Source organism: Phaseolus vulgaris, chromosome 3, assembly GCF_000499845.2.
Source record: "Phaseolus vulgaris cultivar G19833 chromosome 3, P. vulgaris v2.0, whole genome shotgun sequence".
Taxonomy (NCBI): Eukaryota; Viridiplantae; Streptophyta; class Magnoliopsida; order Fabales; family Fabaceae; genus Phaseolus; species Phaseolus vulgaris.
Genome location: NC_023757.2, coordinates 24,179,821 through 24,251,909, shown reverse-complemented (window position 1 = coordinate 24,251,909; position 72,089 = coordinate 24,179,821). Strand labels below are relative to the sequence as shown.

The 72,089-nt window shown below is 33.5% G+C and overlaps 4 protein-coding genes and 1 non-coding gene across 11 annotated transcripts in view; 2 read left to right on the top strand and 3 right to left on the bottom strand.

The window, feature by feature from the left end:
• Positions 1 to 839, top strand: part of LOC137806912 (pentatricopeptide repeat-containing protein At4g22760) — a 6,415-nt gene extending 5,576 nt beyond the window's left edge. For 5 of the 6 annotated variants that reach the window (XM_068607295.1, XM_068607294.1, XM_068607293.1 and 2 more), the window contains exons 4-5: positions 1 to 30; positions 477 to 839. The exon at positions 1 to 30 is cut by the window's left edge and continues 58 nt beyond it. The gene's annotated coding sequence lies outside the window, so the exon portion shown is untranslated. The other variant, XM_068607290.1, reaches the window with a different exon arrangement.
• Positions 840 to 11,933: 11,094 nt separating this feature from the next.
• LOC137806911 (probable serine/threonine-protein phosphatase 2A regulatory subunit B'' subunit TON2) lies at positions 11,934 to 18,510 on the bottom strand. The gene is made up of 12 exons (XM_068607289.1): positions 17,916 to 18,510; positions 17,679 to 17,770; positions 17,129 to 17,191; positions 16,937 to 17,035; positions 16,380 to 16,538; positions 16,128 to 16,199; positions 15,671 to 15,803; positions 14,053 to 14,117; positions 13,753 to 13,828; positions 13,384 to 13,485; positions 12,886 to 13,078; positions 11,934 to 12,438 (listed from the first exon to the last, which is right to left on the bottom strand). The coding sequence occupies exons 1-12, from the start codon at positions 18,052 to 18,054 to the stop codon at positions 12,201 to 12,203; spliced, it is 1,431 nt and encodes a 476-aa protein (XP_068463390.1). The 5' UTR covers positions 18,055 to 18,510; the 3' UTR covers positions 11,934 to 12,200.
• On the bottom strand, positions 12,569 to 12,686 carry LOC137808840 (small nucleolar RNA snoR104). Its single transcript, XR_011080739.1, has one exon. It is a non-coding gene; the product is annotated as a small nucleolar RNA snoR104 (small nucleolar RNA).
• Positions 18,511 to 30,255: 11,745 nt separating the features above from the next.
• LOC137805835 (ethylene-responsive transcription factor ERF086-like) lies at positions 30,256 to 31,908 on the top strand. Its single transcript, XM_068605744.1, has one exon. It carries the CDS (start codon positions 30,582 to 30,584, stop codon positions 31,632 to 31,634), a length of 1,053 nt encoding a protein of 350 aa, XP_068461845.1. The 5' UTR covers positions 30,256 to 30,581; the 3' UTR covers positions 31,635 to 31,908.
• A 6,395-nt stretch (positions 31,909 to 38,303) lies between these two features.
• On the bottom strand, positions 38,304 to 42,960 carry LOC137806910 (zinc finger CCCH domain-containing protein 58). Of its 2 annotated transcripts, XM_068607287.1 has the most exons (8): positions 42,614 to 42,960; positions 42,357 to 42,499; positions 42,047 to 42,112; positions 41,679 to 41,798; positions 41,247 to 41,561; positions 40,856 to 41,176; positions 38,939 to 39,342; positions 38,304 to 38,580 (listed from the first exon to the last, which is right to left on the bottom strand). In XM_068607287.1, exons 1-7 carry the CDS (start codon positions 42,699 to 42,701, stop codon positions 38,944 to 38,946), a joined length of 1,452 nt encoding a protein of 483 aa, XP_068463388.1. In that variant the 5' UTR covers positions 42,702 to 42,960; the 3' UTR covers positions 38,304 to 38,580; positions 38,939 to 38,943. The 2 variants fall into 2 exon arrangements, with proteins under 2 accessions (XP_068463388.1, XP_068463387.1); XM_068607286.1 differs by having other exon boundaries at positions 38,304 to 39,342.
• Positions 42,961 to 72,089: the final 29,129 nt, after the last annotated feature.

The following is a 72,089-nucleotide window of genomic DNA, read 5'->3' as shown; positions in this document are numbered from 1 at the left end:
CTTCAGCCTAGTGGATGAATTCTTATTGCTGTTAGGCTTCTAATTGTTTTAAATTGAAAATGAGTTCACTATCTCATCTGTTCATTTTTTATTTTGCTGTACACATATATACATACGTATTCTGTTATAGGAATAGTCACTTTGATTCAATTTTATATGCACACTTTTCTTCAAATAGAATCCTTTCACTGGTCAACCACACTTATGGAGTGGTATCACATGATTCATCCTTGTTATGAGTATATAGCCTTAATTTTATTGGTGTGCATGGTTCTTATGTCTAACCCTAATTTTATACAGTAAGCAAATTCCTCTTGGCCAAATTGAGTGTTTGAGAATTGTAACCCATGGAGTGGTTTATTTAGTATGCTCAATATGAAGCTAGAAAATAAATTGTATTTGAACAATTTATTACATTCTTATATAAAAACATTATGTTAAACTTCATTATTCTCATTATTTACTTTGCTCTTCAGGAAATGGAGGCCTGTATACGAGGTCTGATACCCAACATGGCATGGCACAGTTACGCGACATGACCGCCTTTGTTCAGTATTGTCATATTGCAGCACACAAATTCTTCTTCTTTTCTGATCCTCATAGACTAGAGTTGCATGGCTGATATCTTTTAGTTTTTAAGTTTAGATCTTGCTTCATAGTTGCATTACCTCTGTTTGGATTTATGTATTGTCACAAAGGATAATTTTTTTAATTTTAGAATATATTGACGTACGGCATAACTCATAGCAGCTTTCAGTATGTTCTCTAAATAAGAGAAAAAACAGACAGAAATTGAGTACGGAATCTATAAAATAGTCCTCTTCAATGTTTTCATGGTAGTTTGCAAATTGTTACAACTTTCAATCCTATCATTTTCCATATTCATCTTGTAATAGATTATCCAAATATGGGATGCTGTTTAGCAATTGTTGCTGAAGTGAACTGTTGACGTCAGAAAGCTATTAATCAATCATTGAACTCAATTACACGGAGAAAATCCCAATATTTAAACATATTGTTTCTGAGATTCATGAAGCATCTAATCAACATTTTTCTTGTCATATTTATCATTCAAGAGAGCACCTATTGTCATTCTCCATCCTAGTTTTTCCATTTTCAGAATCCTACGAGTGCTAGGACCGATGACAAAATGAGACCTTGATGAAACACAATCTTCCCAAATATTTTCCACATAATGTCCAGTCTCCACACAGGGTTTTTATCAAATAAAAGCAATTTATGCTTAGAATCTAACCCAATTCAATTGTCACCAAAGTTGACCGCCATATTATCACCATAATACACGTTGAACATTGGCTGGTTTATTGTGGAATCTAATTGATAACTAATACTAGTGCTGCCATCCTGTCGGTTGTTTTTTGCTTATTCGTCAACATTGAATTTTACATTCACAATGGTAGCTTGAGTATTGCAAATTAGTTTCTTGAACACCACTATAAATTACTGTTCTTTCGAGCACCTAAAGGATATTTAGCATTAGATTCCATGATTTGATCAGTTTCTTTCACGAGTATTCAGTTAGATACTGTGTTGCAAATAATTTACTACTAATGAACCTTGTTCATGTAGTAATGTAGAAATGAAAAATTGTTCCGATTGGTGGTTTCGGTTCACAAGTTAAGTTGTGAGGGTCAGTGAATAAGTAGTTAGAGCACGAGAAAATGTTGATTTAGTCATATCTTAATTATGTCTCTTTTAAATGCTTGTGCTCGTTTATGCTCAAGCACTTTTGCCTGTTTGAATTTAAGCTGATGAAGATTATTTTTATCCTAGTATTATGAAAGTCTTTTTTCATATGGGAAAAGCTTGCATTAAGAAAGTAATTGTCTCCAGGAACTCATGGAGCTTCATCAGGTAGATTGTTTAAAAAGTTCTCTTAATACTTTTCGAATGTTGCCACTTCCAAGTCGGACACCCGTGCCAAGGACGCAGCTGCTCCTATCGCGCCACTGCTACCCACTCCTCTTGTATTTCGCTTTCTCATCATTCACTCTCGTCATCGTTCTCCATGCACCATTATGTTTGGGTTGTTGGAGGAGAAGAGGAAAATCATAAATGAAGGAGAAGCAAGTTTGTGGTTAAAAAAAGTTATGGTTTTTATCAAACCCAAATACATTCCATGATTCAAGGCACGATACGTAAGCAATTTTGTGATTTTTTTAACGATTCGCACTTATGTAGTGCGATACGCGAGTAAAAACAATTATTCCCACAATTCGTATTATAGGAGAGCAGAATCGTATCGTTTCCTATGAATTGTATCGTGTATCACACGATACTTATACCATGGTGCATGGTAGTTGAATCATGAATTGTATCGTGAATCGGAGAGCTTATATTTCGAATTGTGAATTGTTTCGTATCGTGAATTGTAAGATTCATAAACATTTAAAAAATATAATATAAAACATTTAAACGTGTAAAAATATAATTAATACTGACAACCACATTTAAAAATAGTGGTTGTACCATATTAGATTAATATTATAATGGTTGAATTGGACTAGATTATATGGCCCAACTCCTTTGTTAGATGAAAAAAACATATTTGGGTTGGTGGCCCAAGGAGAGACAACATTTGGGTTGTCTTATGCACAAGTGGCTCTTCATTTTCAATGGGCATGTTACTGTTGTTGCAATTGTCTCTTCCTTTTCGGATACTACCGCTTGAAAGTCACACTCTCGTGCCTCGAACGGCGTTTCTCCTATCGCGCCTCCCACTCGTCCTACATTTTGCTTCCTCATAATTCACACTCGTTGTCATTCTCCATGTGTCACTATGTTTGGGCTATAAGAGGGAAATCATAATTGAAGCAGAAGCAAGTTTGTGGTTAAAAAAAGTTAGGGTTTTTTATCAAACCCAAATACACTACACGATTCAAGGTACGATACATAAGTGATTCTACGGTTTTTTTGAACGATTTGCACTTGTATCGTGCAATACGGTAGTAAAAACGATTATTCTCACGATTCGTATCGTGGGAAAGGAGAATCTTATCATTTTGTATGAATCGTATCATGTATCGCACGATACTTACTACCATGGTGCATGGTAGTTGAATCGTGAATCATATCATGAATGGTAAGATTCATAAACATAATATAATATAAAACATATACACATGTAAAAATATAATTAATACTGACAACCACATTTAAAAAGTGTGGTTGTACCATATTAGGTTAATATTATAATGGTTGAATTGGGCTAGATTATATGGCCCACCTCCTTTGTTAGATGGAAAAAAAAAAACATATTTGGGTTGGTACCCCAAGGAGAGACAACACTAGGGTTGTCTTCTGCACAAGTGGCTCTTAATATTCCATAGGCATGTTACTATTGTTGTAGTTGTCTCTTCCTTTTCGCATAATGTTGCTTTAAAGTCATACTCCCGTGCCTCGGACGCCGCTACTCCTATCGCGTCTCCCACTCCTCCTAAATCTCGCTTCCTCATCATTCACTGTCGTCGTCGTTCTCTATGCGTCACTATGATAGGGCCATTGGAGAAGAAGAGAGAAATCATAATTCAAGGAGAAGCAAGTTCGTGGTTAAAAAAAGTTATGGTTTTTACCAAACCCAAATACGTTCCACAATACATAAGTGATTCTGCGATTTTTTTTGAACAATTCGCATTTGTCTCGTGCGATACGGGAGTAAAAACGATTATTCCCACGATACAAATCGTGGGAGGGGAGAATCCTATCGTGTATCGCACGATACTTACTACCATGGTTCATGGTAATTGAATTGTGAATCGTATCGTGTATCGCACCATAGTTACTACACTGGTGCATGGTAGTTGAATTGTGAATCAGAGAGGTTATATTTCAAATCGTGAATCGTTTGTATCATGAATCGTAAGATTCATAAACATTTAAAAAAAATATAATATAACACATATAAACATGTAAATATATAATTAATACTGACAACCACATTTAAAAAGAATGGTTGTACCATATTAGGTTAATATTATAATGGTTGAATTGGGCTAGATGATATGACCCAACTCCTTTGTTAGATGAAAAAAACATATTTGGGTTGGTGGCCCAGGGAGAGAAAACATTAGGGTTGTCTTCTGCACCAGTGGCTCTTCATTTTCCATGGACATGTTATTGTTGCGGCAGTTTTCTCTTCCTTCTTGCATGTTATTGCTTGAATGTCGAACTCCCGTGCCTAGAACGTCGCTGCTCATATCGCGCCTCCCACTCCTCCTACATTTCGGTTCCTCATCATTCACTCTCGTCGTCGTTCTCCAAGAGTCACTATGTTTGGGCCATCGGACGAGAAGACGGAAATCATAATTGAAGGAGAAGCAAGTTCATGGTTAAAAAAGTTAAAGTTTTTACCCAACCCAAATGCACTTAACGATTCAAGGCACGATACATAAGCGATTATGCTGTTTTTTTAACGATTCGCACTTGTATCGTGCAATACGGGTGCCAAAACGATTATTCCCACGATTCGTATCGTGGGAAAGCAAAATCGTATTGTTTCATATGAATTGTATCGTGTATCGCACGATACTTACTATCATGGTGCATGGTAATTGAATCGTGAATCGTATCGTGATTCGGAGAGCATATATTTCGAATCGTGAATCGTTTTGTATCGTAAATCGTAAGATTCATAAACATTTAAAAAATATAATATAAACATGTAAATATATAATTAATATTGACAACCCCATTTAAAAAGAGTGGTTGTACTATATTAGGTTAATATTATAATGGTTGAATTGGGTTAGATGATATGGCCAAACACCTTTGTAAGATGAAAAAAACATATTTGGGTTGGTGGCCTAGGGAGAGACAACATTAGTGTTGTCTTTTGCACAAGTGGCTCTTCATTTTCCATGGGCATGTTACTGCTGCAGCAATTTTCTCTTCCTTTTTGCATGCTACTGGTTGAAATTAAGACTCTCGTGCCTAGAACGTCAATGTTCCTATCGCGCCTCCCACTCCTCCTTCACTCTCATTGTCGTTCTCTGTGCGTCACTATGTTTGAGCCATTGGACGAGAAGAGGGAAATCATAATTGAAGGAGAAGCAAGTTCATGGTTAAAAAAAGTTAGGGTTTTTACCAAACCCAAATACACTGAACGATTCAAGGCACGATACATAAGCGATTTTGCGGTTTTTTTGAACGATTCGCACTTGTATCGTGCAATATGGGTCCCAAAACGATTATTCCCACGATTCGTATCGTGGGAGAGTAGAATCATATTGTGTATCGTATGATACTTACTACTGTTATTGTCGGTTGAATTGCTCATCAGTTGACTCTGATGACAAGCTCTAGCTCCGCCTATTTCTTCACAAGTTTGTTCTATCTCTTGTTGCTCTGGAACGCAGCTCCGTTGAAATAGAGGGGGGCCTACCTGTTGATTGCACTCCGACGATCAAGTTAGTACAGGGCTTTTAAGAATTTAAGAAGTAGTAAGTTTCAGTCGTCCAAATACAATGCACGATTCAAGTCACAATACATAAGTGATTCCGCGATTTTTTTGAACGATTCGCACTTGTATCGTGCGATACGGGAGTAAAAACAATTATTCCCACGATTCGCATCATGGGAGAGCATAATCATATTGTGTATCTCATGATACTTACTAATATGGTGCATGGTAGTTGAATTGTGAATCATATCATGTATCGCACGATACCTACTACCATGGTGTATGGTAATTGAATCGTGAATCGAAGAGCTTATATTTCGAATCATGAATCAAAGATTCATAAACATTTAAAAAATATAATATAAAACATATAAACATGTAAAAATCTAATTAATACTGACAACCTTATTTAAAAAGAGTTGTTGTACCATATTAGGTTAATATTATAATGGTTGAATTGGGCTAGATTATATGACCCAACTCCTTTGTTAGATGAAAAAAAAAATATTTGGGTTGGTGGCCCAGGGAGAGACATCATTAGGGTTGTCTTCTGCACAAGTGGCTCTTCATTTTCCATGGGAATATTACTGTTACTGCAGTTGTCTCTTCCTTTTCGCATGTTGTCGTTTGAAAGTCGGACTTCCTTGCCTCAGATATTGTTGCTCCTATCGTGCCTCCCACTCCTCCTGCATTTCGCTTCCTCATCATTCACTCTCGTTGTCGTTCTTCACGTGTCACTATGTTTGGGTCATTGGAGAAGAACAAGGAAATCATAATTGAAGGAGAAGCAAGTTCGTGACTAAAAAAAGTTAGTGTTTTTACCAAACCTAAATACACTGCACGATTCAAGGCACGATACATAAGCGATTCTGCGATTTTTTAGAACAATTTTCACTTATATCTTGCGATACGAGAGTACAAACGATTATTCCCACTATTTGTATTGTGCGAGAGCAGAATCGTATCGTTTCGCATGAATCGTATCGTGTATCGAACGATACTTACTACCATGGCATGGTGCATGAAGAATTTGTCGATTTTCAATCCGTGGGTGGTATTAAGCAAGCAGGAGTTGCAAAATATGTAGATGGGACTCTTATTGATATTTTTATTGAGTGGGTAAAAATTACTACGACATTGCCCTTCTCATATATGGTGTAAATTTTGGCACATATGTACCCTAATGTTATTATTGTAATCTTGTTTAATATATGTTTAAGTCAGTATTAGGCCGAGTAACACCTAGTCTGCATGAAAGGAACAAGGAACAGAATGTACTTCGTAAGAACCTATCCAAAATATTATCAGATAATTTTGTTAAAACTAGGAAACAAAAGAACTTTGAGCAGTTATTTCTTCCAATGTAAAAATTGGCTAGGTAATATTTTGTACTAGATGTTTGCTTTAACATTATATTGATTTTCACTTTCACTTCAATTTCTTCAAATTTATCTTGTTGAAGTATGTTACTCTTAACATAAGATTTTACTAAGTCATGGCTAAAGATTTGCATTCTCTGCTTAAAGATAAAGTGGAAACAGCTTAATATTGACAACCGCACTATCCAATTGTTAAGCACAACTTTTAGAAAATGTCATAACTTCATTTGTTAATTGTACTCATTTGGGCATGTTGTTAGAAGCTATTGTAAAGAGAAAGAATATATTTGATAATGTGTGTTATACAAAGGATAGAAAGGGAATATATATATAGGATTACAGAGCATGTATACGTAAATGTATACTTAAATGTCTAATATCTCCCCTTTAAAATTATGGTTTATTAGTAACCATAACTTTACGACGAAAACTATTGAAAGAATGACCAAACACTGGTTTTGTTAAAACATCGGCTACTTGAAATCTAGATGGAAGATGAATTAACTTAACATGTTGTTTTTTAACGTAATCTCTAACGAAGTGGAGATCTAATTCAAAATGTTTTGTACGAGAATGCATTATGGGATTTGCACTGAGTAAAACAGCTCCCAGGTTATCAGAAAAGATTTGTGATTGACCAGTGGAGATGTGAAGTTCATGAAGAAGAGAAAGTTCATGAAGAAGAGATTAAAATCAAATAACCTCAGTTAGAGCAACAACTATGCTTCGGTACTCTACTTTTGTGCTACTCCTCGAAACTACCTTTTGTTATGTGAAGACCAAGCTATAATGTTTGATCTAAGGTAAACACAATAGTCGGTGGTAGATTTTCTATGGTCAACGTCACTACCCCAGCCTGCATAACTGAAAGCAAGATTATCCATGGATGTGCTACATTTGATAAGCAAACCATGTGTTGTTGTTCCAACAAGGTACCGTAAGATATGTTTAACTGCTTTTCAATGATGTTCTTGTGGATTTTGCATGAATTGGCAAGCTTTGTTAACGGCATATGAGAGCTTGGGACGTGTAATGAGAATGTATTGGAGAGCACCGACTACAAAGCGATATAAGGTGGAGTCTTGAACAGCAGGTGAAGCATCTTTTGCAAGGCGAAGAGTGGATTGCATGGAAGTTGGAACAGGGTTAGCTTCTTGCATGTGTGTGCGTCGTAGAAGATCATTGATGTATTTTTTTTAACACATAAGAATATTTCCACCATTGAGATGTTGGACTTCAATGCCAAGAAAGTAATGAAGATGTCCCAAGTCTTTTTTAGTAAAGAATGAGCCCAACTTTTTAATCAGCGCTTGAATCTCGTAAGCTAAAGATCCTGTAATTACAATGTCATCTAAATAGATTAAAATGAAAATAGTATAAGAATTGTGAAACTTAACAAATAGAGAATTATCGCTCTTTGAGGAATGGAAACCAAACATTTCTAAAGTAAAAGTTAGCTTTTGAAACGACGACTGCAGTGCATGCTTCAAGCCATATATAGTTTTTGAAGTTTGCAAACAAGGTGGGGAGATGAACACTCAAAACCTGGAGGTTGCTACATATATACATCTTCTTGAAGCTCGCTGTTCAGAAACGCATTGTTAACGTCGATCTGGTATATTGGCCATGCAGTAGAGACAGCGTGCTAGAGTACAATGCAAATAGTGGATGGCTTTATAAAAGAACTGTAGGTTTCGTTGTAGTCACGAACGATGAAGCCTTTCGCGAAAAAACGTGCCTTGTGCCTTTGAAAAGAGTCGTCAACATTGTATTTTTTGAAGATCCATCTGCAGTCGGCAACTTTGGATCCGGAGGGAAGACAAGTGAGGACCCATATCTTGTTGTGGATAAGGAGATCATATTCTTCTATCATAGCTCTAAACCAATTGGAAGAGTGAAGTTCCTCTTTGATAGTAGCAGGTATAGAGGAATGCATAACAGTGTTAATAGTAAAACTTTTTGGTTTGAACACACCCACTCTGGATCGTGTTATCATATGATGATTGTTTTTTGTATTATCAATTATGCAAACATTAATAGAATTATCAGAAGGAATAGATGAGAAGATCTCAGAAAAATTATTATCGAGATTATGAGTTGGGGAAGAAGGAGAGATAATTAAATTATTACTATGATCGGAGCATGAAAGTTTAGATAAAATTAAAGGCATTTGTGCAGGATTTGCAGGAATGATGTCGTGAAAATCATGCTTAATAAAATTGTATTGTAGAATATTATAAAGGAAAAAATCTTCTTGAAAAAGAACGTGAGGAGATATATAAACCTTACCAGAAGAAGAAAGACATATATAACCTCGATTATGTATGTTGTATCCAAGAAAAATGCAACATGAAAAAAGAAAATCAAGTTTGTTTTTATGATATGGACGTAAAAGAGGGTAGCATGCACATCCAAAAGTTTTTAAAGTTGTGTAATCAGGAGCATGTGTAAATAAAAGTTCATGGGGAGATTTGTTACCAATAACAAGGGAAGGATGTTGATAACGTGAACAACACTCATGAAGGCTTCTGCCCTTAATTTAATAGGTAAAGAAGTTGAAGAAAGAAGGGTAAGCCCCATGTCTGTGATATGTCTGTGATATGCCTGTGTTTTCTTTCTATGGATCAATTCTGGTCGTGAGTATGGGGACAGATGAGACGATGATCAATTCCAAAATCATTAGTAAATTGTTTGAAACATAAGAACTCTTTTGCATTTTCGGTTTGTATTGCTTTTAATTTATATCCAATTTGATTTTCAACAAAAGTTTTGAACCGTGATAAAGCAGTGGAAGCTTGAGATTTATTGTGAATAACAAATAGTCATGTATATCTACTATAAGCATCCAGAAAAGATATATAATATCGTGAACCATTTGAAGCACGTACAGATGAAGCTCCTCAAATATCAATGAAAATCAACTGTAAAGGTATGGTATATTGTGTAGCAGAAGCGTGAAAAGGGAGTTGGTGAGACTTACCTATCACACATGCAGGGCAAAAATATTTCTTAGAATTGTATGGTATTTTACAAGATTTTAAAACTCTTTGAACAACAGGAAAATTGTTGTGCCCAATTCTATTATGTCATAGCTATAAAGGATGAACATTAGGTTTATAGCAAGCGTAGTTAGCACTGTAAGATAAAGAAGCATTGGATGAAGGGAAGACATATAGACCATCTTTAACTACTCCTTGAAGTAAGATCTTGTGGGTGTCCTGATGTTTAACAAAGCATGAGTGAGAGAAAAATTCAAAAATGCTAATCAAGTTCTTTGTAATATTTGGAACATGCAGCAAATTACGCAAAATGAAATTTGTGTTTCTATGTGGTGCAGTGTAAAAAGCATAACCTGTATGCATGATGTTCATACCTTGACCATTTTCAACTTTAAAGATTCTGATTCATGGTAAAGGTGTTTGGTATTGAAAATAGATGAGTCTTTAGTGACATGATGAGTGGATCCACTATCGGGGTACCAAAGAGAATCTTCAATGGTTAAAGGAGCACCCAGAATAGATGGTGTGGAGTCTTCATCAACTGAGAAAGAATATTGAGACACATTAACCATAAAAGAATGATTGTTAGGTGAATCATACTTATGCCAACATGTATCAGCAATGTCACCTGGTTTATGGCATATTTGACAAAACTGTTTGATGGGATTCCAAGGTGCAGGTGAACGGTAGAAAGGACAAGTGGTGTGTCTTGGGCTAGAAAACGAATTTGCAGTGTTGGGATGCGGAGGAAGTCTGTTGCGGAAGCCTTTGTTGTGAAAATTTAATTTGTTCTTGTTTGGGCAAGTAGAGAACCATGGTGTAGTAACATTATTTTCTTGAATAATGGAACTTTGCAACACTTTATTTTTTTCAAACCTCTCTTCTTGAGCAAGCAATAAAGACTCAAGCTCGTCAACATTGTATGGATCAGAATGGAGGTGATGAAACCATCATAGTCCTTTGATAGGTCATCCAAGATCGCATCGATGTGTTCAGCAGTAGAAATGGAAGTGCCTATGGCAGAGAGAGAATCGACAGTCTTCTTGATGTCAAGAAGATAGTTAGCAACGGATCTTTCATTCTTTGGTGTGCATAGGAGAAGACGAAGCTTATTAAGAGTTGCCCTTGTGTGATGCATAATACGTGAATAAACTATTCCAAGTGGGAGTAGAGGATTCAAGACCTACCATTTTGATCAAGATGGAAAAGGACATTGATGCAAGCAACCACAGTACTAATAATTGGTCTTGCTTATGATAATGCAGATATACAGTATTGATGGTGGGTTCTTGATTTGCAGTTTGGAGAAACTGTAACGACACACTATCTCCAACCAAGAATTGTATCTGGTCGAGCCCTCAGAGAGTGGCAAAGATTTGTTGCTTCCAAACCAAAAAAAAAATTCATCAGTTAACTTGAGAAATGATGCAAAGGTGGTGCAACCATTGGAAAGGTCGATTGAGAAAGATCAGAGGAAGAAGAAGCGGAAGAGTTCATGAGAGAAAAATAGTTCTAGATACCATGTTAGCTATTGTAAAGAAAAATAATATATTTGATAATATGTGTTATACAAAGGATAGAAAGGGTATATATATAAGATTACAGAGCATAGCATGTATACGTAACTGAATACTTAATTGTCTAATACATGTCAATCTATTTTACTTTACTCGCTTTTAACAACGTGAAGAGGATAATTGTCATATTTCTGTCAAAATGTTACATAATATAAATTTTTCAAACAATTCATGTATTAGAACTTCAGTTTAATTATCTTCTCCTTAATTAGTAATTTAATCTCTACATGTAACGATGATCTAACAGAAATGTGGATAAAAACCGGATTAAATAGTTTAGGAATTCAGATTACAAACTTTTATAACAATAAAACTTATTAAAATATCTCAAGATTAATTTATAGAACCTGTTTACAACTTTCCAATAAAGATTAATTTAATAAAACAAACAAACAAACAAGCCTATTCATGCTTCAACTGAATGCGCAATTGAAGGAAAAGAAAACTTAACCAATTAATTTTCATTTATTGTAATCACAAGTATTTTTTTCCCGAGGGGTGTCAAATTTATAACATTTCAATTTATTGTAAGAATCCTCTTAAAAGTATTAGACATCTCTTAGCATAGACAACAAAGCAGTATCATTACTTCATATCCAATCATCATAAGCATTTGGCTAAAGTTTAGGATCGAACTTCGAACCCATGGCTACACTACATACACACTAATTTATGATGTTTTTACAGTTAACATGTCGAGAAACACAACTAATTCAACATTTAATAATTCAAACATATGAGCAGTTTACATCTTGTGATTGTGAGGAATCCTAAGTTGGAATGTACCCGACGCAGAAATTTTATGTTAGCAAGTCTCTGATCAGAGTTATTCTTCTTCAGGTTCTTCTTCCTCCTGGAGAAGATTTTCTCTATTGTCATGAGCCCAGAAACCACGCACATCTATGAGCATGCTGGCTACAGTTCCACCCTGTTTGCAGGTCAGTAGGTCTGCCAATGTTATCTTGAGTGGATCGACTGGCTTAACCATATCCCAGATTTCATCCCTTACATCTTCAATACAAAGTTCATAGTTGCCACCCTCAATCCATTTATGGTGTACATCTCTGTTTTTTCACAAAAAAAGGGCTAGTCAGTGAACACTTGAACTAACAAAGTCAAATTATGACTATTAAATGCAATCCAGTCAAGGCACGTCAACCATCTCCGTGGGTTTCATCTTATAACTAATAACTAATGTGTGTCTGTCTTTTTGAGACTTACAGTACTTGCTCAAGCACTGCAAGCAGGAAATAACAGTTCTTCTCTATAGGAAGATTGTATCAGGCAACATCTGGCCATCTAGATGCTCCCCTTCTATTCTTCCAAAATAATAGCATTAAATAATCATTTCTGGTTTAGAAGTTTGATAACTTATTGTACAAGAAACAAATATTATCACCACATGTAAGTGAAAATCAAAAAGCCCAAGAGAAGTAAAGAAAGCAGATACTAGCAAAAGATTGAGGTAAATACTTAATAAATACTAGTATACCAACAGAATGACAGTTTACCTGAAAAGGGAGTGAATGTCAGCTGTAGTGAGGTAACCCCTCCCTTGAAGATCAAGGCAACGAAACAAGTATGTCAAGCCTTCTGGGGTGTCTTTGTTTTCTAAAGCCAGAACAAAGTCCAGAAAACTCTCAAAATCCATCTCTCGAGCATTTCCACCACCACTCTTTCCATGACGAATATGTTCATCATATACTACAAAAAGTGCATTTGTTTTAGTTTTTTATTTACAAATGAGTATTAAACTATCAATCACAGACCCATATTAAACATTGTTTTAACTAAACCAAGATTATGTTCCAATTCAGGACTAAAAATTAGAAGAACGCAAAATAGAGAACATATAAAGGGCATCGACCACAACTATAATTACCAATAGGAAATTGGAGGAAACCAGCATTTTGGAGTTCAGAATACGTAAATACATGTCCGTGCCAATGGTAAATATGTGCCAAAAATTACACCATATCTGAAAAGGGTATTGTCATAGTAATTTTTACCTCTCTCAATAAAAATATCAGTCAGGGTCCCATCAGCATACTCTCGGAGCTCTTGCTTGCTTAATGTACCATTAGTATCTTTATCCAGGGCAAGAAACATGTCTGCAGAAAAATTCAGAATGAACATAAACACAAATGAACAGGAAATAGTTTTAACCCTACTTATTCATAATTTCAATTCATGAAATTCCGGCTAGTCAATGTATGAGTTTAATAAGAAACTCAGTAAAATTTGATAAGAAAGTTCCTTAACACAACACATTGCATTGAAAATCGTATATAAACAAGCAATGATGGACTGACGGACTGGAATGGAGCAGAGGCATTGGGTATATGAGTCTGAATACTAAAACTATACAGAAAACCCACCACATATGCGTTGAGCAGAAGTCAAAGAGAACCAATTTTCGGCTTGCTCTGTGTCTGTAACTTCTTCTTCACTTTCCTGAAATACACAACATTATAATAAAAAAATAAGTATTCAAGCTTATGCAGAGTTAGAACAAAATACAGTTAACGGTTCTTATAACAAAGCAAAATAATCATGTGAGGCAATGCTTTTAAACACCAGAAGGTCCATGACAATATTAACCTACAGAGAGAGGAAGAGAACAGGATAACATGGTGTTTAGTTCCAAAGATATTAGGAGAACTTTTTAAACAATCTACCTGGTGAAGCTCCATGAGTTCCTGGAGACAATTACTAAGCAACACTTTCTTGATGCAAGCTTTTCCTATATGAAAAAAGAAAACGTCTTTCATAATACTACGATAAAAACACTCTGCATTAGCTGAAATTCAAATAGCAAAAGTGCTTGAGCACAAACGAGCACAAGCCTTTAAAAGATAAATATAATTAAGCTATCATAAATCAACATTTTCTCATGCCCAAACTACTTTTTTACTGACCCTTACAACTTAACTTGTGAACCAAAACCACCAATCAGAACAATTTTTCATTTCTACCTCATAACATGAACAAGGTTCAGTAAAGCACCCTACCTTGTGCTCAAGGCCTTATTAGTAGTAAATTACTTGCAACACAGTATCTAACTGAATATTCATGAAATAAACTGATCAAATTATGGAATCTAATGCTAAATATCCTTTAGGTTAATGAATGAAAAGTAATTTATAGTGGTGTTCAAGAAACTAATTTGCAATAACAAGCTACCATTGTCAACGTAAAATTCAATTTTGTCTCATGAATAACGTATAAGCAATAGGCAACAGGCAGGATGGCAGCACCACCCAATGCTAATTCAACGAGTTTTATGGTGCAGAAGTTTATAATATGGCATTCAACTTTGGTGGCAATTGAATTGGGTTAGAATCTAAGCATCATTTGCTTATATTTGTTGTGGGAAAGTATTTGGGAAGATTATGTGCTTGAACAGTAATTTATAGTGGTAATCAAGAAACTGATTTGCCATACATAAGCTGCCACTGTCAATGTAAATTCAATGTTGTATCTGGAATAACGAATAAGAAATAGGCAACAGACAGGATGGCAGCACAAAATATTAACTAGATTCCACAATAAACCAACCAATGCTAAGTCAACGTGTTTTACAGTGCAAAAGTTTATGATATGGCAATCAACGTTGGTGACAATTGAATTGGGCTAGAATCTAAGGATCAATTGCTTTTATCTGATAAAACCCTGTTTAGTGGACATTCTGTGCGAAAATATTTGGGAAGATTGTGCTTCATCAAGGTCTCATTTTGTCATTGGTAGTAGCACACGTAGGATTCTGAAAATGGAAAAGGTTGGATGGAGAATGGCAATAGATGTTCTCTAGAATTATAATTATGACCAGCAAAATGTTGATTAGATGCTCCACGAATCTCAGAAACAATAGTTTAAATATTGGAAGGTTCTCCGAGTAGTTGAGTTTAATGATTGATTAGTAGCTTTCTCGGGTCAACAGTTCACTTTAACAACAATTCCTAAACATCGTCCCATATTTGGATATTCTATTACAATGAATATTGAAAATGATAGGATTGAAAGCTGTAACAATTTGCAAACTGCCATGGAAATATTGAAGAGAACTATTTTATATATTCCTTACTCAATTTCTGTCTTTTTTTTCTCTTATTTAAAGAACATACTGAAAGCTAGATATGAGTTATGCTCCTTTGGATTTATCACAATATATTTCTATTTATTATTCTAAAATTAAAAAAGAAAAACTTGTGTAACAATACAGAATTTCAAACAGAGGAAATACAACCATGAAGCACCATCAAAACTTAAAAACTAAAATATAGCAGCCATGCAAACCTCGTCTATGAGGATCACAAAAGAAGAAGAATTTGTGTGCAGCAATACGACAATACATCTGAACAAAGGCAGCAGGCATGTCACGTAACTGCGCCAAGTTGGGTATCAGACCTCGTATATAGGCCTCCATTTCCTGAAGTAAACAATAATAATAATAATGAAGGTTAACATAATGATTTTATATGAGAATGTAAGAAATTGTTCAAATACAATTTTTTTCCAGCTTCATATTCAGCATACTAAATAAACCACTCCAGATGTTACAATTCTCAAAAACTTAACTTGACCAACAGAGGAGTTTGTTCACGGTATAAACTTAAGGTTAGAAACATAAGAACCATATGCACAGAATACATATGTATATGTGTACAGAAAAATAAAAAATGAATAGATGAGATAGTGAACTTATAGTTCAACTTAAAACGATTGAAAGCCTAACAGCGATAAGAATTCATACATGTGGCTGAAGAAAACCATCAGAATCCTCATCAAGCTCACTCATGTCAATTCTTGCCTGTGTAAGTGAAACCTGCATAACCATAACCAGTACTTAGCTGTCACAAACATCAGATATATCCATCATGTTCAGGTGCATGCAAACAACACAGTTTTAATGAAGAAACTATAACACAGCTCCATTTATGCTGAAATATTCAGAAGAATTAAACAGGAATCCCACTGAAATAATAAACATTGGCAGGTGACCTACCGTTCGCATCACATAAAGGTAAAAGGGTAGAATAGCAATTCTTCCCAGCTCATCTTTCTCAAACTTCATAAAGTTTGAAGGACTGAAAAACCGTCGACATTTAGGACCTATTTGTTCTGTACATACAGAAGCAATGTGGCAAAAGTCTTCATAATTCATCTATAAGAAACAAATTGAAGTTTGCATTAGGATTGCTGTAAAAATAGTGCATAAAGCTAAAGAATATCCATATAAACAATGTTGGTGTAACTTGGAGATTATCAAGGTGAAAATCTTGGCCAAGTAATAAATTAGGTGAATAAAATCAACTTATATCTCCCATTCAACAGGAAAAAAAAATTAGATAGACAAATAGACATCTTTGAAGGTAGAGTAAATTTAAATCATCACTGTGAAACAAATAAGATTGTCTCAGCAAAATTCCATAAGAGTTTTGTGGTAGATTTAAAAGATTTATCATACTTTTTATAAGTACTTTTAATAAGGCAAATCTAGTTTAATATGCCGTAAAATCTAGAAATATCGAGAAGAAAAACACAAATGTGAAAATGCCAAACCTTTTCTGCACCAGTGGCATCATCAATCACACAGTTTTCTCTTAGGCACACCCACATAGCATCCAAATCATCAGCATTCAGCAAAAGATCCGATTGTTTCTGTGCAACACACACTGGAAATGTCAACAATTAAGAAAATATAAACTCTTTAAGCAAGTATAACCAAAAAAGGGGTAAGCCAGAACATGATACCCTCAGAAACCGATACTTCGCCAATCTCTGGACTCTATGACTGATTGATCCATCTTCGGGTTTCTGAATGAAGACGAGAGCTTATCAATGTTTGGATCACATGAAGGGTCTCACATGAATGCCAAAGAAATCCAAATCTAAAGTTCAAAAATCCATAAACCATCCTATATAACCTGTAATGATAGACAAAATGACCCATAAAGGGATACATTACAACGCACAAGAGTCTGTTCTGTCGGCTATAAACATCAGAGCACTGGTAAATGACAGCTCTCTTATCAATTTGAACTCAATCCATAAACTAGTCAATCTGCGTGTTGTTACTTTTGTAATTACAACAAGCATATTCATACGGAAATACTGTGAGAAAAAATGCAAAGGCAACCGTAAAGGCGCCCGTCCTTAAAAAATTAAAACACAGCGATGTCTTCATGAGTCCACCATCGGTAATAAAGTATAAGAATGTAATAATTGTACTCAGTGCAAGCAATTCGTGCATAAAATATACAAGAAAAACGAATATGATGAAACGATGCTTTATTTCACGTGCCTTCTTGTAGAAACTTGGAATTGTACCAGCTTCGGCGCTTTTCTTCTGCTTTTCTTTGAAAATGTCGAGCAGAATTCTCTTCGTTTCGAGTTCTGCGGAAGGGGGAGAATACATTGAACAATCATTAGGGTTTGAAAAAAGAACGGTACTCTAATTAACGGATTCCTGATTATGACGACGCCGATAAAATTCATCTACAATAACGAAATGTAACCCCGAAATGGGGCGGATACTGACCCATCAAGGCTTCGGATCCAAGACCGGCGCCGGATCCGATGAAACGGCGAAGATTGCGGACCCATAGCATGGAGGAGGCCGGAGGAATTTTCCGATGAGGGGCGTCATGGGTTTCGCCGTCGCTGGAGCCGCTGTACATGGCGAAGTGAAGTCGTAACTCGTAACTAAGTAATTGGTTGGAGAGAGAGGATCTGAACGAAACTCACTCAAGTTTGTTCTCTTTCGGCTTCAGCTTCTGAATTCACCATCACATAATCTTCTCACTCACTCACTTCTCTTCCCATCTAATCTACCATTGGATCCCTTTTACCAAACCTCTCTTCCTCTTTTTTCAATCCCTAACCAAACTAATTACTTTTTACTCTCATTTTTAGCATCTTTTTTAGGTTATTCACAATTCTTAGATCTACCACTTCAAATTTTTATACACTTCTAAATTTAAATTTCAGTGTTGCATTTTTTAAGTATTTTCTATGGAAAATTTGAATTACAGGAATAATCATATGAAAATACAAAAATAGTTTTGATTTTAACTAAAAGAATCACATCAATGAATTCACAAAACATTTCATCAACCTCACACACTAGTCATTCCATTTCATTTTTACCCATAAATATATTTATAAGAATTTTAATGATAAAAATAATAACAGCATCGTGCAATGCTTAAATTCTTCAGTAAATTAGTTCAATTAGAATATCATAAATAAATAAAACCTTTAATAAACTTGTTTAAAATAAATATGAAAAAAAATATATTAGCATGATAAAAATAAGCAATTGAATCAAATTTATTTAAGTAAAAAAAATCAAGTTTTCTTATATATAAAAAATTTCAATAAATTTGAGTCAGAAAATTTATAAAGAAGAAAAAAAAATATATATATATATATATATATATGTTCCTATTACATATACCAATATCTCTCAAATTTTACCATCGCCCTTCAAAAAAAAAATTAGTTATAAATTCATCCTCCTCTTTATTTTTCAGATTGAAAATATTGAATTTTCTAAACTTTATAAAACATATTAAAATTAAAATAACGTGTGTTATAATTATTTTTACTGTGTTTGTACTCTTCTTTAAGGAAAATGTTTATAATTTTCATCATCCAAATGTAAGTGTAAGATTTGGAATGCATATCCCTGTTGAAGGCCATTATTAAACATCAAGTTAAGTTTATACCATAAGATCACATAGACATGACCTAGTTCATATATTGATGGATTTTTTCAAAATTCATTGGTAGCATAACTGATCAAAAAATTACTGAATAAAAAAAACTTCGTTTCTCGTTTCTTCAATCATTCAAATTGTAAAAATGAATTTTCCAATCATACAAAAATTTATTTACTTTGGTAAGCAACTTAAGAACCAATTAGGAGAATCATATATATGATTTTTTTTACACTTTAATTTTTCTTATTCATTTGGCATTATTATTGTAATCTGTATAGGATCGTAAATATATTATTATTTTTATTAATATCTTTAAATTTGAGTTTATCGTACATTTTAATATAATTATTTAAATATAAAATTTTGTATGTCTTTTAAATACTATATAATATGATTTACAAACATAAGGTAAACATAAAGTAAGTCAATACAATAAATAAGAAATAAAGAATTATTGTTTTTACTTTACTTTGTTATCAATTCATTTTAATTATGCTCAACTTTCTTATGAATTGACCTAAAGTCTATGTTTCATTATGATGTGATTGTGTCCATTAGAAAGAAAAATAATTAATACATATATCGATGGTAAGTAAAACAAAACCACCATTTTTTTCAGATATCACAAAATTATATATGATAAATATATAAAAAAATAATTATAATAGTTTTAAAAATGACATCAAATATTACTAGTTACTCTTAAAAATTAAATAAATGTGAACTTGAGGAAACAACATAATTTTGCAATGGTATGGTCCACATTAAATTTTGCATTCATAACAATGAAAATAGAAAATAGTTTGAAAAAATACCGAAAATTTTAAATATCATGAATTGAGTTTCATTCAGTCAAAAGTTCAAAAGTTCATATTGTAAAATTTAAATGAGCAAACTATTCTTACATTGCTTTTTCATTAATATTTTGGTATTCTGCACCTTTTGTTTGCATGTAATATTTAATTGAAACATGAACATTTAGTTTATTTAAAAGAAAGTTAGATCATTTTTAAAAATTATAAGGAAGAAAAATATTTTAAAAAAAGTTTGTCTATATATCATAATACACAGTGACAATATTAGAAAAACATATAAATGAGTGAGAATAAAAAGATATATACTAACAAGTTTATAAAATATTAAAAATATATAATCAATTACCAAAAACTAGCTAGTATATGTAAATAAAGATAGGAGATTCAACATTGACCACAACTCCACAATTAAATGTTTATGAATTCGAACTAGTTTTAAGTTTAAGAATTTTAAGAGATAAATTCATATATGACATTATTTATAGATTAGTCATTAGTTTATTCTCATTAAGCTCAACACTTATATAATGATATTTAGATAAACTTATTATTCTATATTTATCATGGATGCCTCTATGTTGTTTAATCGTTGACATTTAAGTTATACAAATGTAAGAAAAACAACATAATTATACTCAATACATGATAAAATACAAAGACACGTAGTATTCCAAAATACATGGCAGATAAGATAATTATAATACCCTTTGAAGTGAAATGAAATAATATTTATTTCACACATATTAAGTACAAAATAAACTTATGGAAATAATACTTCATGCATTTTTTGTATTTTTTGTGTAGTTAATTTTTGCATTGTCATAATAAAATAATTTAATACAACAAATGAGAATTAGAAAAAAAAAATATTAGTAGGTTTAGAAGGTATTATAAATATTTAAGAAATTGTCAAAAAAATATTGAATATTGAATATTTAATTTTTATCAACAACTTTTATCTCATTGTAGGCCTTTACAAATTGCAAAAGATAAACCGACCTATGACATTAATAATCATATTTCATAAATTAAGTCTCACTAAAAAAAGTCTATATTGTAGTATCAAATTCAACACATTATTCTTATTTTACTTTTTTATGAATATTTTTATATTATTCAACTTCTTTTAATAACCTAAAAAATAATGTAGATTTTACATGTGATCATGATAAATTGAACTATATTTAAAATATATATATATAACTAATTACAAAAAAAAATATTAAATAAAATTAATTTTAGAAATAAAAAATAAATAATTACTATATTGACTAAATTAGATATTATTTTAAAAAATAAATAAATTATTAGTATTTAAAATCATTTCTATTATTAATAAAATTTATAAATTATTTAATTAATACTTAAAATTTTAAAATTAAAATTAATATATATGATATGACCACGGAAGAATCATTGTCATTGACAAGTAAACATCTATAAAGTTGTCATTTTCATCTTTATAACAAATCACAGGCAATATTGAAATTTATAGTTTTCCATAATACTTTTCAAAGGATGGTTTGGTCTTGTTTGTTCTGAAACCATAACATTACTGGGTGTATTAGATTCTACCCTGACAATAAATATTTTCTTATAATTAGTGCAAAAATAATTGGATGTGTAATCGAAGTAGTAGAGTTAGAATGAATCCTCTGTATATCAGATTACATTGTCCTTAGTAACTATGTATTTGTTTGGAATTTGATGTTTAACCCATACATTAAAGGTCTAAGAATATGATTAATAGTCTAATCATTTGTTATAGTGTAAATCAAAATGCTCTCATATTATTTTGCGTACATATACCTTTAAGGTTTTTGTGAACAAAGTGTCTTTGATAAACCAAGAGCTAATACAAAATGCATAAATGCACAGTTAGCCTGAGAGAGAAATAGTAAAATCAAGAAGAAAGAATGTGAAATGGGGTTGAAGACACTTTGAGAAGATTGAAAGAAAATGAAGGAAAGGGTTTGAACTTCCCAAACTACTGTATTTCATATGCATTGTTATTGTGGACCCAAATGCAAAAGATAAAAAAGGTTGAAGTCACATCCACAATTGTTCCTTGAATAATAGGGTACACAAAATTGCTTTCCAAATGTTGCTTTCCTCAACAAATGTGGAAATTAGTTCATACGGAGGGTACTATTGGAAGGAGATACAAAAAAGGAGGTATACTATTAAAGATAGAGATATTTAAATAACAATTGCCTAGATTAAATTTTAATTAGATGAGATGGTAAATAATAAGTGTTATTATCTTCCTTCACTCTCATAATTTCTAACTGAACCCCATAATTTTAAAATGATATTTTATCCTCCGTAAAAGTGACTTTTGTATTATCTACTTTGAAAATATTTCGGAACAAGCAGAACTTTTGGAACATGATTTTTGGAACATAATTTCTAATACACATGAAATAATTTTGGAATGAGTTTTCCAAAATAGAATTTTTGGAATAAGCTTTCTACAACATACATTACAACATGATGCCTTTCAAAACGAGTTTTTTAGAATAAGTTTTTTATATACTTTACTGGTATGAATCGAACTGTCAATACCATAACTCGTTCTCCTTGATCGAGCTCAGCACGTTCGTGTACGCCGATCAACACATCCAGATCATTAACGCTCAAATCAAGGTCAGTAAAACTAAACTACCATTAAGAACTAGGTAATACGCCCATAATTCCATTATACTCCACTAATTCGGTCCAATAAGGTAAGCCCATTAAAATAATATAAATAACGCATATTTCAATAACAAGGTACGTCATTAATTACTGTACACTTCCGAGTGTCGAACACCCATTTTGTTGACTTGAGCGTCAGAGTGCCTTTTACAGGTAACCCCATTCGGCATTCACCTGAGACTGAGCGATTGAGACCTGAAGGAGCAATAAGAGAGTAGGAGGAGTAAGCTTCAGTGTGAGTCGACTGCCCGACAGAAAGGAAGGAAACGAAGTTAGTCAACAATTCTCTAGGTCTCATCTCCCTAGCATGAACATATACATTTAATGAGTTTCAGGTGTAGTGAGGGAGGTATTTTTGTCTTCTTCTATTGGTATGGAGTGTAGTTACTAACAATGGAGGTGCAGGAAGAAAAAACCTAAAAGTTGGGTTAGTGTGTTTCCCTCAGTGGGCTCCCAAACACCAACAATCCATTACTTTTAGTTTAACTTTTGCTTCCTGCACCCAGTTTTCGAACCTATACCCTATCAATTTTTGAAATTTCAGAATTACTCTTGCACATTTCAATGCATTATAGAATTGAAAGTTCGTAATTGATAAATAGGTTGTTTTGTATTCCCTAAAATGAAATTCTAAAATAGAACACCAAAATCTCATTTTAGAAAGACAAATCTATAATACAAATAGTATATTCATTATGAAAAACAAAATCCAAAACATATTCAAAATGATATTCCAAAAAGTTGTTATGGAAAGCTTAATCCAAAAAGTGTCTCACAGACCTAAATTCAAAATTTTATTATATTCATACTTCCTTCCTTTTAAAATAAAAAAAAAGATAATTTTAATATCTATTTTGGTCTGACCAATAGTTATACGAGTAAAAATTAGTAATCCGTCCCATTAAATGTTGAGTTGGTCTGTCATTTTTTTTTATCTATTTACTTGGTTATAGTAATTGATATCATTTTTTGGACAATAAAAATACAAAGAAGAGTAATAAATTTGAATTAAACTTTAATATTTTAATAAAAATATATTTAATGTCTAACCAAATAAAGTAAATATCAACCATACTTCAATAAATCAAATGATGTATAAAGAAATTAAAGTAGATAAAATTTTATATAAAATATTAACCACCACCAATTTTAATTAAAAAAATATAATATTTATATTTAAAAATATAAAAAATAAACACTTATCTCACTTATAATTTACTGAGTTAACAAGTTTAAAAAATGAACAAGGGATGGACGCGCTAACGAACCGATTTTATCAACCCTAAATTTTATCATTTCAGATTAATGATAAAGTGCATATTTAAATTTGATTGGATACAGGAAGGAAAAGTCTTATACTTTTTCGTGTTTTCTTTATAGGTCAACTCAAAATGGTATTAAAAAGTGATAATTATTTTTATATTTTTTTTTCTTCTCCATTACAGATGAAGTGTTGATTTTGGTATGAATTATTATATATTTTTGTATGTATTTTTATCTATAAAAAAAACTCTATTGAAATATTTTTTTGGTCAGAGTTAAATGTTTCCGATTAAAAAACATTATATAAAATGTTATTATTATTATAATGTATTATATTTTTTTCTATTTTTATTTTTTAAATTAAATAGAAACGAGTAAAACTTGAGGTTAAAACAAAAATGTAAATTAGACACATGAGATGATTACCGAGTTTATTTGTGGGTGTTTTAGATTGAAAATTTAGAAATAGACTATTTTGACATAAAAAAAAATCTTACACATTTGAAAAATAATGTAAGAATATTGCGACTTGTCATTTTTTTCAAAAGACTTCTATGTTTGAAATTTCGGATTTGAATTATGATAAATTTATGCTATAAGAATTTTAAATATTTGGAACAACTATATGTTTTTTAGAAAATATTTAAATTTGCAAGAGTTAATGAAAAATAACAAGAAATATAAAATTTGAATAAAAATAAAGGCAATACAATTTTATCAATATATATGTTAATAGTTAATCAATTATAACTCACGTCCTTTTACACTAATATCTTCTTTTATCTGTTTCTGGGTTAGAATAATATATTAAATATCGAAGATGAATGTTCAATTTGAAATTTATTAAAACGATATTCTTCATGGTAAACGATACCAAATACAGTACACAAATATTTTTGCCATTGTCTTCAATAAAATGAGAAGAAATGTGTGATAGATGGATGATATGGTATTTTTATATCTATACAAAAAAACACTTGGATTTTACTAAAATCTTTTTTTTAAAATAAATTATTGAATTTTGTCTACTTTTAAATACCAATGGATTTTTTTAGTTGTAAAAATATATTTAATACGAAATATCATAAATCTAATTCCTTTTTAAACAAATTTTAATTATCATGAGTAAACACCACAAAACTTATTTATATTATTTGAAAGTATTAATAAAAAATTCATAAAAAAAAAAATCTATTGAAATTTAACTCAATACATTATATGTTTAATTCGAATCACTAGGTCTTTGTAAGTAGGTGAAAAGAGGACACATAATTGTAGCAAAAAGCTATCTTCTTCTGTTATATGTGCTGAAAATGCGAAAATTTGAAAAATAAAAATATGTCATATTTTTCTACACAAATATATTGGGAAATAAGTTGAAGGTAATTTTTATACCATAAATATTTTAATAATATTTGTCTGTATATATTTATGTTACATGCCATAAATGTTTTATTAATATTTATATTTTCATTTATTACAATAATAATAAATAATTAAAAATATTAAAAATTAAATTAAATTAAATTATTAACAGTAAAAATATTAATCTCACTTTTCATCATTTTAAATATATAATTTCATTTTTCACTTATTTTTACATTTATTTTTATATTTTTACTCTCTTACTTTCTATCATATAATAATTAAAAAAATCAAAGAAAAAAATTGGAGTTGCATAAAGTAAAAATAGATGATGTAACTTGTGAGGGCCACACAAATAAATTTAAACAACTAAAATAAGTATAATTAATAAAGACACTGATTGGTTTATCAAGCCATGTGACTTTGGTAGACCCTAATAAACAATGACATATGCAGCTAACCAATCCCTTAAAGACATTTCTTAAGAATTAAAAAGTATAAAAAAAATATCTTAAGAGACTCGTACGTACGATTTTATAATGATAATATTTGTATTTATAGTTTTTTAATGGAAATGTTTTTTCAATATTTTCTAAAAATTACCACATATAAATATCTAAAAATTACCAAGATGAAACTTTCATTCGAATTAGAACAAAAACACTTGTAAATTTGATGTTGTCCTTAAGAAAATTAATAAAGAGAGAGAAGGGAAGGGGGCATCATCTTAGTAGGTTTCCCTTTCTCATTATATTCTTAATAAACTTTGTGCTATTCCAAAGGGCTAAGACCAATACAAATATTTAATATAACCAATCATACACTTTGTCTATTCTTCATCAGGAACAACAATAATATATGCACGTCCTTATACTTATTACAACGTTAAACAAGTTCGAGGTCGGTTTTGATTAGAACTAGCATCTCAATTTTTTTTAATGTTTTTCATACTTAGCATTTAATAAATACATTTGATAATAACTTTTTTTTTTTTTAAATTAACAATATTAATTATTCTCGTAGGGACGATCCTAGTCAGCAAAGTTGTGAGGTCTTCAATCTGTGAGGACGAATACTTAAAAAAGGTATTTCAATGTTTAAGTTAGATCTTGATACATAGTAAGTAAGAATAATAAATATTATCTATTACATATTTTGACTGATATGCATATTTATAAGATCTAGTCAACAAAGTAGTGAGGTTTTCAATCGGTGAAGAGTGATGCTTAAATTAGATCTTGATACGTAAAATAATAAATATTAGTTAATGTGTACATTTATCTTGATTGATATGCACATTTATAAGATCATAGTGAGTCTTCGAGTCTAGATTAGGATAAGTTATCGGGTTAATCTCGAAATTAAGATTATGTTAATCATATTATCTCAAAAAAAATGTTTATTGGATCTTTTAGAGTTATGTCAACCACATCATCTGTCTGATTAACTGTTATGATCAAATGAGTCTTAATGATGTATGATATACTAATATATGATAAAAAGTAACCTATCAAAATAAAATAAAATGGGAAAACATATGTAAGAAAACTAACTAAAATTCAAGGCAGGAAGTAAGTTTTAGATAGATTTGATTACTTTGAACCTAAGTTTTCATTAAAAAAAGTTTGCTTGTTGTCTCCAATCACGTGAGAGGCTTGCATGTTATCATGTAACTTTGACTAAAGCATCAATAATGCATAATTGGATGGCATTGTGAAGTAGCGTTGAGGTGGTCATGAGACAGAACACACTTGCGAAAGAAGAGGGTTTAAATTCCAAAAAACACTGATTTGTGGAAGGACACGAGTGTGGTTGTTTTTGAGCAGAAAGAAGCCGAAGCATCAAAAGCTAACATGGGACAGCTTTGAACCAAAAGTGCTTCCAAGAACACTTGTCACTTAATTAAACACCATTACTTAGTTTCTTCTTCCGTCAAAATCCAAGTCCTAAAAAACATGTTTATCTTTTTCCCTAAATCCCGGACGACCTTTAACATTAGCAAAAAAGTGTGTGCCACTTTTGGAGAATGTGCACAATTCCCTTCTGACCATAAAAAGTTACGTGCTAAAAACCATCTTAGACAAAATAAAAAACATTAAGAAGAGAGAGAGACACACACACTCTGAGCTACCTTTCTTTGCCCTCTTGTTTGGTCATTATGGAAGAAAAACATCTATTTTAGGGATGTCTAAAGCACCTTGTCAATATGTACCCTTTGCCAACCCAACTTCAAAGTCACATCTTTTGAGACACCCATTGACTAACCTTTTCTTCTTTCTTAATGCTAACTTCCAAAACCTTCCATGGCATTTCATTCTTCTTCCTCTCTTCAAATCTACTTCTTTTCTTAATTACCCACCACTGTAATACTGTAATATATGTATACTTTTCCCATGTTTTATTTAAATGACACTGTTTTTTTTTTTTTTTTTGCTTTTCCCTTTTACCATATATTCATTCAGCTAGCACTCTTCATAATGAAAAAAAAAACTATGACAGAAAACTCTCCATGCCCATTTTCTGAATTTTCTATTTATGTGTGTTCTTTTTTTTCATATTAGTAGTCATTAAGTTGTCTTGGTACACGAGAGCACTATGATACCATGCTCAATACTAATATTTTGCCCTTTCTCTCTGGGACCCAAATGGAGCTAACATACTATCTTTCTGCCTCTTGGAATCTTTAGTGGATGAGTCAAGGGTCTTGGATTCAAACCCCAATCAATTAACAAACACAAATCACTAATTAATCTTAAACAAATGTAGTTGAGCCCGTGTGACATCTCTATCCTTTCATGAGCCTACACTTATTACTAGTTGCAAAAACTTTGACACTGTTAATCATTATCCTACTGGTTAATAGGGTTTTTCAGTTGAAATTCATATTAAAAAATGCATTGAAAATCACAGCAGAGATATATTAATGATATTTTTTCAATGAGATGTTTTTAATTTGAATTTCTTAAGCATTAAGATGATAGTCAAAAAAGAGATTTGGCACTAGGAAATAATCTGCTGAGAAGAACAAAACGGCTTGACCCATTTGAATGATTAGCATTGTGCTATTTCCAATGCTTATAGGCATGTGATTGCAGACTTATTTAAAACAGTACTAAATTACATTTTCCTTGTAGGAACTATGTACTAATAAAAATGTGCCCACTATGCTTTAGCTTTGTGGGGGCGGTTTAATCCAACTCAACGTGCTAATCTCCTTTAAACTTTTCATTGCCCTTTTGACTACACCCTTTTAATATTGGCTTTTGGAGATCAGAGATAGTAAAGGTGATTAACCAAAAAGGCATTTTTTTGTTCTCTATTTAATTTTATGCCAGTCACAAGCCTTAAAACTCTGCACTGTAGATTCATAAGTTCATCTTTTAGCATAAACACAACTACCACCAAAATTTGTTATAATCTTCATAATGCACAGTTGTAAGCATCTTTTCAAGGTTCATAATACGAGTATATTGCTCTGAATTTAAATTGTTAAAGTATTGTTTATTTTGGAGGTAGGTGTTTGTTGACGATTTTTTTTTTAAAAAACATTTTAAAAGATTAAAAGAGAAAAAAGTTTATAAACTTACTTTGTTTTAGACTCTGAGCAATGAGACTATATTAGCAATATGCAGTTTCAAAATAAACTTAGATCTGCAGGAATGTTGTTCAAAAGGATGTGAAAACTTGACAGTGTAAGCTAAGTGATCCAAATTCTAGTCCAGTAAAAAAAGAACTGATCTACACTTTTATCTAAGAGGTTTAGTTTTACCTGACTGAGTCACATAATCATAACAGGGCACTAAGCTAAGACCATGGTCAACCGCTATGATCAGTTTGGCCCAAATAAACACTTGTACTGGAATTAAAAATTCAACAATTGAATTGCCAAAAGAAATTTAAAAATGTACTGTTTATATATGAAACATAATGTGTATATATATATAGAGAACAAACAAAGTTAAGAGTTTGTCTTGCGGGCCCTTCAAAAGGGAACTTTTTATTTTTGTACTCGAGTGTGGGGTTGTTTCCATGACACAAGACAGGGAAGGGTCATACAATATAAAATTGTTGGATAATTTTGTGTGTAATTAGAGATGATTTTAACTGCTCCCTTTGAAAATCATGAAGCAAACAAGAAGCTCCCTTTGTAATTGGTTGATTATTTTGCATAAAACGCGGATTCACATGTGCATAATACATGCAGCTAGTGTGAATGTCATGCTAAGATTAGTACCTCCAAATTCAAATGTTTGAGACTCTCAAGGAGTAAGTATGTACTAGACAAAACCACGCAGTTGTTTTTCCCTTTCTGGTTTTTGTCAGGGACTGATTCCAGCATAATAAAATTTCAGATTTCATTTACACCAATCATTCAATCACCCAGGAAAGTTCTCATAAAAACAGCAGTGTATGTATTATCTCAAAAACGTAACCTTATAGCTCAATATCTATCTATCTATCTATCTATCAAGTCTAGAGCAAAAACTGAAGGAGAAATTTTATGTTTTAGATTTCTTTGTACATAAATTAAAATGAAAAGTAGTAATTAACGGGAAAGCTTTTGTTTTTGGTGCTTAAGTATGCCTGTTTTTTCATTATATTTTCCCTTGTATTGGAAATAGCAAAATAGAGCTTACAAGGTCAATTCCAGGTAGTTAGTTGATTAGCTGGGAGTTTACACGTGAACTGATATGAATAGAGATTTTAACTTTGTGAATTCTTATCAAATCCCAATAGCTTGCATGGTGATGATGTAATAATTACCTCACTAACTTTTACAGTATTCAACTACTCCGTGTAAATTTTATGGATTTTCCAACTCATTGTCTATGTCTGTGCTTATTATTGCTAAGAAACAGAAAACACATTTTATGCTGTGGTTGGAACTAGAAAGAAAGTGACTGTTGCAAAAAATAAGATCTCAAAAGTGCAGTGTGTAGAGCCCCATTTAAGGTACTTGACAAGTGAAGGGAATCTTTATTTTCACTGTTTAGTTGTGAGTCTTAACTAAATGGGATGGAGAAGTTGAGGTTTAATAGAAATGAGAAAAAGAAAGATTTAAAAAAGTAGGTGGAAAGGGGAGGATGGTCTCCAAAGAATGACATCTGCAAAATGTCCTTTTTCTTCCTTGCATGATCAAGTCACAGTCTTTAAAAGACTCCCCAAGACTTCTCCCATTCATCATAACATAACCTTCACTGCTCCTAAGTCCTAAGTCCTACCTTCTGCAGTCCCCATTCTGTTCTGTCCTCTCTTCATTTGGCACACTATTTAACTCCCAGTAGCCCACTCACATTTCCTCAGCTCATTTCACTCCAAATTTTCTTTGCCATTTCCCCACCAATGTCAACCTCTAGAACCTCAGATACACCCTTCAAAGGATATGATCCCACCCAAACTCAAATGTGTCTCTCTCTTCTCCAACGCAACACATCTCCTTGTGGTGAGAGAAGAGGCAGAAGGAAGCAAGCAGAGCCAGGAAGGTTCCTCGGGGTAAGGAGGCGCCCCTGGGGTCGATATGCTGCTGAGATCAGAGACCCCACAACCAAAGAAAGGCATTGGCTTGGCACATTTGACACTGCTCAAGAAGCAGCTCTTGCTTATGACAGAGCTGCTCTGTCCATGAAAGGAAGCCAGGCAAGAACCAACTTTGTTTACTCTGACAACATCAACTTCCACACTATCCTTTCTCCTGCGGATGTTCAAGTTCAAGTTCAAGTTCAACCTCTCTTGCCACCTTCACAGTTCCTCACTAACACCACTCACACCAAACAACCAAACCACCAAAATACCCTCCCCAAGGTTATTCACACTTCAAACGGTGGAAATCCCTCCCCATTGAACAATATTGACGTGTGTGTTGAAACCACATATGGGTCGGCTCAGGATGATAGTTACTTCTTTTCCAGTGATTCTAACTCTGGCTATCTGGAATGCATAGTTCCTGATAACTGTTTCAGACCCGCTTCCTCCAGCACCAACAGTTCAAACTCCAGAAAGAGCAATGTGAGCGATCAAAAGGCTAACGCAAACTCCATTGAGAGTACTAATCATCACCACTACTCGCATGTTGACATGACTTCATTCTCTCAAGAAGGCATGGAAATGGCACCAATGGCCTCTAACTTTTCAGATTTTTGGTATCCAAGTGAACTGAGCCAAGGATCATGGGATGATCAACAGTCATGGGATTGGAACAGCAGTGAACTTTCAGCTATATTTAAGAACCCATTAAGGGTGGAAAATGGGTGCATGGATGCATTGTATCCCATCACTGATCACAGTCCTAGTCCAAGTCCAAGCTATGGGCTAATGAATGAAGCTGCTTCTTCTACTACCTGTTCTCCATCACTTCCACCCTTTGGGGACGTAGACTTGGGATACCCACTCTTCTGAGTCTCAGAGACTGAGGTGCATTTATCAAGGAGTGTCTTAGTTAGCCCTTCTGTACTTGCATTGCATGCACTTGTACGTTTTTCTTTTTAATTTTCCTTGTAACTTGGGTCTATCAACCCTTTTTCCTTCTTCTAATGTAATTACTAAATTGCACACATGATGGGGTGAGTGAGTGAGTGAGTGAGTGAGCTCTTTAGGTTTTGAGATGTTGAAAAAAGCTCCACCACCACCTCTCACTTTCAAATCAATGGAAACCCTTTCCCCAGTTACTATTTATTATTTATACTACTTTTTTTTCCATATCATTTGGCTCTTTAGATCCTTTTGGTAGAGGGCATATCTTTGATGTGAAATCATCTTAGAACAACAAGTTAGTAGCATATGAATACGTAATAGTAAACTTGTAATTCCAAATCAAACATACTTCTTCAATTAAAACAACTTCCATAGTAAAAAAAGTTATAAACAGAATCGGAGCAATTCGAAATAAAGCTAAAATCATAGTTGAAAGAAGAATATAAAGAAGAAAAGTACAAAAAAAGAAGTTATTATTTATATTGATGCATATTGATGGCATGATTTTATCCTTCTTTTGGGCTAGTTGCCTAAACTTTTGGGTACAATAAAGGTAGTGATGGCACAACCATATCCATCAAACAGCATATATAGGTTCACAGAAAGACATATTGTGAAGCCAATAACCCGCGATTCTAATCTATTGCTTGCAGTACATTCCCTTTTCCTGACTACTGATTGATTAGATAATGAGTTGTTTTTCCTTCTTTTCCTCTTCCTTTTCCCTTTTCTTTTATAACCTTCTAAAACAGGTTTTATTTTCAAACCCAAAATAAAAAGTTCTGTGCTTTATTAACCAATATCATGGTTAGGTATGGGAACATGGGAAGCAGGACAGCAAGGCATTCCAAATAAATCCTATCACTTGCATTTTGTTTTTGGATCAAAATAGTTACTAAATAAATTGTTATGATAAATTTCTCTAAAAAACTAAAACAATAAGTTTCTTGATAAGCAATACAAACACCTCTAACACATTTTATCTCTGTAATAAATAGGTCCCATAAAATTAACCTACATCGTTGTGTTTTATTGATCATATGTAATTTTCATGTGAGTCGACTTTTAAAACATGATATTTTTAAAATAATCATGTATATTTTGATAATAAACACAGAATACTTTGTAATAAATATTTATTTATATTGTAAATCACATTACAGTAAGATATAGTTTGATGTCATTTTTTTTAACATTTTAGCTTATATTCTTTTTTGCAAATTTGATATACTTTATCGAAATCCTTAACTAATGGTCGAATTGATATAAATTAGTTTCGAGAAAAAACAATTAAAAAATAATTTTACAAGATTTGATGCTGGAATTGTTATTAAGTAATTTATAATAAAGAACTTTCTATTCAGAGTATAGATTTCATATTTTTATTTTTAATTATATTTTAGAATTAAAAAAACTATTCAAATATTACAAGACAAATTACAAATCACTCACATTTTTTAACAACACGATATACTTCAAATTACTCATCTTCTTTTGTGAGTATGACAAAGTAGGTTAGGTTTCATGAAGTGACCTGCCACAATTTAGCAAGTGAGACTAGTATTTTTAGTTCGTTATCTTACTTTGAATTTATTAACCATTTTTCAATTAAAAATTAAAATAAAAAATATTTTAAAAGATTAACTTTTTTTTGCATTATATTATTTAAAACATACAAATATGTCATAATATTGTAATTTAAATTATTAATATTTATAAATTATTTTAATTATTATTTATAATGAAGTGATTTAACCTATAAAGTTGATAATATTTTTTAATATATATATATATATATATATATATATATATTAAAATAAAAACAAATTAAATAAAAACTTGCAAGCAGGATGTCATCCTACCTTCTAATGGAATGAGTCAAGATTTTTAATTGTCTAGGTAGGTCAAGACAAAATAGATCAAACTAACTTGTTTTTTCACCCCTAATATTTTGTGTAACTATCATTATTAATTTTACTTTTTAAAAAAAAAATATAGATGCAAAAAGTTCATCTTCCACATTGGTGAGTATAACTTGGTTAGGAACTAATTCAACTAATGAAAAATGTCACAATTTCACCATTACTAGGTTTTATGTGTGTTGTCCATCAATAATATGATGTTATATGCATTTATCAATTTTATTGAATCAATGAGTGTCAAAAAAAATTTGTAACAATTTGCGAGGACTCGTCAAACCTACTACAATGTATATACATGTCACACTCTAACAACATCATTAACTAGAGTATTTCAGTTCTTGGTCTTTTTTGTGATCTTCTACATACATACCTGACAATGTACACTTACTTTATAGTAGTCACATTTTTGTATTGTTCACCTTCAAAGTAAGTAAGATGTTGGCCGATTTCAATAAACTTTTAGTCATGTCAACCTCCATAGAATGCTCATTATGTTTTAATCTGCTACCATATGAATGACATACTAATGTATTAGCTAATTCATGTTTGTATCTCCTATATTTACCACATCAAACAAGACATTTTTCACACCCTAATAAGATATATGTTTTTCTTCCTTATTGTTTATTTGTTGTACCAAACCTTAATATCGCAATTACTAATTCAAATTTAAATGTTATCCCACACACATATTCAAGTAAATCATCTTGTGTCCCAAATACCTACATAAATACGTTACAACTTTAACATATGTCTTTTGTCACATTTTTTACACAAAATAATAATATATTTTACTTACCCCATCCATTGTAAAAGCTTGTATGCAATCCCTTTCAACCAATTTACCTTATATTATCAAATTTTATAATATAAGACATTTGATCCATATCAAACAACATATCAACTTCATCTTATGTTTTATCTCAAAATTTGGATTCCATTTTTGTAAAAAAAAATAACTAGTAACAAAATAGTTGCAAAAATAATCACAAAAGAATGTAACACTTTGATATTGTGTTGTAATTAAGCAGACTTAAGAATGAACTAACTAAAAATAAAAACACAAAATTGATTTTCAAATTGTGTAACAAAAAAGTTCAAATTAGTTTTCGAATCCCATGATCTAAATCAAATGCGTAATCCAAAAATCAAATGTGTAATCCAAAAAACAATCACTTATCACTTACGAAATACACAATCAGAAAACTTTCAAATTGCAAAATCTAGAAAAAAATTTCAAACTAAAAATCTAGGAAACATCAAAACCAAACATAAATCTCTTCCCTATTTTCAGACATCACTATCTTCACTTTGTCTCAATCTTGCCAAAACTTATTCAACCACTCAACCATGGATAACAAAGAACATAAATCAATGCTTCAAGTGTGAAGCAACACAACATAAGAACACAACACCACAACACCAACAAATTCTCCTTAGTTGCCCTTTAATACAACAAGAAAAAATGGCATTTATATTTTTAGGGAGTTTGCATAAGGAAAGCATAGGGGCAAAAAGAAATCTTTGTGACTTTGTTGATGTTGTTATCTACTTCCCGTTATGTAGTACTCATGGACCCAACAACTGTTAAATTGAAGGTGTTCGAAGTAGTGCGAGGCCCAAGTGAATAGCCACGTTTTCGTAGGACAACTTCTTCCTGCACCTCCATGACTTCTTCCACCACCCCATACTAAAAGCGCATTTACTATTATACCTTTCAGTAAAAAATATTAAAAAATTAAAATATAATTTTAACCTAATTTTAATTCTCTTTCACGGTGTCCCTTTCACTCTCCAACATCACAACCCACCCCCTCCCACCTCCTTCCAAGCTTTCTTCTTGTTTTAAATTCTCCTTCTCTCAAACTCTTCTTCTCTGAAAGTTCTCATCCCTTTTAAATCTCTCATTCTCCATCATTCACCACTACCCTCTTCATTCATAGGTTAGTAATTTCACTGTACTGATTTTCATTCTTGTGGAAATATTTGAAAGCGTTTGTGCGTTCGTTTGTTCCTTCGCAGAAATAGGTACCGGATTATTTAACTAGGTAATGTTTCAGTGTTTAAAGTAATTTTGGATTACATAATCCGATTTAGGTGTTTAAAGTAGTTCTGGATTACCTAATCCAATTTAGGGTTGCAATAAGTTCCGGATTACATAATCTGGTATGGACAGTTGTGTACTTAGGGTTTTAGATTACATAATCCGATAGTGTTGTCCAATTAAGTTTCGAATTACGTAATTCGAAGGTTGCAATTTTTGTTTCAAAATGACTTCTGAATTCAGTAATCCATAAGCCAAATTTCAATAGCAAAATGAGTTCTGGATTTTGTAATTCGTAAGGCATATATCAAGTTGAAAAATGACTTTTGAATTGCATAATCCATAGTTTATTTAGTACCAGATTACACAATTTGGAAGTGTGATTTTGCTACATTCCAAATCCAATATACATACAAATTATCTAATTCGGAATATTTTTATTTTATGCGTAACAAACCGGATTGTGTGATCCAGCACCACACCAAGCACCTTCTTTTTCAATCGCCTACAAAATGTAAAACAACTTTCATTTTTTTTTTTTTTACTGAAGGACAATTTTGATATTTTGAAAGTTTAAGAAGCTGTCTTTCCGTAGCACTCCCTTTGTTATTCTCATAACCTTAGTTCTTTCCAAAAGAAAAAGAAGAAGAACACTACTCTACAACGATGACAAAAGTGTTTGGCTCTTTCGTTGGGATTTGTATGTCACCCAAATTAAATCAACATGGAGAAGATTTTATTAATTGTAGGTAAAGGATAGGATTTGATAAACAAAAGTGAATTACTAAAGGATGCACATGATCATACAGATAAGACAATTATTTCCCGTACCCAACAAATTTAGACTCGCACCCAATCACTGAAGCAAAATGACCAAAATGCACTTTATAGTTTTTTAAATATGGGTAGGGTACAACTAAAATTGTATTCCAAATTTGATATTCTAAAATACATTTTCGAATTTGAGTTTCCAGAACACTTTTCCGAATTCTTTTTTCATAATATCCTTTCAGATTTTATTCTTTAAAATTTCTTTTCTGGAATATATTTCTTGTATTTCAGAATTGTTTTTCTTGAATAAGATTTGGTTTTCCAATTTTTCAAAATCTATTATGAATTTACTTTTTCAAATTATTTTTTAATTTTGAAATGTCTATTTCGAAACGAAGGAGAATTTTAGAACTTCAAAAATTGATTGGGGGCATGTATAAAATGATTGGATGCAGGGAGCAGCATATAATTATCAAGTTCCTCAAATTGACTTGAACTTGTAAAGTACATGTCGACTGTGTTAAATCCTATTTGAGGTTGTAAACCTCTTCTTGAAGTTTAGCGAAGCAACACAAATCGTTGCTTTAAATCGTTCAAAACATTAATGGCTTGACCGAAATATACGAGAGTATTAAGTTTGCTCCAGTTGAAGCTTTTATCCCATGACAAAAACTTTAGATAGAAAGGAAAAACATACTTAAACAAAATACAGGACAACGTGCATATATTTATCATCACGTCTATCAAAACAACACCACATTAGAGATTGAACGTATAAGGATGGAATTTTTTTCCTGCATAACAGAATACCAAAAATGCACCATTTAACGTAATGAAAAATAGCATGCAAGAACAACGCAACAAGGATGATTCGAGAATGAGGAAAGAAAGAGGCGTCGATACTGGTCTTGAATTTAACTATTTTCTGACAATTTGGTCCTAGTATTAGAAATACTCTCACACTCAGTATTTCCCATTATTAGTTTTAGAATAATTTTTATTAATGAAAACATTACTTTAATAGACTTTCCTTACATGGCCCCTTTAAAGTTAAAAAAGTCATTGATATATAAAAAACTTTTCTCAATTTTAAAGGACTCAAGTGCGAAGAACCCTAAAAAGGGCCATAAAAAAATACTTTAAAGTCCTCTTTCAGAATTATTCTCATTTGACTCGTTATTTTCATTTTGTCCGTTGTCCTGTATCGTTGATTAAAATCTAAGTATCCAATTATAGAGATACTAAGAACCTTTTTAATAGAATAAAGAAAAACCGAGCTTAATAAATCTAAAAAAAATGGAAAAACATGTTGTAACATAATTTTCTAAAACATAAATAATTTGACGAGAGATTCATTCCAGTTCAGAGGCTGACAACATAGGTTTTACCAACAGCATCTACCGTTAATTTGAAATGGATACAAAACTGGGTCTTGTATTGTATCTACGCCGAAACAAAAAAGAAACTCCTTTTAAAGAAAGGAAAATAAACTTTGAAGAGAGCAGTTTAATATTTGATTTTTAAGGTTGATTAGAAAACGTCGTTTTTAGTGTCACGTCGGTTAGGGTGGTGAGGTCGTGCAATACACCTGGCCTTAAACTCTGAAGCGGCTAAGAAATAAGAACACGTGTACCTTATATTTGTCTCTGCATTGCGTTGTATGTGCCGTTGCATGCCACGCTGCCCTGTGCTCGTTAGCTGGAGTAAAATGCATTCTATTTTTAAGTACAACCATCTTACAACAAACATATCCGAATATAATGAGGGAGGGTGATGAAAATAATTAAAAAGAAATCCTCCATAAAAATCCCCTTATCAGGTAAAATGACTGAAAAAAAAGATTATTAGACTTTAAAATGTGTTAATTTAAATGTCTTTCTTCATATATGTATTCTGTAATAAACGTAAGTACCAAGTCAAGCATTTTACTTGTCACAACATCACCGTGTATCTAAAATCATAAAAGATAGCAATGTGAAGCCTCATTGTAGTCTCCTGATTACTGCTCTTCACGTCAAACCTTGGATAAGTGGGGAACAGTGGCAAACAGGACATTCCAGGAAAGGATTTAGATGTATTCCCAAATGCAAAAGGGATTCATGTGAAGAGAGATTACACACGGTCAATGAAACTCCTGGCAGAAATTTTCTCATCAAAAAAGATTGAAGCATAAATAAGCACCATAAACTACTAAAATTGGAGATGTGGATGGACATGTGCATAATGAAGTTGCAGATACTTTTGAAGTTATCCAAAAGCAAGGTGCGTGTATGGGTTGCTAAAATTCTCAAGGTTGGCCATGGATTATTCAAGATAAAAAGGATGGCCACAGAAAGATTATATGAACACAGACAATTGGTGCAAAGTGTGCTAGACCTGAATGTGGGAACTGGAATAATTGAAAAATAAAACCTATTTGGGAACCTCCTTAAGTACTGATGGCCGGTTGAAAAATTGAGATAAAAAGGAGTATTAATGAGGAATTCATTCACATTGCTTAGCTTGAGGTGTGAGAGACAGTGCTACTTGTGGTAGCACTGGTAGTTGCTGAAGAACTGGAACTTTGAGCAGATGGTTGGGTGCTTGAATGAGAGATGTGTCCAACGCTTGACAAGGTCAAACCAACTGATCCAGTTGACGTGCTCATCGAAGACATTCTGGATGAAACGGACTCCTTACTGACTCCTGCACCAAGCTCAGGCCGCAACTCTGACGATGAAGATGACGGAGCAAGAGTACCAATTGAGGAACCCACAGGATAGGGTGCAACTGGCATGTCGGCCAGGGAAGAGGCAGATGGACTATAACTAAGTGATCCCATAGGATGATCGAATTTGCATGCAGAACCAAATTTGCAAACTCCACGCTGGGTGTAATGAGTGCAAGGCTGTGCCCCCTGATTATCAAACACAAAGTTAAACGATTAACAATTAAGAATTTATGAATGCAGTCAGATCATTTAAAAGCTAAAACAAAATAGGCAGATTTATCATTGCATAAACAGTTCTTTAAGCAAATAAAGTCATAATGAGTAAAAACAATTACATGTCTATTCTTCAACCACAGTCCAGAGAACAAAATAAAATGCTACAGCAATACGGAGAGAGAAAGAATAGCCAAAAAGATCATTATCGTCTAGCCTACGAAGACTGGAAATGTTCTCGTAAAATAACACGAGGAAGCATGCAATGAAACATCAACATCTGTTTGTACATTGAAAATAGAAATCAACCTAATCCAAAATTACAAGAATGAAATATGAAATTACTAATAAAAATAAGGTTGAACACCTCAAGCTAGCACGAGAACATAGCTCTAAGGAGAACAACAGATAACAGAGCACATATACAGTTATGAACACCTCACTAAACACAGAAACCAGAAATTCGTGGCATCGACAAAGATTAAAGGAAAATACAAACAATGTCAACCAATTCCATACAAAGCCAAAAACCCATACAATACTCTTACGGTTTTTAATCACAACTTCATATTAGAAAGACATTTCATAATATAGATAAATTTCAAGCATACAAACAAGTGAAAATAATGTGGAATGCTCCAATAGACTGAACCATAGCTTCATAGAAGGTAAATAATAAACATCCAATAAGAATGGAAATAAGTAGGACATAACACGTGACATATAAATTAGACAATGAAAACAATGATGTCATGGCAATGCACAAGGTTTAATAAACTATGGTGGATTTAAAACACAATGTCAAACAAGTAGCTGAAAAAATGGCTTGCACTTGACCGGATAGATCCACAAACAGAATATAAATGCTGGCAACCAGCGGAAAACCAAGAATCGAACTTCAGTAAAACTCCATTTGAAATTCAATAAAAGTATAAACAAAATAATCGAACCTATTAATAAGAAACAATTTTGGGATTTTTACTAGTATGAGATCAGGGATTAGCTGGTTATTTTGAGACAACATGCTACCGGAGAATCTAACCAGTGCATACAGATTTGATCCTTGCTGCCCACTCTCTTTTGATGAAATTTAAAGATGAGTGCAAAAGTTTCAATCATTCAAGAAAATATTCCCTGGCCAGTCAAAGATCATATCCATACAACCAGAATTGAAAAATGATTTAACATACAGATATAAGTACTATAAGTATTACGGTGATAAACTAGAATTTATTTAACAAAACCAAAACCTAAAAGAAGGAACAGAAGCACACTTAAAAAGGATGTTTTACAAAATAGAAATTCCAAAATCCTAAAAGGTGACTCTAAAAACCAACAGAATGTGTAGTCCAACATGAATGCATAATGCATGAAAATAGAAAGGTATCTAAAAAATAGCTAGCATAAAATAAAAACAAAAATGATTCCTACTGTAATCCTTTTTTAAGGACAGCCCAGTATAAAGCACCAAAGAAGTTGAAATTACCGGACGCAGAGGAAGACCCACAGGACTAAGGATTACATTTGCTTTAGGTGCACCCTTGTCTGGTGGATGATGGTATCTGCAAGATGGACCAAATTTGCACTCCCCTGTTTTCATGTAATAATGACATTCTGGTTGATCAGGTCTTTCTGGAAATGGATGCTCCTTCTGAATAGCACCTGAAGGACCAATTGAGGAACCAGAAGATTGATAAGGTCCAGTATAAGTAGCTGCCGACGAAGGTAGCGGGGTTATCCCATAAAGCTGTGTTGAACCAACATTAGACGCAGTGCTAGATGGAATTACAGGGGTTGTTGCCGGAGCCTGCACCAAGTGCCTAAAAGCTTCAGTAAATGTGCACATAACTTGAGTAAGCAGTTCATAGTGGACCTACCTGATAAGGACCCCATCCTGAAAAGGGGACCATGGCAGGAGACACTACCATAGGCCCATACGGACCCTGAACTACTGAGCCGGGTAGCATAGGTGGTCTTGCAACAAGTACACCATATTGTTGTTGCGAAGGGCCAGATTGGGGCTGTACAGTTGGATATACTGGTGAAGGTACAGGCACAGGCAGATGTGAAACTGAGGGAACCGGTGATGGTGCAATAACCTGGACACCTGCAGGCTGGGGATGGTGGAATTTACAAGTTGCACCAAATTTGCACTGTCCAGTTTTCACATAATAGGAACACTCTTTCTCACCCTGTTATTGTTTATGAAAAATAGTTTGAATCAAACTTCCATCCTCACTAAGAAAATATGATCCCATCATTCACAAAGAACATATAATATTAGACAATAAACATAGAACGATACAGACCACTCGCAACGGATATCCATAATAATTAAGTGGCACAGGGGTAGCAGTGCCTGCTGCCTGTCTAGGATGGTGGTATTTGCAGGATGCACCAAACTTGCATGATCCCGTCCTCATATAGTACTGCAGTTCAACCACGAGCATATACAACACAACCAACACATAAGGAAGGCCACGAGCATTGAAGACAACCAGAACAGAAATAGAAGTCAATTTCAATTTTCACCCAAACCTTGACATTTATTAAAAAAAAAAACACCAGAACACGTCATTTTGTAAAACATAAAGTAATTGCATTTACAGTATCACCAATCAAATGCAACCATTTAATACAGGTGCAGCACAGAATCTATGAAAGCCATATTAAAAACCTGGCACACAGGCTGCCCCACGCGCTCTGGAAACTCCCCTCCAGTCCTCGCCGCAGCTCCAATGACCTAAGTAACAAAACATGCATAAATAGTTCCAACTTAGGAAACATCATTCGATCACAGTGTCCAATGCAGACCTCTAAATCTCGCGCAACTGAGTTCAATTAACCCACAACACAAGTAAAATTCAACAAACTGAATTGTACAAAGCCAAGATCAAAGGCGAAATTGGAGACACGCATGTACACAGGAGCAAGCAACAACCAAAAACCCTGAGAAAGTAGAAATAAGAAGAAGATTTATTTATTACCGCAGCACGGTCGCGAGGATGGTTGAAACGACACCGTGTGCCGTAACCGCAAAATCCCGTCCTCAAGTAGTAGATACAATCAGCCTCATCGGGACGCAGAGGGTACGATTCGGCAGCTGCTAATCCGAGTTGCCACGAGGACTCTGCATTAATAGCGAAATCAAGATCAAACCTACTTCCATTATTATCACACTCTGCATTATTCTGCGCAAATCGAAAATCGTGAAGGAAATAACAGATAATGCGGATAGAGTCACCTTCGATGCCAGCGTCGGCGCCGGCCACGGTCCATTCCGGCGACGGATCAGACTGCGACCCTTCACTGGCCCGGCCGTACCGCTCCATTGTACGGACCAAAGGGAAGAAAAAAGGGACTCAATCTGAAGGCAGGAATGAGAGGTTCCGATCAAAAGAGTGAGAAACTGCTTCGGATTTTCTCTCTCTTTCTCTCTCACTCACTCACTCACTCACATACACTGCCTCTATGTTTCTTCCACACTATTAGTTGCTCTCTTTCTCTCTCTACTTTCTCTCTCTTTCAGTTTCTAACCTTCTTTTCTTAATTATTTTTATTTTTTTCCTTTGAAAGACTCTTTTCATTGGTAGGAGAGAGAGAGTGTTGGTTTATTATTTATGTACCCGCCAAACATGTCATAAAATTACCCAAATATAAAAAAACACTAATATAATCTCCCTTTTTCATTCTTAATTATTAACATTTGTAAATTACTTTTTTAGAAATGAAGAATCTATATAAAGGTATTAAGATTCTAGCATTATTCTTTGAGAAAATAGTCCCTCCACCCACAATATAAAGAAATTTTACATTTTTAACAAATCTCACTAAAGGAATGATTAATATATAGTAAGTTTGTTAATTTAAAATAATTATCTTAAAAGTGATGTTGCAAATTATAGAATATTACATAAAAATGAAATTAGTTGAATTTTGAAACGTGGTTATATTAGTGCAGATAAGTGGTGGTAAGAAAAGTGAATACAATATGTGGAAGATATTGTGTGGTGGAGGTGATGCATTTGTCCTATTTATATTAAACACAAAAAGTAAGGAATAAATTTAGTGAGATGATTAATTAGTTAATCTTGTTCATGGTTGTGGGCAGGCGTTGTCGCTGGGGAAGAAAAGAAACACGAGTAGATGTCATTGGCTCCACGTGGCCGAAACATGTTAGATCTTCCTTAAAAGTGGTAAAAAAAAGGTTAAAGGAAACAGCACTATGTATGATGTAACTGTGGGATTTCGGGATCTATTCCCTTACATGTTATGAACTTCCAACTAATCAGTTTCTTCCTTACTTTCAGACTCGGTTATTGAATTTCAGAAATTTTTGTCGCACAGTGTATAATAACAAAAGCTTCCAACATTCCCGTCAAGATTGCTTCATTTCAACTTTGGCCGAATCAAATGAAAACAAATTATTCATATCTTTCCATTAGCTTCCATTTAGATTCTGTCTCTGCTTAATTGTGTAATGAAATTTCACTTTATCTTCAAACCTCATTGGTTGACACAAAGTAGGTTTTGCAGCACTCCTACATTTCGGCACAAATACCTGTAAATTACTTGTCTCTCCCTGGAAGGCGTAGTTTTCAACCAATATTTAATATTTATCTTCTTAATTTAATTTAGGTTTTAATGTCAATGTTTTCATTTTTTTATCCTTAAAAATATATTTTTTTTAATTAAAACCATTGTTTTTAATTAAACTTCAAACTTCTATGTTTAAGGAAAGATAATGGTTATAAAAATAATAATGTATAGAATGTGCAGTATGAATTAGGTGCATGTGTGTGCAGAATTCAGGTGAACTTAAATTTAAATAGTGTTAATTATTTTCTAAAACTTAATTTTAAATGAATTGAAATAAATTATAGTTTACCACTCTTAAAAGAATATTTTATCTTCTCCAATGACAAATGAATACAATGCTTTACTTAAAACTAAAATCCATTATCCTACTATATAATTTTTTGGTGTTATGGTTTTTGGTTGTAAATGAATTTTTAAGAATGAGTTTAATGTTGATGGGAGTTTCAAAAACACAAGACTCGTCTCATTGCCAATCAAATTAAGGGTTTAAATTACATATAAATGCTTAGTCCATTGATTAAACATATCACCATTCGAGTGATTCTTGTTATTCATTATGGAAGTGTCTAGTGGTCGATCTATCAAATTAATGTTAACAATGTCTTAACAATGTTTTTCTGAGTAAATATATGGAAGAAAATGTTTACATGCAACAACTTTCATGTGGTCTTAAACAAACGTCCAAAGCTTGGTTCATAAGTTCAATTGGACTCTACAACCGTTCAAATTATTTGTTAAATTTTCTAACTCTTCCACTATTTTTATTTTTGTATATGCAGACAATATTATCATTATTGGTTAATCTTTATCTGTCATAGACTCTTTTATCTCAATGCTAAGTTCATCTTTTGCTTTGAAGGATCTTGGTCTTCTACATTACTTTCTTGTAATAAAGGTTTTTAGCACATTTGATTGCAATTTGTATGTCTCAAGCTTAATATATCATTGATCTTTTAAGAAAAATTGATATGTTTCATCCCAACCATCAATCCACTCCTATGATATCACCTTTACATCTTCAATAAGATGCTTGTGTTGTTGTTATTAATCCCACTTTGTATTGTTCGATTGTTTTGTATCCTTAAATACATTCTTATCACCAAAGCTTTCTTTTGCTATAAATAAGTTTTGTTTGCACAAGTCTCAATACCATCGCTAGAAAGTTGTTAAACACATTTTTAGATACATTGTTAGTATCATTCGTCATGGTCTTGTTAGAGAAAACTCAAGTTCTTTTATCATTGGTTTTTGTGATGCTGACGGAGTTTATTGTTAAATGGTGTTTATAATGTCTAGTGTATTAGACAATATATATAGCATTAAATCGTCTCTATAACGTCTAATGCTTAGTTCTATTTTCTATTATTTGATAGTTTTCTGGTTTCTCCTTTCAATTTTTTTATATAAAAATGTTTTCATGTTAGACATCATTATGCAACTTGACATCTCAGCTAAGCTGACACCTCAAGTAACAACAATCAACTGTGATCACATGAAAATAGTATTATTAAAAAAAAGAAAAAAAATGGGAGGACTAGACCAAAACCCATATGTTAACAAAAACGATACATAGGTATATTATACCTATTCATGAAGAATTTTAAGAACACTAGATAGAAGCCTATTATACCAATGAAATGATTCTCCTCTCAGATTATATATCGAATGATTATTTCTGTAAATGAGTTTTGCTTTCTGAATGAAATCATTCTTCATTCACTCTTAACTTTGTAATATCAATAGTTTGTTATCTCCTCTTGTCTCATAATGAATTCCAGAATTTACAATCTCTTTTTTTAATAAAAGTTTTCATGTTAGACATCACTATGCAACTTGACATCTCAGATAGGCTGACACTTCAAGTAACAACAATCATCCGTCATCACATGAAAAAAGTATTATAAAAAAAAATACAAAAATATGAGAGAACTAGACCAAAACTCATGTTAACAAAAACGATACATAGGTGGATTATACGTATTCATAAAGAATTCTAAGAACATATTAGATGAAAATCTATTATCCCAGTCAAATGTTTCTAAAGTGTCCTCCTAGTGTTTTTAAGAACATATTAGGTGCTTTTATTAACAATATTATTGATTTAAATAGCAAATTAATATATATAGACCTTATCACACAATGTCTAAAAAATGCCAACTTCTTAATTCACTTAACACAATAAAGACTAACAAGAATAAGAAAATAAAAATAAACTAAATAAATATCTGTAAAGTATAGTATTATTTACAAGATATTAATTTCTTTAGTTTCAGACAATCTATTCCTAATGAAGCATATATATATATATATAATTTTATTTACAGTATTTTTGAAATATTTATAATATTTAATTGTCATTTTCAAAGTAAAAAATCGTTGATTATTTTTTTGTCATTTCTATTTTTACCTGTCCCCTGTTTTTTATCAGTTAAACTTTTTATTCTATTTTTTAATTTCTAAAAAAACATTGAATTTCCCTTAAAAAGAAACTGTTATATTATATAATATTGTTTATAACTTTTTACAATTTCAAGACATCTACTGTCAACTAAAATAATCTATTTTTTAGGCTTAAAAAATTAAATTAAAAATGTTAGACTTTGAAGATTGTAAGAAAGTGAGGTTTTTATACATAATTTTTCATTAATATTTATTTTGCAAGTCAAGCATCTATCTCACTTCCTATACTTCCTATAGACTATGATTGACTACAATTACTGTGCCAAATATTTAGGTATTTGTTTCACCTATGAATTTACTTTCTTTTGCATTTTCTTAATATTATAGTTTAAAATCTTTGAGTATAAAATAACTTTTTTATTATTATCACAGTAGAAAATTCAGTTTCACATCAGTAAAAACAGTTAAAGCTCATATTTTATTATATTATTTAATTCATAAAATTTTCCCTTTGCCTTTAATTACTTCTGTGTTCCTATGTTGCGACTGTAATTTATATGATCCCACAATTATGTCACTGATTATATCCTTAACCTTATAAAAAGAACAATTATGTTGTCAAACATCATGGTTTAATGTTTTGTTTCTTATCATAATGTTGGACTGTCTTGATAGGCAGTGAGAGTGCACAAAGACAACATAACTATTTTGGTGCATTCTTTGTCTATGAGCCTAACTTAATTATCATAATACAAAGTGTTAATGGTCAATGACATAACTTTTTTTAATCTCTTCCTTATTTTCACAAATCCATGTTAGCAAAACCTGAACATTATTGATGACATTTAACTATTACGGTTATTTTTAATTTTATTGCAAAAACCTATAATGTTCAGTTTCTAATGTCTTATCCTTTGTTGTTATATACTTCTCAAATAATTCATAATAGTCAGAAAAATGTCAGGGCAGTCAGATGTGAAAACAAAAATGAGTAAAATCCAACACAGATATTTTCATCCTATTTAGTCTTATATATACTCCAACTATTTAATATAGTTAAGTTTTATTATTAAAAATAATGGGCAGATTTATTTAACTTTTTTTATAAATTTCTGTCTATTGTGTTTATGGCAATCTTGTCATTATTTAGATATAAGAGAATTTTAAAATAATAAAATTCATTTATATTTAAGTATATCAAACTTTAGTTTTCTTTAATTTATTTTTTCATTCAAGTGGGAGTAAATTTTTATTTTTTTATGATTACTTTTCAAAATAAAATTATTGAAAGAGAAAATACAGGGAAAGTGAATTACACAATAATAATGTAAACATTTTTTTTTCAATTATTTAATAACAAATTTTCATATATAATAAGTTTGTCAATGTTTACAATCATTATTTTAAAAGTGTAATATATACAAATACAAATTAAACTTTTATTAGATTAGTTAGTTTTTTGCTTGAATTTTTATTTTTATTCTATGTAGTATACCTAGGTGATGAAGACAAATTAGTCCTTGTAAGTAGCCTATAAGGTATTTTATCAACAAAAAAATTCAATCATAGGATAAAATTGTTATTTTGCTTCATAGGATCTAGTATTTGTGTTTTTTTGGTAAAGAAAAAAAATCTTTTATATCAAAAAAATTCCTTAGCAAATTTTTTCTTTAGAGCTCTAGTAAATATTTTAAAACTCCCAAATCTTTTATATTAAAGCACCTTTGAATGTAATATTTGAAATTTTGTAATGTAACCTTATATTCTTTTTTCAATAATAAACATAAATTAACATCGTGATATAAATTATTTCCTTATATAATCCAAATAAAGAATAATCAGAATAGGATTATACAAATCAATAATTCTTCAATGTTATTGATAATCATGAAAATTAATATAGAATTTGTTTTAAATCATACATGGATTTTTCAACTAATTTGTATTTTGAAACTCCTTGATCATGTAAATCTCTTTATTTAAGTTATCATGTGCGTACTCACTTGATGTATCCCACAATATTTTTAACAACAACATTAATACTTAATTTGTATCACCATTTTTCACGTGATGTATCTCACAATATTTCTAACAACAACATCTATACTTAATTTGTTTCACTTTTTTTTTTCATAGTAACATTGTTATACTTAATTCCTTCCATGTGATATATATATATATATATATATATATATATATATATATAAGTTTTGCTTAAACCCACAAAAAAATTATTAAATAAAAAATCAATTTTAAAAATAAAAAATAATTAGTTATTATATTAACTAAATTAAATACAATTTTGAAGACTAAAATAATTATTAATATCTAAATTAATTTTTATTATTAGAAAATAATTTTTAAATTGATATTTAATTAACTATTAAGGTTTTAGTTACCAATTTTAAAATGTAAATAATTGGTAGTTACATCTAGATAGATAATTAGATACTAATTTAAAAATTATTTATCTATAAATTAGTTTAAATGTTAATAATTTTGTATTCTCTAAAATAATATTTAAGTTAGTTAATATATCAATTAATTTTTTTTTCTAAAATTAGTTTTTATTTAATAATTTTTTAATAGTGTTAATTGTATATATCTCCTAACTCCTTAGTGTTTTTCTAGTGGAAAAGTCTCCATCATCCAAGTTTCATTGCCTTAAAGGACTTGTATTTCCTTACATTACTCTCACCATCCTGGATTTTTCATCTTACTCATGTATCATTGTTATTGGTATAAAAAAAATTATTATTTTCTCACATAAAAATATTCCCAATTAAAAAAAAATTTAGGACAGAGTGTGTACCTAGGGAAAGTGAAGGAGTTAATGACTTCTTAGATAAATTTATTTTTCGTACAATAAGAGTAACAAAACCACTATATCATGTTGAAGAAGGTTTTACTCATGATCCTTACCTTAGTTCATCATGAATTTGCACACCTGTCTTCCTCGATAAATTTAACTTCCATTTTATTACATAATAAATGCACCCAATCCTCGTAAATCATATTATTCAGGACCAAGATAAAAGTTGTTTTGCAGTATGCAGTTTGATTCATCTATTAATTAAGTCATAAAATTTAAATTGCATGCTTATTGGACATAAAGCACATTGTTCCTTCAATTCTCCTAGAGGCAAATTCTCTTCTCTTGATTTGCTTCTGTTTGTGTTACATTTAGTAATCTATTTCACTTTTTTCTCAAAATACACAAGTTTTTCCTTACATGTTAGAGTTTTTTATTCATCATCTGACTAAAATTATTGTTTTCACATGTTATAATTATTTAAATATAATGTACATGCTATGAAGTTAATGAATGAGATATTTTAACTTTTACTAATAACGTAAACCATATAAAAAATAATTGAGATAGTGAAAAGTTAATAAAAATTTGTGTCACTTACTTCAACTTAGAGTGATAAGATTCAATAGGTATTCAAGGAAATACTCTCTTAAATTTGATTACTGTTTTAATGTGATAATATACAAATATTAAGGAATAATTGTTATTTAATGTGATAATACCTTTAATAGGTATAGAACTTGATTGTTAAAGAAATTTATATAATTAATTCTTCATGCTAACTTACTTTTTTATTTGTGTTTGTTTTATAATTTACCTAAGTATAAATAAGGTTTACATGTTTAGATATGGAGAATTCTAAATTCTTCTTCCTACCGTTGCTATGCAAACATCTCACTTTATATAATTTGCAACTCATATATTCAGATAATTATTTTATTATAGTATGTATATTTATATATTTGATTGTTTATTTGATATTTTTATTTATTTTAGATATAAATAATAGAATTGTTATACAGTATTTATTAGAAAAATCAAAGCAGGAATACTTCATCATAATTTGATTAATATATATATATATATATATATATATATATATTATCGAATATTTAGATGATAATGTTTCATAGAGTATTGTTGAGTATCGAGATTATGAGATTCCATAGTGTATTGGTACAAGATTAATTACACACAACTTTTTAAATAATATACAATATTAATGATGTTATTAATGAGTACTTTATAGTAAACATCCACAAATCATGATTAAAGAGAAATTGAGCTCCATTGAGTCCGACTTAATCATCCGTATAGTCAAAGGCCCCACACAACTATTATAAATATGAGAACACCCTAAGACCAAAGATAATGTAATCATAATCCTAAACTAATATTCTTTATTCAGACCGATAACTGGCTTGAGCGTCGAAGTATAATCACATGTACCTCTGTCGAGGAGTCGGAGATCGAGAAGTCGAGAAGTCAAAAATCAAGTAGTCAAGAAGTCAAAAACCGAGAAGAACATGTGTAGGGAAACTTGGCCTTGTAAGAACATTTTTTGTGCCCACCATGGGGTAGGAGGAAAACCTTACTAAGAAGCCACATGGTAATTACTAGAAATATAACAAGCGTTCGCCAAAGGAAGTGAAGAACCACCAAAAAGATCCAATAGTAATGATGATGGAAATGAGGAAGGAGTTGGAGACCCTGAAAAGGAAGAACGTGGATGAGATAAATGTCCGAAGAGTGGAAAATGTTCGCATGAGGAAGAAGTTAGACAACAACGTGACAATCCCAATTTTGAGGGATGAGAATTGAGATCTGACTAAGTCCAATCAACATACTGCCCTGAAAGTGGAGGAAGTCGTCAACTCTCACCACTGAAGTATCAAGCCATTCACCTTAACTGAAACCTTTGGTTCATTATCCTAACAACATCATTTCATCGAGGATATAATGGAAGTCTCCCTTCCAAATAATTGGGAGTTTGACTTTGGACAAGTATGATAGGACCACCGACCCCAATGAGCACGTAGAAGTATATGTAATCCAGGCTAGCTTATACACGACTGAGGATGCACTCCTATGCAGAGTCTTCCCCACCTCCCTTAAATAAGCCACTATGAGTTGGTTCACACGACTCACTCCCCACTCCATCAATTGTTTCGATACCTTAGTCATTAAGTTTGGGATACAATTCACCACGAGTTGACCTCACCCTGTCACGTCAATAGCGTTATATAAGACAAAAGAATATGAAGTCATTGCGACGTTCATGGAATGGTTATGAAGAATCGCCCTTAGTATTCAGAACTTATGACCCGAGGTAGTCATGCATCACATGGTCACTGCACTCAAATCGGGTTTTTTTTTGGAAAGTCTTTGCATAAAACTCACCGTGAGCCTTGACAAGTTGTGACAATAGCAGTCAAGTTCATGCAACTTGAAGAATTAAGAGAATTTCATACTAAGGTGAGGATTACAGATGATGTTGCCAAGAAGAAGGCTAACCAACTTGGACTTAAATGTCGAGTATCTTTGTACAAAGCTTGACCTACTACAACAACATCGTGGCGAGGCATAAATTAAAAAGAAAAAAATGCATGTCTTTGTCATGTTGATGTGTTTTTGGTCATGTTAGTCACATTGGCCCCTCAGGCTTGAATTGCCGAAGCCTGTGAAAGGTCTAGAAAGCCATAGCATTTTTCGGATGGTACTCTTTGGCAGGGTTTCACAGGGTGAATTAGATCTTGGTTGAGAACACCAAAGCACTTTCCATATATCATTCTCGATAGAGTTTTATTTGGGTGAATTCGACCTTGACTAAGAATGTTGTGGCACTTTCCATGTGTTGTTCTCGACAAGGATTCACTCGGGTGAATTCGACAATGGCCGAGAACATTGTCACTTTTTCGGGTTATCGATCTTGGCAGGGATTCACTTGTGTGAATTCGACCTTGGCCGAGAACATTGTAACATTTTCCATATGTCGTTCTCGATAGAGATTCACTTGGATAAATTCAACCTTGACCGAGAATGTTGTCACGTTTTCCATGTCGTTCTCGGCAGGATTCATTCGGGTGAATTCAAACTTGGCCAAGAACATCGTAGCGTTTTCCATATGTTATTCTCATAAGGGATTCACTTGGGTGAATTCGACCTTGGCCAAAATGTTGTCATGTTTTCTAGATATCGTTCTTGAAAGGAATTTACTTGGGTGAATTTGATTAGGGTTAAGAACATTGTCACATTTTCCAGATGTCATTCTCAAAAGGGATTTACTTGTGTGAATTCGACCTTGGTCGAGAACATTGTAACATTTTCCATATGTTGTTCTCGGAAAAGATTCACTTGGATAAATTTGACCTTGGTCGAGAATGTTGTCATGTTTTCCATGTTGTTCTTGGCAAGGATTCATTAGAGTGATTTCGACCATGGTTGAGAACGTTGTCACATTTTTCATATGTTATTATTAGAAGGTATCAGTTGAGTAAATTTGAACTTGGCAGAGAACACTAAAATGCCTTCCATAATTCATTCTTGGAAATGATTCACTTGGTGAATTCGACAGTGACAGAGAATTTTGTCATGCTTTCCAAATATCGTTCTCGGTAGGGATTCACTTGGGTGAATTTGACCTTGGTCGCGAATATTGTCACATTTTTTGTATATCGTTCTCGGCAGGGATTCACTTTGGTGAATTCAACCTTGGTTGAGAACACTGAAGCGCTCTCCAAATGTTGCACTTAGCAAGGATTCACTTGGGTGAATTCAACCTTGGTTGAGAACACTGAAGCACTTTCCAAATGTTGCACTCAACACAGATTCACTTGTGTGAATTTGACCTTGGCCCAGAACATTGTAACATTTTCCATATGTCATTCTCGACACAAATTCACTTGGGTGAATTTGACCTTGGTCGAGAATGTTGTCACATTTTCCATGTCATTCTCGGTAGGGATTCACTTGGGTGAATTCGAACTTGGCCGAGAATTTTCTCACGTTTTCTATATGTCATTCCTGACATGGATTCACTTGGGTGAATTCAACCTTGGCTGAGAACATTGAAGTGCTTTCTAGATGTCGTTATTGAAAGGGATTCACTTGGGTGAATTTGACCTTGACCGAGAGCGTTGTCATGTTTTTTAAATGTCATTCTTGACAAAGCTTCACTTGTGTGAATTTGACTTTAGCTGGTAATGTTGTGGTGTTTTCCAAATGTCGTTTCCAGAATGAGTCACTTGGGTGGACACGATCATGGTCGAGATCACTAAAGTGCTTCCTAGTGTTGAAGATGGATGCTGCTCCTTCAAGTCAATGTGTTTGATGAAGAATTGTGTGTGTTTTGCTTTGAAGATTGTATTTGTATTTGAATAGTTTTGTGTATAGGTTAGAGTATGTTTAAAGTGAGCTTTTTGCCCTGTGACCCATCTCTTAATCCTTATCAAGATTATAAGTTCAAGCACAACGTTTTCTAAAATGTTTTTCACATATTTTGCCAAAATATGCTTTACTGCACATAAATGAATATGTTCTTTCTTAAATGAATAAATTCTTTTTTAAACTGATGCCTTGTTCTTTAAAAGTTTTTAATAAATTTGTTTTGTGCATCAAGTATTTTGAATAAGCCTTTGATGATATCAAAACGATTGAGTTTCATCTGTTCAAATACCTCTCTTTTTCTTTTTGAAAATAAATCTATTCATTATAACTTCAATCTGTTCTTTTTATAACAACCTTTTAAACTATTTTTTGAAATTCTGTTATAAATCATTTCTTATATAAAGAGGGTCTTTTCTCCCAAAAAGGGGTGTTGAGGAAACAAGTTTAAAACAGAGATTGAGAGTTTTCAGAGAATTAACACGTGATCTTGAAAGAATTTTCAAAAGAGAAAGTGTGCTTGTTCTTGTTTGATATTCTAAGCTTGGTTGGAGGTGCTGTCACAGTTTGGGCAATCTGTTCTACTGGTCTAGTCATATTTCTGCATTCTCTTTTCAGGTGTATTCTTTTCATCATTTTTTTCTTTGTAAAGTGTGGTTGTAAGACTCTTCTTGATAGAGTTTCTTGAAGAGTTGTGTGTGCTGAAATAGAGTTTTTCGGCTAGGTGTGCCTTGTTCTTGTAGGGTTCAAGAACATTGGTTGTGTAATTATTTTGTACTGTGTTTTAGTGGATTTCACCTTGGTAAAGGTGAGACTGGATGTAGCTCATTTCAGTGAACCAATATAATCTCTTGGTGTTCAATCTCTCTTCATCTCAACACTCTTTTACTGATTCGTTTGTTAATCTGACAGAAAATAAATCTGTTCAATTAAGAATAAATCTGTTCTTTCTGGGTTTGTTCATATTGTTCTTGATTTCTGGAAAACTAATCTGAATAACTTGTGGAAATCTGAGTCTACTGTTGGAAATAATTGAAGTACATTGTTCTTTGAAAATCAACTCAATCAATTGACAAGATTCATTCAAGTGGGTGATTTTATTTTCAAGGATTGTATAATAATTCAACTCTCTAATTTTCTTCTGCTCGAATTAATGTGAACATTGCTTGCTGATCAATTCACTTAATATCAGAAAATCACATAACTGAATTATTGTTTTGTTAATGTAAGCAGAAAAATAAATCTGTTCATGTCAAAATAAATCGATTCTTTTTCTTTGTTCTGTGATAAAACTGAATCTATTTGAAATTTTTAAAAGCTCAATTCACCCCCCCTCTTGAACTTTGACACTATTGAACCCAACACCTAGATGTCATTCTCATCAGGAATTCACTTGGGTGAATTAGACCATGACTGGGATCGTTGTGACATTTTCCAAATGTCATTCTCAACAGGGGTTGCTTGGGTGAACTCGACCGTGACCAAGAACACTTAAACACTTTCCATATTTACTTCTCAGTAGGGATTCACTTGGATAAATTAGACCTTGACCGAAAATGTTGTGGTGCTTTCTAGATGTCTTTATAAGCAGGGATTCACTTGGTTGAATTCAACCTAGGACTGAAATGTTGTCGTGTTTCTTCTATTTAGTCCTAAAAGCAGGGGGGACAAAGAATGACGTAATGTGAATGTAGCTTTCTTGACTAATGTGTGTCTCGTTAAAACCTCCTAAGCCAAAACCCTACTTAGTGGATCAAAGAAAAAAAATGTCGTTGGTAAGAAAAAGTACACTAGTTACATTGATATAGCTTAAATAAAACTTCAAATGTTCGTCATTCCACGTTCTCGACACATCTGCCGCGGTTAGGAGTTGAATTTAGTAAGTCTCATTTTACAAACTTTGTTGGAACCTTATCACGTAGCTATTGATGCAGGTCAAGTTCTGTACAAAAACACTTAGCATTCAAGTATAGGTCGATTAGCCTTCTTTCCAGCAATATCATTAGTTGTCCTCATCTTAGTATAAAATTCTCTTAATTTATGTACTCGAAAATACACTATAATATATTATTATCTTGCTACTCAATAATACATTATGGAACTTCGACATCTCAATATTAAATATTATAATAAATATAACAATTCATTCCATAATAGAACAATATAATGCTCGTGCTACTAATATTAGAGTATTAGAGAGATTAACGAGTCTGTTGAACTTTGGAGCTTTGATGTTTTAAATCCACATGAAGCCTGAAGTTGTGCTGCTTTTTGGTTTGGGTTAGATTAGGTTGTTTAGAATCTTTGTTAAGATCAGTTCTAATTCCTACATAAAGTTTGATCAATCAGTTTTAAAAGAAACAAAGTGTTTCTCCAAGCAAAGGGAAAACAACCGGTTGAATCATCGAGATAATTAGTTGTTTGTCACTTAGCTGGCTTGAGGTTTTTGAAACTGATTTTTGAATTAGTTATGCAACAACTTAACTCATTCAACCGGTTAAATTGTGGTTTCAACCGGTTAAATGTGTGTTTTTATAACAACTTTTTGAAAACTTGTTTTAACTCATTTAGTGATTAAATGTCTTAAACGGCTACATTTCAGAGCTATAAATATAGTCTCTCTTTCAAAGCTATAAATATAGTCTCTCTTTCAAAGAAAAATATACATTCAAATACAACAAGTATTGATACAAATTTGAGATCAAAGAAAGAGATTCGTTTTTTGAAAAGAGTTTTTCAAAAGTGCAAGATTGTTGTTCAAGCTTTGCTGTGGTAACAAGTTCTGATCATAGAAGTTTCCTGTATTGTGCAAATCCAGGTGTTTTCTATCCTTGTTTAGTTACTTGTAATAGTACTTCTTTTAACTACTGTGTGTGTTTGAAAATCCTATAAAGACAAAGGGTTGTTCTGTCTTGAGGTGTGAAGTGTTGCAAAAAGGGTGAGTAGGCTTTGTGGGATTCAAAGTCACCTCTTTGTGGTGAGTTGTAATCTGGTTGTGATTACAAGTGGAACTCAGAAATTGTTTGAGAACTGGATGTAGCTCTGTGCGAGTGAACCAGTATAAACCTTTTGTGTAAATCTCTCATTCTCTCAAACTCTTTATAACTGTTTGTGTTAATTCATTTCTGTTGCTGGTATAAACAACCGACGAAGTTTTAGCTGGTTAAAATTCTGATAACAATTTCTGTTTGATTGCTTTCCTTAATTGCTTATCTTGATTGTTTGATAAAAATTCATTATAAATCAAGTCTTTGCGAAAATCTTTCACTAAACAATTTCCCCCCCTCTTTTTTAAGTCATCAATTCTTACAGTTGGCATCAAGAGCTAGGCTCTTGAAAATTACGCAAGTTCTTGTTTCTGTTTTTCTCTGAAAAAATCTTTTTGATGGCTGACAAAATGCCTTTTGGGGAAGATGCTTCTTTGAATAAATCACCTTTGTTTTGTGCTAAAAATTATTCAATTTGGTGCATAAGAATGAAGTTCTTTATTGAATCATTAGATAAGGAAATTTGGAATGTCATTTCAAACAATGCCTACATGCATATGCCTGAAAATAACTCTGCATCATCTAAAAAAGAACACCTTGACTGTATTGCAAAAAAATGTAATTGTCTCTGCTCTAGATTCTGATGAATTGCTCAAGATTGCAGAATGTATCTCAGCTAAAGAGATGTGGGATACGCTTGAGAAATATCACAAGAATCCAAGGAGTGCTTTGGTAGACAAGGAAGAATCTTCTGCTGATTCATCTTCTTCAAAAACCAAGATGGAGGTTTGTCTCATGGCAAAGGAAGAATCTGGATCAAACCAAGTAAGTACATCTTCTTCCAACAATTGTGAAAATTATTTTTCAACTTCTTGAAGCTTCCAAGAAACTCATGAAAAAGCTAAAAGATTGGCCCTTTTAAATAACCGATTGAAAAGTGAAAACAACAAGTTGAAAGAGAAAATCACAGTTCTGGAAAATGATTTGAATCATTCAAATGCTGATTTAAAAAATCTTGAACTAATTTATCAAAACTCATTTTGCAAATGTGATTCAAGTTTTTGTAAAAATTGTGAGTCCTTACAAAAGAAAGTTTTATATCTTGTGAAAACGATTGATAAAATTTCAAAAGGAAAATCAAATCTTGAAGGTGTTTTAGCATCTCAAACATGTGTTTTGGGCTTTAAACCTCAAAGCAAACAAAGTGGATGTTCAAAACCTCTTTCAACTTTCACCAAAAATCAATCGGTTAAAAAGTCGAAACAACCGGTTGTTTGTTGTTTCTACTGCGTGAAAAATGGCCACTCTGTTAGGTTCTGTAAAATCATGGACCCAAATTTGTAAGGGGACCAGATCTGGCCACCTAATTTTAACTTTTACAGGGGTTCTTGGAGAGAAATTAACATCTATAGTATCTAGATAGTGGTTGTTCCAAGCATATGACTGGAGATGCATCCAAGTTCATCATTATTTCTCTCAAACAAGATGGGCATGTAACCTATGGTGACAACAATAAGGGAAAGATACTTGGAAAAGGTACCATAGGCAATGAAAGTAACTTGCTCATTCATGATGTTCTTTATGTTGAAGGTTTGAAGCATAGTCTTCTCAGTATCAGTCAACTCTGTGACAAAGGATATCAAGTCACCTTTAAAACGAATTCATGTGAGATTTGATTGCCAAATTCAAAAGATGTTCTACTCATTGGTAAGAGATCTAACACCATCTATTTGCTTGATATATCTATCTTCACATCAATAGGTTGTCTTCTAACAAAACATGAGGAATCATGGCTTTGGCATAGAAGAATTGCACACATTCATATGAATCATTTAAATAAACCTGTTTCAAATGAACTTGTTCATGGCTTACCCAAACTCAAGTTTGAGAAGGAACATGTGTGTGAGGCTTGTCAAAAGAGGAAACAAACTAGAAAATCTTTTAATTTGAAAAATTGTGTTTTAACTTCAAAACCCCTTAAGCTTTTGCACATGGATCTTTTTGGTCCTTCTAGGACTATGAGCCTTGGAGGAAACCTGTATGCTCTTGTGGTTGTAGATGACTTTTCCAAGTTTACTTGGACACTTTTCCTACACTCAAAGAAGGAAACATATCCAGAATTCAAAAAGCTAGCAAGAAGGCTGCAGAACACATGTTGCAGCAACATTAGAGCTATCAGGAGTGATCATGGAGGGGAACTTCAAAATGAGAAGTTCATCAGTTTTTGCAACAAGTTAGGAATCTTCCACAAGTTCTCTACACCAAGAACACCCCAACAAAATGGAGTGGTCGAGAGGAAGAATAGATCTCTAGAAGTGCTTCTAGGTTGATGTTGTGAGTACTGCTTGCTATGTGATGAACTGTGTGCTAATCAGACCTATCTTGAAGAAAACCCCATATGAACTGTTGAATGGAAGGAAGCCAAACATAGGCCATCTGAAGGTCTTTGGTTGGAAGTGTTACATTCTAAACAATGGCAAAAATAGTCTGGGTAAGTTTGATGCTAAATCAGACAAAGGTATCTTTCTTGGTTACTCTTTATCTAGCCATGCTTATAGGGTCTATAATAAAAAGCTTATGACTGTTGAAGAATCTATACATGTTGTCTTTGATGAAACTAACAAGTCTGAACAAGGCTTAGTAAAGATCAACACATAAGAAGATGAACATAACATCTTTCTAAAGAATCTTGACAACAACACCGAAATTCAACCGGTTGATTCTACGAAACAACCGTTTTAAAATCTGCATCAAGATCTACCAAAGGAGTGGAGGATCCCAAGAGACATATTTGTTGACAATATCATTGGCTAGATCTGTTGGGTTTAATAGTGCCAAAGTTCAAGAGGGAGGTGAATTGACCTTTCAAAACTTTCTCGCAGAAGCAGTGTTTAACACAGTTTTACAGAAAATAAATCGATTTATGTGAAAATGAACAGATTTATTTCAGCACTGTTTTTGTTAGAAAAACTTTTAATACAACAAGATTAATCACAAGACTATGCAGATAGTTTTTCCAGATGTACACACACAGATATCAGATTGAAAAACAGTGAAACACCAAAACAGCAAACTTCAGTTTCAAGCAAGTGATTAAGGTTCAATTGATAGCATGCTAGTTAATTGAGTGACCTTTGCAAACAACCTGTTCCAGTGGCTTTTAACAGACTATGAGTGTTCTTCTTGATGTCAAGCAATTTTCCAGAAATTAAGAACAATGAATCACAGAACAACAAGCTTCAACTTTAAGCAATTGTTTAAGGTTCAATTAATAGCATTGACAGTTTCTTGTGCAACCTATCACAGTCAATCTGTTCCAATGACTTTCAGCAGATTATATATGTTCTTATGAGATTCAAACAGCTTTTTCAAAAATCAAGAACAGTATGCACAGTGCCCAGAAAGAACAGATTTATTTTCAATTGAACAGATTTATTTCTTTGTTGTTTTATCAATTATGCAGAAACGAAATTGCAGAGAGTGAGAGAGAATGAACACAAGCAATTATACTGGTTCACTCAACTGAGCTACATCCAGTCTTCACCAACAACAGGTGGAAATCACTAACACACAGTACAACCAAGTACAATTGCCACTGTTCTTGAAACCTACAAGAACTTAGGTACTCTTGCTGAAAAAACCTATTTCAGCACACACACACCCACTCTTCAAGAACACCTATCAAGAAGAGTGTTCAACCAAACTATTACAAGAAATGAGATGTGAAACGACTACACCTGATTGAGGATACATAGATCTGCCTTAAACCAGTAGGCAAGATTGCTAGAACAGTAGCTGCACCTCACACCAAGCTTTTGAACCAAACCAAGAACAAGCACTTTGTGATTTTCGAAATCTTTGAAGAACAAATGCTAATCCTTTGTAAACACTTAACTCTCTGCTGTCAAAACTTGTTTTTGCAAATGTATGAATTGGTATTAATCTCAGAAACAAGTTTGCATTTTATAGAAAGCCAACTTATAACAGATTTTTGAAAAACAGTTAAAGCTGTTATAAAATGAACAGATTGAAAATAAAATGAACAGATTTATTTTCAAAAGCAGTTAGAGAATTTGTTAAGTGAGGAGACTTAGTCAACCATTCTGGTGCTGAGATGAAACGGAAAGACGTTTAAGCTTGACATGGCACCAGAGACAAAAAGAATCTATTCATTTACAGATGAACAGATTTATTTTTCAAAACGAAAACAAAGAAATTTTAACAATTTAAAACTCAGTCGTTTTGAAAAAAAGAAGACTTAGTCAAAATACCTGATGCACAAAATCTAATTTTTACAAGACTTAGCCAAGGCATCAGTGAAAAAAATGAATCTGTTTATTTTGAAAAGAACAGATTTATTTTTATGCAGTAAACGTGTTTTTGTGTAAAACATGTGAAAAACAGTTTAAGAAAACTTATGCTTGTCCTTATCACATGGCCAGTGGTTATGAGGTGAGTTACTCAGCAAAAAGTCCACTCTTAGACAACCTCTAAGCACTAACTAAGACATACTTAAAGCAAAGCAAAAATACACATGAAATGTACATAAAAGTCTTCATCAAACACTACATATAAGTCTTCATCAAACACAATCTTGAAGGGGCAGCAACCATCTTCAACAATCTCCCCCTGTTTGATGGAGACAAATCCCCATAGCTAACCTCATAGCTTTGTTGCTTTAAGTACCTGCACTGCACCAGATTTTAAACCAGAAAAAAACAGCAACATTGCATAACATGCAGAATTGGTTTAAAGGTGCAGAATTAACTCTCTGTTTCAGCTAGCTTCACCTAGCATGGTGAGCTATTTTTCTCCCCCTTTAGATTCATCAAACAACATATAAGCATAGGGAATAAAGGGATATAAAGCAGAAACCATAATCATAATAGTTCAGAAACAAAAAACCAAATTGTTCAACATTACAGAAACTTGAAAACTGATAAAGAAAACATTAAAAGCAGAAAACTACTGATCCTTGTAGTAAAGCTCTGCAAGTTGTGCCTGAACCCCTTCAATCTAATTATCAAGGTGTTGGAACCTTGCATGAGTAGTCTCAAAGTGTGCCCTTTGTTCTGCAGACATTACATCAAGACGATACAGCACTTGCCTCTCAAACATAGACATTGGTTCTCCACGGTATTCTGGACCTTGATAGGCAACTATGGCATTTGCAGCAACTTCCTCATGTTCAGATTGGGCAGCAGGTGAGTCATCATCCATAGGAACAGCTTCATCCTCATCCTCATGTTCTGCTTGAGGGTCCTTCTCCTTGAGAACCACCCACTTGTTTTCAATTTTGTGAAACCCCATTTTGGTGAGAGTTGAAGTATCAATCTCACTTACAGCTTTGATAGGGTCATTTCTCTCATTTGTAACATCAACACCAAAGTAATCAATTAATTTGGAAATAAGAATAGCATAGGGAAATCTGTAATCAGCCAACCTTTTTGACTTGAGCATGTGTTCATTGACAATGAATACCCAGTTTACCTTAATCTGGTTCATGATGCAATATAGGAGAATGAGATCCTCTTCATGTAAGACAGCATGGTTTGTCCCTCTTGGAATCAGTTGCCATGCTATGATGTATGCAACTAGACGTGGAGTGAGGTTCAAATGCCCTGCATGGAACCTGTTTATACTCTCTGTAGGATTCCTCATGCAACTCTTATAATATTGCAGCTTGTTGAATTCTGAAATTCCACTGGTATTTCCCTTCCCTACTTTCAGTCCAGCATATTTTATTCCAGCCACAGAGTTCCACACCTCACTTGTGATCTTCATCTTAATTCCTTTCACATAAGAGACAACATTCTTCCCATCCAATGTGAGGTTAGTATAAAACACCTTAATCAAGTCAGGATAAACATTACCCGTTAATTCCAGCAGCTTTTTCAGTTTCTGGTGCTTAAACACAGCCCTTGTTTCTATCAATTTTTCAGATTTCAGCCAGTTGAAATCCAGCACCTTGGGTATGTTGATCTGCTTCTTGCTTGTCTCGTGAATGTAGGCATTGATGCCTTCTTCATTTCCAGCGAACCAACCTTCTAGTACTCCTTGAGAAGTGGTTTGCTTTCCCTTGCTTTTCTGTTTTTGTCTTAAAGACGAAGCCATGTTTGAACCTGAATTCTTTTCTTGGTTTCAAATGGTGAGAATAGAAAGAGAATGGCCAATGTGGGTAGCAAGTATTCACATAGATTTATAGCAGAATAAATGGATTGATATGGCAGTTATGAGTGGATATGCATAAAGATTTTATGCTCTGAATTTGTGCAGAGAATCTTTGAAAATGTGCACCAAATATTTAGGGTCACGATGCATACACTCAAACTCTTATTGAGCACCCAAACCATCAAATCGGTTACATAACCATGACCAAAACCGTCAAAGGTACAGAGGTTAATGCACACTAAGTCAGTCAAACAGTCAAAGATCAAAATTTCTCTTTCCTAGTCATCAATGCATATCAGTGCAGAAAATAAACACATTTAATTGCGAATAAACAGATTTAATTTTTCACTGCTAGTTACAATTGACATTTATAATACCCAATTCATTAAGCAGAAAATTAAACCTATCTTTGGCTAATGGTTTTGTGAACAAATCAGCAAGTTGTAAATCAGTACCAATGAACTTAATATCACATGTTCCATTAGATATGTGTTCCCTTAGAAAATGATGCCTTATTTCAATGTGTTTGGTTCTTGAATGCATGACAGGATTTTTGGTTAAGTTGATTGCACTTGTATTATCACACAGCAGAGGTATATGGTTAAGTAAGATACCAAAATCATTCAATTGTTGTCTTAGCCATATAGTTTGAGCACCTCAACTCCCTGCTGCAATGTATTCTGCTTCAGCAGTGGAGAGAGCTACACAAGCCTGCTTTTTGCATTGCCATGAGATCAAGCTTGATCCTAGCAAATGACAGGTTCCACTTGTGCTCTTCCTATCAATTTTGCAACCTGCAAAATCTGAATCAGAATATCCAGTTAAGCTTAATGAAATATTACCTGGATACCACAAGCCAACTTCTTTAGTTCCTTGCAAATACTTCAAAATTCTTTTGACAGCATTGTAGTGTGATTCTTTAGGAGCAGATTGAAATCTTGCACACATGCACACTGCAAACATTATATCTGGCCTGCTGGCAGTGAGATACAGTAGTGATCCTATGAGTCCTCTGTATTTGGTTTCATCAATAGAAATTCCAGCTTCATCATGATCCAAATGACAGCTTGTTGAGAAGGGTGTGCTGATTGGTTTACACTTGTCCATTTCAAATTTCTTCAGCAGATCCTTGCAATACTTAGCTTGACTTAAGAAAATGCCATCCTTGAGTTGTTTGACCTGCAAGCCTAGAAAATAGTTCAACTCACCCATCATTGACATTTCAAACTCACTCTTCATGACTTTCACGAAAGCTTCACACAATTCTCCATTGTTTGATCCAAAAATGATGTCATCCACATATACTTGGACTAGAATTGAGTCATCTCCTTTCTTCTTAATGAACAAGGTCTTATTTGATGTGCCTCTGTGATAGCCTTGCGAGGTGAGAAAATCACTTAGCCTCTCATACCATTGCCTAGGAGCTTGCTTGAGTCCATAGAGAGCCTTTTGGAGTTTGAACACATATTCTGGATGTTGATGGTCTTCAAAACATGGTGGTTGTGAGACAAATACCTCTTCATTTATATAGCCATTTAGAAAGGCACTTTTCACATCCATTTGGAATAGCTTGAACCCTTTGTTGCAGGAGAAGGCAAGCAGCAGTCTAACAGCTTCTAACCGAGCCACTGGTGCATATGTCTCATCATAGTCTATTCCTTCTTCTTGATTGTACCCTTTAGCTACAAGCCTAGCCTTGTTTCTGGTGATCACTCCATGCTCATCCATCTTGTTTCTAAATACCCATTTTGTTCCAATTACATTCATCTCAGGTATTCTAGGAACAAGAGTCCAGACCTCATTAAGAGCAAATTGATTCAGTTCCTCTTGCATAGCTAAAATCCAGTTGCTGTCCTTGAGAGCTTCATTCAAATTCTTGGGTTCAACTTGAGATACAAAGGCCATTGCTTCACAGAAATTGTTCAAGGATTTTCTAGTTGACACTCCTTTCTCAATGTTCCCAATGACATTATCAAGGGTTAAGTCTCTTGGGGTTTTTCACTCTTTTGGCAAACCTGCAGCTGCAGTAGATTCTTGTATAGCATGTGTATCAGCAGTATCAAAATGAATCGATTCATTTTGATTTAAAACAGATTTAAATTCATTACTGTCAGGTTCATCAGCAGCAGTTTTAGATACACTATGATCAGTTTCATAAAAAACAACATGCATTGATTCTTCTACTATGAGCAACCTTTTATTGAAGACTCTATATGCATGACCATTCAAAGCATAACCAATGTGCACACCTTCATCAGATTTAGCATCAAACTTACCAAGATTTTCTTTGCCATTATTCAATACAAAACATTTACACCCAAATACTCTAAGGTGACTTACACTAGGTTTTCTGCCCTTATACAATTCATATGGGGTTTTCTTAAGAATTGGTCTTATTAAGGTCCTATTTAAGACATAACCTGCAGTATAAACAGCATCAGCCCAAAAATACTTAGGTAGCATGGATTCATTTAACATAGTTCTAGCTAGTTCCTCTAGTGATCTATTTTTCCTTTCAACTACACCATTTTGTTGAGGTGTCCTAGGGGCTGAAAAGGTATGAGCTATCCCATGCTTCTCACAGAACCTCTCAAACTTAGCATTTTGAAACTCTCCCCCATGATCACTTCGAATAGATTTTATGCAGCAACCATTTTCATTTTGCAGAATTTTTGCTAATCTCTTAAAGGCGGAATAAGCATCATGTTTATGTGCAAGAAATAGAGTCCATGTAAATCTAGAGTAATCATCCACAACAACTAAAGCATACAAATTTCCAGCCAAGCTAGCAACTCTAGATGGACCAAATAAGTCCATATGTAACACATCCAATGGATTTTTTGTAGAGACAATATCCTTTAACTTGAAAGAGGATTTGATTTGTTTACCTTTCACACAAGCATTACAAAGCCTGTTATCCTGAAATTTAATGTTAGGTAAACCAGAAACTAAATCTTTAGATTTCAATTTATTCAAGTGATTTGTGTGTATGTGAGCTAACCTCCTGTGCCACAACCAAGACTCATCACTTCTGGACAGCAAACACTCATTTGAAGAGTTAGTTTCCATGATATTCAACAGATAAATGTTATTCACTCTCTTACCAGTAAACAGTACCTTACTAGATGAATTACTTGAGATTGTGCAGCCATTTGACTCAAAATTCACTTTGTATCCTTTGTCACAAAGCTGACTTATGCTGAGAAGACTATGCTTGAGTCCTTCTACATACAACACATTCTCAATGGTTGTTGAGTTCCCTGTTCCAACAGTTCCTCTGCCCAAAATCCTCCCTCGGTTATTATCACCATAGGTTACATGTCCTTCTGCTTTGAGCTTTAAGCTGGTGAACTTTGTAAGATCTCCAGTCATATGCTTGGAACAACCACTGTCCAAGTACCACTGGTTTTTCTTGCTTCCAATTGAATCAGAGCTTGACTCCTCATCCTTCATCATGAAGCACAAATTATTCTCCTCATCTTCTGTTGAAGAGCTGCTGGTTGAGGATACTTCATTTTCCTCCCATGAGATGTAGGCTCTTCTTCCTTTGTTCCTTTCAAACTTCTTGCTGGCAGATTTGTCCCTTGTTTGATTGTCTGGACAATCTGTTTTGATATGCCCTGTTTTGCCACATCCAAAGCAAGTATATTTAGAGGAATTTGAATCATTGGGTTTAGGATACCTTCTTTTCTGCTGGTTCCTATTTTTGCTTTTCTTCCTCAGGAATTTCCTGAATCTTTTTGTAAGAAGGCTGATTGTATCATCATCTTCAGCATCTTCTTTTTCTTCCTTGATCTCATTTGGTTCAGTTGCTTTCAGTGCAAGACCTTTGGATTTTCTCTCTGTTGTTTCCTGCTCTTATTACAAACAAACTCAGACATTATTACAAACAAACTTGATTAAAATACAAGTCCTAGCTCTTGATACCAATTGTTGGGTTTAATAGTACCAAAGTTCAAGAGGGGGGGTGAATTGACCTTTCAAAACTTTCTCGCAGAAACAGTGTTTAACACAGTTTTACAGAAAATAAATCGATTTATGTGAAAATGAACAGATTTATTTCAGCACTGTTTTTGTTTGAAAAACTTTTAATACAGCAAGATTAATCACAAGACTATGCAGATAGTTTTTCCAGATGTACACACACAGATATCAGATTGAAAAACAGTGAAACACCAAAACAGCAAACTTCAGTTTCAAGCAAGTGATTAAGGTTCAATTGATAGCATGCTAGTTAATTGAGTGACCTTTGCAAACAACCTGTTCCAGTGGCTTTTAACAGACTATGAGTGTTCTTCTTGATGTCAAGCAATTTTCCAGAAATTAAGAACAATGAATCACAGAACAACAAGCTTCAACTTTAAGCAATTGTTTAAGGTTCAATTAATAGCATTGACAGTTTCTTGTGCAACCTATCACAGTCAATCTGTTCCAATGACTTTCAGCAGATTATATATGTTCTTATGAGATTCAAACAGCTTTTTCAAAAATCAAGAACAGTATGCACAGTGCCCAGAAAGAACAGATTTATTTTCAATTGAACAGATTTATTTCTTTGTTGTTTTATCAATTATGCAGAAACGAAATTGCAGAGAGTGAGAGAGAATGAACACAAGCAATTATACTGGTTCACTCAACTGAGCTACATCTAGTCTTCACCAACAACAGGTGGAAATCACTAACACACAGTACAACCAAGTACAATTGCCACTGTTCTTGAAACCTACAAGAACTTAGGTACTCTTGCTGAAAAAACCTATTTCAGCACACACACACCCACTCTTCAAGAACACCTATCAAGAAGAGTGTTCAACCAAACTATTACAAGAAATGAGATGTGAAACGACTACACCTGATTGAGGATACACAGATCTGCCTTAAACCAGTAGGCAAGATTGCTAGAACAGTAGCTGCACCTCACACCAAGCTTTTGAACCAAACCAAGAACAAGCACTTTGTGATTTTCGAAATCTTTGAAGAACAAATGCTAATCCTTTGTAAACACTTAACTCTCTGCTGTCAAAACTTGTTTTTGCAAATGTATGAATTGGTATTAATCTCAGAAACAAGTTTGCATTTTATAGAAAGCCAACTTATAACAGATTTTTGAAAAACAGTTAAAGCTGTTATAAAATGAACAGATTGAAAATAAAATGAACAGATTTATTTTCAAAAGCAGTTAGAGAATTTGTTAAGTGAGGAGACTTAGTCAACCATTCTGGTGCTGAGATGAAACGGAAAGACGTTTAAGCTTGACATGGCACCAGAGACAAAAAGAATCTATTCATTTACAGATGAACAGATTTATTTTTCAAAACGAAAACAAAGAAATTTTAACAATTTAAAACTCAGTCGTTTTGAAAAAAAGAAGACTTAGTCAAAATACCTGATGCACAAAATCTAATTTTTACAAGACTTAGCCAAGGCATCAGTGAAAAAAATGAATCTGTTTATTTTGAAAAGAACAGATTTATTTTTATGCAGTAAACGTGTTTTTGTGTAAAACATGTGAAAAACAGTTTAAGAAAACTTATGCTTGTCCTTATCACATGGCCAGTGGTTATGAGGTGAGTTACTCAGCAAAAAGCCCACTCTTAGACAACCTCTAAGCACTAACTAAGACATACTTAAAGCAAAGCAAAAATACACATGAAATGTACATAAAAGTCTTCATCAAACACTACATATAAGCCTTCATCAAACACAATCTTGAAGGGGCAGCAACCATCTTCAACAAGATCAACAAAAGTGTATCCATGAGAAGGAGTATGGCAAATTTCTGCAACCATACAACTTTTGTTTCTAAGATTGAACCAGAATCAGTCAGTGATGCACTCAAGGATGAACACTGGACAACAGCAATGCATGAGGAGATCAACCAGTTTGTGAGAAACGATGTGTGGACCCTTGTCCCTAAAACAACCCAGATGAATGTAATAGGTACAAAATGGGTTTTCAGGAACAAGTCAGATGACTCAGGCATCATTACAAGGAACAAAGCTAGGCTCGTTGCCAATGGTTATAACCAAGCTGAAGGAATTGATTATGATGAGACCTTCGCACCGTAGCAAGGTTTGAAGCTGTAAGACTTTTATTAGCTTTTGCTTGCATGAGTGGTTTCAAATTATTTCAGATGGACGTGAAAAGTGTTTTTCTCAATGGAGTTGTAAATGAAGAGATCTATGTTTCACAACCACCTGGGTTTGAAGATCACAAACATCCTGATCATGTATACAAGCTAAAGAAAGACTTGTATGGTCTCAAACAAGCACCACGAAAATGGTATGAAAGGCTAAGTCATTTTCTCCTATCTCATCAATAGGAAAGAGGAAGGGTTGATAAAACTTGTTCATTAAAAAGGCTAATTCTGATGTTATCTTAGTACAAATATTTGTGGATGATATTATATTTGGCTCTTCTAATGCAAAACTTTGTGAGGAATTTGTCAAAGCTATGCAGGAAGAGTTCGAGATGTCAATGATGGGGGAAATTTCCTTCTTCCTTGGACTGCAAGTCAAGCAATCCAAAGAAGGTATCTTTGTATGTCAAACCAAGTACTGCAATGACATACTTAAGAAGTTTGAGATGGAAGCATGTAAAGCTACAACAACGCCTATGTCAACAAATTGCTACTTTGATAGTGATGAAGCTGGACCAGAAGTTGATCAAACCAAATATAGGGGATTAATAGGCTCTCTACTGTACCTTACAACAAGCAGACCAGATATAATGTTCGTTGTCTGCCTTTGTGCACGATTCCAATCTTGTCCCAATGAATCACATCTCAAAGCTGCCAAGAGGTTCCTGAAGTATCTGAAAGGCACAACATCCATGGGGTTATGGTATCATTCATATTCTCCTATTCATTTAGTAGGTTACTCTGACTCTGACTTTGCAGGTTGCAAATTAGACAGAAAGAGTACGAGTGGAACATGCCATCTACTTGGATCTAGACTCATTTCATGGCATAGTAAAAAGCAAGCATGTGTAGCTTATCAACAACTGAAGCTAAATATATAGTTGCAGGAAGATGTTGTGCACAAATTTTGTGGATCAAGCAACAACTTGAAGACTTTGGATTGAAGCTTAACAAAGTTCCTTTGCTGTGTGACAACACGAGTGCCATAAATCTGACGAAAAATCAGGTTCAACACTCAAGGACAAAGCATATTGAGATTAGGCATCACTTCATCCGTGATCATATCAACAATGGAGATTGTGAAATTAAGTTTGTCTCAACAGAAAGTCAGCTTGCAGACATATTTACCAAGCCTCTATCCAAGGACAAGTTCTATTCTCTAAGGAATGAATTGGGTATAATTGACATGCATGCCTTGTCTTAAAAATGCTTTTAAATCCTACCTGTTCTCACTGGTTGACCGAAAACGTCTTCGTGCGTCTACGACAATCTCACGCCCAAGAATCCCTACGTTCACTCGTGCTTTCTTTCCGATTGAACACCTGAAAACACAAAGACAAAGGGCGCCCTAGAGGCCGTTTGCACTCCGACGCTCAAGTCAATCTTAGGGCTAGGAAACACCAAAACTGTTAAGCGTAAAAGCTCTGTGTAACTGTGTGTGTTAAGCGGTGCAAATAAATAACGCACCTTACTAAGTTTGTTACTTCCCTTCATATAGCCTAGGGTTTCCACTGTTTCCGTTACCCCAAATAGGCTTCCTGAAGGGGTGGGCCCTAGCGTCGCTATTACCCACTCTTAGGGCAACCTAGCGCGTAGGGCTCCCTAACTAGAGTGCGACCTCTGACGGGACGACCACCGGGGTGCCAACTCGTACACCTGATCTCTGGGATCGCCCGTCCTGGGAGCGTCCTAGTCGTTCACGTGCCATGCATGCAACTCACCCCTGGGATGTGACCCTCTCAGGTCGTATCTTTCCCAGTGACTCTTTACTTGTGTTACGCCTGAACGTGTCATCCACACCACACGCATGGACTCTCGTGACCTAGGCTTCTCCCTAACTGATTACTGGTGTGTGGTCTGGGATCCACCTCTCGTGGCCCAGCTCTACTGTTCGAGTCACTAATGTTCGACCTCTCTACACTGTCTGGTGACACATCGACACATCTTGGTGATCGATGTCTGACCACTCTTTGGTACCTTGGCGCATGTGCCTCGTGAGACACTGATCCATGCCGCTCATGGGACCCACCTTGCGCGGCCCCATCATTACTAGTGGTCAAACGACGCCCGAGGACTGGTCGGTACACAAGCCCCCCAGTCTCGAGCTGACTTGTTCAACAAAGAGACTAAGTCCTCGCCCGGGCGACTTGCATTCCAGCAGCGCCTCTAACGAACTCTTTGAACTTCAGGTAGCACGCTTGCCCATGTTATCCACCGCACATAGGTAGCAGGGTTTTGCACGCTAACCTGAACTGACCTCATCTTTGCTCAGAACCAGGGGAGAATTTAATTGTAACAGTGCTGCTCAACCTTGGTGTTCTCCCTAGAGGGGGCGGTTTTCTCTGCGAACCTGCCCTTTTCTTTCTCGAGACTTCTAACCTAAGGAAAAGCATGTGACTGACCTCTTAAAGAGGATTTCACCGATGAACCATTTCTCTTACCCCTAACGTTCTCACTCGAAGGGAAGGTGTCCTCTGCGAACCTACCTCTTCCGCACTCGAGATCCTCTAACGCAAGGGAATGGCTCGTATCTGATCTCGTCCTCGCTCAAAGGTGAGGGAGGATTTCTCTAGTGAACCATACTTGTTCATTCTTGGTGTTCTCACTCGAGGAGGAGGTGTTCTCTACGAACCTACCTTTCCAACACTCGAGACTTCTAACGCAAGGTGAACAAGTTCTTAACTGACCTCATCTTCGCTCAAAGGCGAGGAGGATTTAACTGGTGAACTATTTCGTTCAACCTTGGCATTCTCACTCGAAGGGGAGGTGTTCTCTATGAACCTACCTTTCCCGCTCACGAGACTTCTAACGCAAGGTGAACAAGTTCTTAACTGACCTCATCTTCGCTCAAAGGCGAGGAGGATTTAACTGGTGAACTATTTCGTTCAACCTTGGCGTTCTCACTCGAGGGGGAGGTGTTCACTACGAACCTACCTTTCCAACACTCGAGACTTCTAACGCAAGGTGAACAAGTTCTTAACTGACCTCATCTTCGCTCAAAGGCGAGGAGGATTTAACTGGTGAACTATTTCGTTCAACCTTGGCGTTCTCACTCGAGGGGGGAGGGGGTGTTCTTTATGAACCTACCTTTCCCGCTCACGAGACTTCTAACGCAAGGTGAACAAGTTCGTATCTACATTGTACAAAAAATTCGAGAATATACTTCAATCGAAATTTACTGGGCAACCTCATTAAAAAACCCTTATAAGGGAAAAAAGTGTCCCCTAAG

What these genes read in the sequence shown, in the direction of transcription:
- LOC137806911 (XM_068607289.1), bottom strand. Translation starts at nt 18,054, where the DNA reads ATGTACAGCGGCTCCAGCGACGGCGAAACCCATGACGCCCCTCATCGG. An exon ending in TTGTGATCCTCATAGACGAG is followed by an intron (nt 14,118 to 15,670) that starts GTTTGCATGGCT and finishes TTTTTCATATAG; the next exon opens with GAAAAGCTTGCATCAAGAAA. An exon ending in AACTCATGGAGCTTCACCAG is followed by an intron (nt 13,829 to 14,052) that starts GTAGATTGTTTA and finishes TGTGTATTTCAG; the next exon opens with GAAAGTGAAGAAGAAGTTAC.
- LOC137805835 (XM_068605744.1), top strand. Translation starts at nt 30,582, where the DNA reads ATGTCAACCTCTAGAACCTCAGATACACCCTTCAAAGGATATGATCCC.
- LOC137806910 (XM_068607286.1), bottom strand. Translation starts at nt 42,701, where the DNA reads ATGGAGCGGTACGGCCGGGCCAGTGAAGGGTCGCAGTCTGATCCGTCG. An exon ending in ATGGATATCCGTTGCGAGTG is followed by an intron (nt 41,562 to 41,678) that starts GTCTGTATCGTT and finishes AAACAATAACAG; the next exon opens with GGTGAGAAAGAGTGTTCCTA. An exon ending in CAGGATGGGGTCCTTATCAG is followed by an intron (nt 41,177 to 41,246) that starts GTAGGTCCACTA and finishes CACTTGGTGCAG; the next exon opens with GCTCCGGCAACAACCCCTGT.